The 72,089-nt window shown below is 38.5% G+C and overlaps 2 protein-coding genes across 3 annotated transcripts in view; one reads left to right on the top strand and one right to left on the bottom strand.

Annotated features, from left to right (window-relative positions):
- The window catches only part of LOC124251313 (sulfotransferase 2A1-like), an 18,080-nt gene extending 15,670 nt beyond the window's left edge, over positions 1–2,410 (top strand). The window contains exon 6 of the mRNA XM_046683999.1: positions 1,988–2,410. Within this exon, the coding sequence (XP_046539955.1) occupies positions 1,988–2,100 (113 nt within the window). The 3' untranslated portion in view covers positions 2,101–2,410. The remainder of the gene's footprint in view (positions 1–1,987) is intronic.
- Positions 2,411–23,860: 21,450 nt separating this feature from the next.
- LOC124249456 (sulfotransferase 2A1-like) lies at positions 23,861–50,883 on the bottom strand. 2 transcript variants are annotated; one of them, XM_046680427.1, is made up of 6 exons: positions 50,748–50,883; positions 49,295–49,503; positions 47,256–47,382; positions 39,572–39,666; positions 37,954–38,134; positions 32,511–32,623 (listed from the first exon to the last, which is right to left on the bottom strand). In XM_046680427.1, exons 1-6 carry the CDS (start codon positions 50,881–50,883, stop codon positions 32,511–32,513), a joined length of 861 nt encoding a protein of 286 aa, XP_046536383.1. The 2 variants fall into 2 exon arrangements, 1 of the variants encoding a protein (XP_046536383.1); XR_006891399.1 differs by lacking the exons at positions 32,511–32,623; positions 37,954–38,134; positions 39,572–39,666; positions 47,256–47,382; positions 50,748–50,883 and adding an exon at positions 23,861–23,918 and having other exon boundaries at positions 49,295–49,504.
- Positions 50,884–72,089: the final 21,206 nt, after the last annotated feature.

Genomic DNA, 72,089 nt, shown 5'->3' with positions numbered 1-72,089 from the left:
AAGAAAAAGACTTTTATTTTCCCTCAAGGGCTATACTTAGGAGAGTCCTGGATGTTGAAGTCTCCATTAGTGGTGACCCATCTGATTTTCAGATAAGGGTAATAGTTTTCCCTAATTGACCGCAATTATTATTATCCTTGATGATTTTATTCTAAAGGATGATGCTTGGCATGGATTACGTGTTCTATGACTTTTGTTGAATAAACAGACAGAAGAATTAATTTAAAAATATGATGATTAATGAAATGTGGTATAAAGTGTAATAGTCAATGAGCTGGTGGCACTTTGGCCTCCCTCTGTTGTCAACATCGCCCAGTCTGTGTTGCTTGGTTGCAGCAGCTTCAGAAAGCTAACAGAGAATCGTTTGGGGAGATTTTTAAGAGGCAAGGACTAAGGAGAGATGTAAACAGAAATTAACATCCAAAAGATTTCTAGGATTTTGAAAACTAGTATGATTTAGAATTTGAAGCCCCTTCATAGAAACATTCAATTCTCTCATCTGGACTGATGTTTGATAGGGGGCCGCCATATTGAATTTACATAGACTCTGTTGCCTCAAGAACTCTTTCTGGCTTTCTAAAGTCAGATGTGTTATGGTTGATACAGGAGCCAAAAAAATCAATAATGATAAAACTGATTCTAACTGTGAAGATAATGATGAGCATGAGAGTAGCAGTGGATGTCTATAGAGTACCAATTATTTATTGAACATTCTTTGATATCACTTCTATGTGTATAAGAGTATATAATTTATATTTTTAGATATTATTTTATATATAATTATGTATTATTTTCTTAGATAATATTAATTAATGTATTAATTTGTTTAATATAGTAATGTAATACATAAAGTGTTAATTTATATGACACGGAAATAATAATATAATTGTATCATTAAGAGGATGGCTTCTAGTGATAAAATCTTTGGCTTTAAATTCACATCCTTCACTTTCTGACTGTGTAACTCTCCAAGTCTTTTTTCCTCATCTGTAAAATGAAAATAATAATAGTACCTTCCTCATCATTTTACTCATCTTTTCAACAAATATTTGAGTACATACTATGTGTCTATGACTCTTTGAAACACTGAGTCTTTGGCAATTTAAAAAGAAAAAGCTGGGACTTTCTTAAACTTACACATATTGGAGATACATCAGACACACACAGAGGACATACATACATCAAATCATACATGATAAGTGTTATGAAGTAAAATACAGCAAGGATGCGGCTTACGGTTTTAAACTGGGCGGTGGGAGAGAACCTCACTGAGAAGATACACTGGAGCAAAGACATCAAAAAAGCAAACCAGGAAGACACGGATGTGTGTGAGAGAACAGCCTTCGAGGAAGAAGGGGCAGGGAATGCACACAGCCTGAGGAGGGGTAACGTCTGAAGCAGAATCAGAAGACTCACTGTGAGGGGGTAGAGTGAGCAAGTGGGTGGTCACAGGAGATGGAGTCAGAGAAATGACAGGGACCAAACCACCTGAAGCTGTAAGAACTTTCACTGAGTGAAACCAGAAGTCCTCGGAGAACTTCAGCTGGAAGGGACATGATCTAGCTTCTCAAGGAATCAAGATGGCTGCCATGCTGAGATTAACTTATAATGGAGAAGGATGGAGAACAGAGAGACTAGCCATACGTCTAATACGATAATCCAGGTGAGACAAGGTTTTGGCTTGGGCCAAGGTGGTAGAAATAGAGGTGGTGAGAATTGGCTGGATTCTGGATGTATCAGAGGATGTGGACACAGGATTGCTGATGATTGTATACAGGATGTGCTGGGAGAGAGGAGGATAGAGAAAACCTTTCTGAGGCAGGTGGAAGTGTAAATGGGTATGATTGGCAGGGAGTATAAAGGTCCACCGATGAGCCATTAGTCATTCTGCTCTATTAGCTACAATTTCCGTGGCAAGTGGAGGAGATGTGTTGGGACCTGCGACTTACCCCCAGATCTGATCTGTGTCTCTATTTCATGTTTGTAGGCATTACTGGAGACTGGAAAAATCACATCACGGTGGCCCAAGCTGAAGCCTTTGATAAAATATTCCAGGAGAAGATGGCAGATATTCCTCGAGAGTTGTTCCCATGGGAATAATGTTCAAAACCTTCTGGATCTTACATGAATCTTGATATTTGTTTCCTGTGTTTGTACATATGCACGACTGGAGGTAATTGCATAAAACCTGTATTTCATCCTGGAGCTTTGAATTATCTAGTCCTTGCATCTTTGAGTTCTTGATTATTAAAAATTACCAAGGTACCCTTAATTCACTTTGAGGCATCCAGCTCTTAAAAAAGATTTTTGTGTAACATTTCATACCTACAGAATGATACAGAAATAATATAAGTACTACCCAAAATTATGTCAAAAATTTTTAATAAAATTGAGCAGCAATTCAGGCTCCTTTTTCTCAATTACCTGTACCTCCACAATTTGTTAAGATTTTGACCTTAATTTGTTTCCCAAAGTAGTATTATTCTCCCAATATGTGGTGTTTGACCATAAACAATATATAGTATTTATGGAGGCTTTCAAAACTTAGAAAAATGGCTTACTGTATAACGCATTCATCAGCTTACATTTCCACTCAGTATTTTCTGTTTGGCTTTCATCCATGTTGATTATATAATTAGTTCAGTATTTATTATTGAGACTTGTAACATAATTCTGTGACCAATTCTCCTGTGGATGAACTTGGATTTCTCCCCACCAGTTTCCCCCTATTTGAGTGACTGCCTTGCCCTAACATATGATCTACCCTGGAAAATATTCCAGGTGCATTTGAGAAGAATTTGCATTCTGCTGCTTTTGGATGCAATATTCTGTGAATATCTGTTAAGTCCACCTGCTTTAATATGTAGTGTAATTCCAATGTTTCCTTGCTGATTTTCTGCCAGGTCGACCTATCCATTGTTGAAAGTGAAATAGTGAAATTTCCTCTTCTTATTGTTTTATTATTTCTCCCTTTGGCTATGTTAACATCTGCTTGATATATTTAGTTGCTCCTGTGTTGGGTGCGTAAACATTTACAAATGTTAGATCTTGTTGGACTGATCCCATTATCATTATATAGGGACCTTCTTTGACTCTTACTACAGTCTGTCTTAAAGCTGTTTTGCTGATAAGTATAATTACTCCTGCTTTTTTTTTTGATTTCCATTTGAATAAAATAAAGTCTTAATAATTTAACAATATTTAAATCACATACAGCAGCTTTTCTGAACACAATAGTATGAAAGTGAAGTCATCTACAAGAAAAAAACTAGAAAGTTTACAAACATGTGGAGATTAAACATGGTACTGAATACCCTGTGGGTCAAAGAAGAAATCAAAAGGGAAACAAAAAATTTCTATAGACAGTGATACATCACAGCGACAAAATGAAGGATAAAAATCGTATGCTCATCTCCATAGATGCAGAAAAAGCATTTGACAAAATTCAAAATCGATTCATGATAAAAACACTCAACAAACTGTGTACAGATGGTACGTAGTTCAACATAATAAAGGCCATTTATGACAATCCCACAGCTAACATCATATTCAATGGTGAAAAGCTCAAACATTTCCTCTAAGATCAGGAACAAGACAAAGATGCTCAAACTCACCACTTTTATTCAACATAGTGCTGGAAGTCCTAGCCGTGGAAATCCAAGACGAAAAAGAAATAAAAGGCAACCAAACTGGAAAGGAAGGAGTAAAACTGTCTTTATTTGCAGATGACATGATACTATATACAGAAACCCCTAAAACTCAACCAAAAAAACTGTTAGAACTAATCAACAAATTCAGGAAAGTTGCAGGATATAAAAACAACACACAAAAGTCAGTTGCATTTCTATACATTAACAATGAGCTGTCAGAAAGAGAAATTAAGAGAACAATCACTTTTATAATTTCTCTAAAAGAATGAAATACCTAGGAATAAATTTAACCAAGGTGGTGAAGGTTCTGTACACTGAAAGCTGTAACACATCGATGAAATGAACTTGAAGACACAAATGAATGGAAACATAGCCCATGCTCCCAGATTGGAAGGATTAACATTGTTAAAATGTCCATACTACCCAAAGCCACCTACAGATTCAATGCAATCCATACCAAAATTCTAATGGTATTTTTTACAGAAATAGGAAAAATTCTAAAATTCTTTGGTATCTCAAAAGACCCTAAGTAGCCAAAGCAATCTTGAGTTAGAAGAACAAACCTAGAGGTATCATACTTCCTGATTTCAAACTATATTACGAACCTGTAGTAATCAAAATAGTACGATACTGGCATAGAACCACACACATTGTGTCTATGGAACAGAATAGAGGGCCCAGAAATAAACTCGAGCATCATGACCAGTTAAATTATGACAAAGGAGTCAAGAATATACAAGGGGGAAAGGATAGTCTCTTTAATAAATTGTGTTGGGAAAACTGGACAGCCACATGCAAAAGGATGAAACTGGATGTCTATCTTACATCGCACACAAAAACCAACTCAAAATGGACTAAAGATTTGAACTTCAGACACGAAAACTTAAAACTCCTACAAGAAACTCAGAGGAAATGATCCTTGCCATCAGTCTTGCCTATGATTTTTTTGGATTTGACATCAAAAGTAAAGGCAATAAAAGGAAAAATAAACGTGAGATTACATCAAACTAAAATCTTCTGGACCACAAAGGATACCATCGACAAAATGAAAAAGCCACATATATAATGGGAGAAAATATTTGCAAATCACACATCTGATAAGAGATAAATATTCAAAATATATAAAGAACTCATACAATTCAGTAACAAAAAAACCAATCCAATTAAAAAATTGACAGAGGATCTGAATAGACAGTATTCCCAAAAAGACATACAAATATCCAATAGGTACATGAAAAGGTGCCCAACATCATTAATCATCAGGGAAACACAAATCAAAACCACAATGAGCTATCACCTCAAACCCGTTAGGATGCCTTTTATCAAAAAAGTTTAAAATATAACAAATGTTTGTGGGGATGTGGAGAAATTGAAACCTTTGTACACTACTGGTGGGAATGTAGGTTGGTGCTGCTACTATGGAAAATAGTTTGAAGGTTCCTCAAAAATAAAAAACAGAAGTCCTATATGATCCAGCAATTTCACTCCTGGATATTTATCCAAAAGACGTGAAATCATGAACTCAAAGAGTTATCTACATTCTCATGTTCAATGCAGCATTATTCTCAATAGGCAAGGCATGGAAAGAACCTAAATGCCCATCCACAAGTGAGTAGATAAAGAAAATGTGGTCTAAACAAACAATGCAATATTACTGAGCCTTAAAGAAGAAGGAAATCCTGCCATTTGCAACAACATGAATGAACCTGGAGGACGTTAAGCTAAGTGATATATGCCAGTCACAGGAGAACAAATAGTGCATGATCCTACTCATATGAGGTATCTCAAATAGCCAAACTCATAGAAAGAGAGCGTAGAATGGTAGTTGCCAGAGATCAAGGGAGGAAAGGAAATGGGGTGTTTCTGTTCAATGGGTGTAAAGTTTCAGTTACACAAGATGAATAAGTTCTAGAGATTTGCTGTACAATATTGTGCCTAGAACAATGAACAAAACTGTATTGTGCATTTACTAATTTTTTAAGAGGGTAGATCTCATGTTAAATGTTCATACCACAATAAGACATTAATTAACTAATTAACAATAAGTAGGCATTCTCTTAAAAAACAGCAAGCAAAAGGAAAGAAATAATAAAGACTAGAGCAATAATCAATACAATTGAAAACAATCAATAGAGAAATCAATGAAACAAAAGCTGGTACTTTGTTTTTTTCTGCCCTTTTTTTTTAAATTGCAGTAACATTGGATTATAACATTATATAACTTTCAGGCGTACATCATAATATATTTGAAATTCTGTGTAGATTACATCACGTTCACCACCCAAAGACTAATCACAATCCATCACCACACGTGTGCCTAGTCACACCTTTCACCCTCCCCCTCTCCCCCTTCCCCTATGGTAACCACCAATCCAGTCTCTATTGCTATGTGTTTGTTTGTCGTTGTTTTTATCTTCTACTTATGAATGAGATCATATGGTATTTGACTTTCTCCCTCTGACTTATTTCACTTAGCATAATATCCTCAAGGCCCATCCATGTTGTCACAAATGGCTGAATTTCATCATTTCTTATGGCTGAGTAGTATTCCATTGTGTATCTATACCACATCTTCTTTATCCACTTGTCCCTTGATGGGCACCTAGGTTGCTTCCAAGTCTTGGCTATTGTGAATAAGGCTGCGATGAACATAGGGGTGCAGGTATCTTTATGTATTTGTGTTTTCAAGTTCTCTGGATAAATATCCAGCAGTGAAATAGGGGGATAATATGGTAGATCCATTCTTAATTTTCTGAGGAAACTCCATACTATTCTCTTTAGCGGCTGCGCCAGTTTGCACTCGCACCAGCAGTGTACGAGGGTTCCTTTCTCTCCACATCCTCTCCAACACTGGTTGTTTCCTGTCTCGTTAATTAAAGCCATTCTGACTGGAATGAGATGATTATCTCATTGTAGTTTTGATCTGCAGTTCCCTGATAGTTAATGATGTTGAACATCTTGTCATGTGCCTGTTGGCCATCCGTATATCTTCTTTGGAGAAAACTCTGTTCAGATCCAAAAGCGGGTACTTTGAAAAAAATACACTTGAGAAAACTCTATCAAGAATTATTGAGACAGATACAGTTATCAACATCAGGAATGTAAGAGGAGAAATGACCAGAACCCACAGGGGTTTAGAAGATAATAAGGGAGTTCTAAGAACAACCATGTACATAAATTCAACAATTTATATTAAACTGACCAACTCCTTAAAAAACACAAATTGCCAAAAGTCACCCAAGATGAACAGATAACCCGACTAATCCAACAGCTGATAAAGATTCCCATAGCACTGGTGTAAACACAGCACCAATTGATCATGCAGTCAGGATACACTGACCACATCTTAGAAGAAGAATGTTAAAAGTTATTTTACAGGATGAGGGATCCAGAAAACTGCAAGTCATGTACCCACAGCATGTGCAGAGATTTCTTGACCTGAAATAATGACTGGAATCAAAAAGTCTGTCCACATAGAACCAAAGGACAGGACAGGACTAGAACCTGAAAGCCTCACTCTCCTCAGAAATGAGGGTCTGTTGTCTAGGAAGATACGGTGTTAAAATCATAGAAGTTTAGTTCCTCCAGTAGAAACCTGCCCTGCCAGAGTTTCCACGTACCAGCCTTCTCTTCCTAACTTCTTCAATTTCACCCCAAATCTTGAATCAGGGCTACAGATTTGAAGGCCTTGCCTCCTGTCTCCTTGCCTGTCGAGCTTGCAATAAATTCTTTACTTTCTCAAAATCTGGTGCCATAATTATTGGCTTTTTATTTACATTGGGTGGCAAGCCCTTGTTCTGGTAAAAATTTCTGGTGACCATGAAGGGATCAAGGTCTTGTGACCACCTGCTTGAGACTCTGCAGCTCCTGTTGGGTGTGGTCCCTCCTCATCAAGCCTAACTGGCCACCTAGACTGACTCATCTAGAGGCTTGGCTGTCAGGTTTCTGCCCCCCACAATGGCACTCCAGGCCCCTCAGTGATTTTTTTAAAAAACTTTTACAAAAAGAAACTTCTTTTGGATCAAGACATCTCTGGAGCCTGGGTGAGTAACTTTAAGAATGTAACTGTCCCTTACCTCATCTGTCTGGTTTGATCCCCTGGAGATATAACTTAGGGTTTATTCTGGGGAATCTTAGGGGGCTGAGACCTGAACCATGGGGCTGAACCATCCAAGATAATTTGACACAGGATAAACGTTCACTTGTGAGTTACTCCTGGTAATCTGGTGAGCAATCCAATTTACATTACATATAGAATTGTATTATAGGATAATGTTTGTCTAAATTGAATTGGCTGTCTGGGGACTGAGTTTCTCAGTGACCAAAACAAACTCCCCTTAAGTAATTCACCTCATGCGAGTCTTCTGACTACAAAGAAAAGAGGTACTTGACTTTCTCTTCCCTCTGGTCCTTTGGGACATTCCCAGTGACTGGGGATTTTACAGAGGTCTCAGAGCATCTGCTCATGTTGTGCAATGGCCTCATACAGACCCCCTCTTGAGGAACATATCTTATAGGGTGTTCTTTGTTTGTGGCAAAGCAATCAGCAGTGGCATCTTGTCCAGGGCTGACTCATCTGAACTTGGTGGGTGCCAAAACTTGTAAGGGAGAAAGTTGATATTTTGGTTATTCTTGAGGGAGCTGTTCCCACAAGCACACGCTATCAGACCCTAAACACTATCTCTTAGAAATATCTTGATGCTGTGGCCACCTTGGACCAAGCCCCCTAATGGGGATAACTGTGAACAGTTGGTAGATAACTGGGATAATTTAAAATTACAGTGGCCATTTTGGGCTCCTTTTGAGCATCCAAAACTTGTTTTAGAAGCCAAGGAACAGTGAACACTTTATAAAGAGTCGAGTGCACCAATTTCTGGCACAATTGCTCAAAACCTAAAGATTCCAGAAGCTGCAAATATTTACAAAGAACAGTAAAATGTTACCAAGCTTGTTTTGTGCCCTGAGGGCTTGGCGTGATAATTGTCAGTTTTGAGGCCTCAAAACATGGTCAGACATAAATGCTGTTGCACCCCATTTGTGGTCAGAGACGGTCGGACAGAAATGTGGGTTGGACTGTATTTGCAGTAAAGGATCCCATCAAACTGCTGTCAGCCTCAGGGTAATGACATTTGCCATTAGAAGCAGTGTTCTGATTAGATAAGATCATTTAAGAAGCTCAATTAAAAGCAAAAACATCAAAATTCTAAAATAACTTTCTTGAAAGTTTTGTGGCAAAAAGCTGACTAAAAACAAAATGTACCTCTGAAAAAGCCTGTTGTGTCTTTGCTTTACATACGTCTCATGATATACCTTCAAAAGAGGGCACTAAATGAGCCCCTTCCAGAGTTGAGACTCTGAGAGTTTTTCTGGGAAACTATTATATCATACATCAGTAGAGTTGTTCGGTACCACTAGAGTTAGTTACTGTTCATCCTGGTGAAACCTGACCCCATTTAGCAAAGTAGGATTAAAAATTTGACCATGTTGGAAGCTGATATTCAGAGGCTGGCAGGAATCTTTTAGACCTTCTTCCCTGAGTTAAAATAAAACTAAACACCCAGAGGGGAAGAAGCAAATTAGGGATGATGTAGTTGGACAAGTAGGTCAACTTACAATGTCATTTAAGTTACAACCCAATTTCAGAGGAATTAAAAACAATGGTGCTCAACTGGAAAACCTCTGCAAAACTGGAAATGCAGATCTGTAGGCAGTTCAGATTCCTCCCATTTCCTTTATCTCAAACAACTTGTGACCTCTCCAGGAACTGGTATCTAGCCCATCACCAATTCCTAAGACTAAAGCAAGGAAAAAATGCCTATAGAAGCACCCTTGCCCAAATCTAGCTTACGTGACTCCTCCACTAAGGTTAGTAGAAAAAGATTCAAAAAAATTTGATTTCAATAATTTTTTCATAACTAGTGAGCTTGGATTACTGTACCTAAATCATGGTAATAATTTTAAGACAATAGTTGTGGAGTGTCCGGGTACACGTATCTATAAATATGTTATATATGCATGATATTTTTACCTCCACATGGTATAATTTCCAAAAGAGCTCTATTCCATTGCCTTAACATGTGTTTATATAAATGTAATAGAAACCAACACAAACGTTTTTCAAGTTAACATGATATAATGTAATCCTTGACAAATGAAAGCTTATTGAAGTTTGTTGGTTTGATTTAAGTAGGAATGTGAGTTATCAACATTGGGTATGACATAGACATATAGCCATTATCCTAACAGGGTTTATTGGTCTAATAATCTCATATTATCTCTGTCACAAAACTTATCAAAAATAATAGCTTAGAATGATAGCTAGTTCTATGTAATGTCTCATGAATATTTTTAGCCAATCTGACTAATTATTGGGAACAAGTAAACTAAGTAGATGTGGAAAGATAAAAGTTTGGGGTGAACCTTTAACAATAATATGTTTTATTATGTATGTACTTAAAATAACTTCAAAACTTTTTGGTAACTTGAACCTTAGAGTTTTACTAAATTAAACTAAATGACAAAATTTATTGAGTTTCTAGGTCATTTCCATGTATGATAAGATATTAGACATTATTTACTAAACATAGAATTATCTACCTTCAGCTTTGTATTATAGAAAAACTGGAAAAATACTGAGTTTATTGATAAATGTGTTTGCTGCCATGCTGAGAACTTTTCTATGACAAATCATGTGTTTCTAGACAGAATTTGCGGATCTACCAATTCACAGGATGCAAATATATGAACAATTAAGGAAAGTAAGATGTATATTTTCAGCAAATGTTTAAGGAATGGAGATACATTTTTTTGTTAAGAAACACTAACTAGATGCTGCATGAGGAGTGAAGTCAGCATCATGGCGGAGTGAACTTGCCCAGGACTCCCTCCCCTCCAACATACAATGAAAAGGAGCAACCATATTCCAACAGAAAATACGCTAATAGCACAGGAATCCTTGGAGAGTGACATCAGCCACACGCTGGGGGGTGGAGAGGCTGGATCCCCCCTTGGAGGAGCTGGAACCAGGTAAGAGAGAACTTCGTTCTCTCCTTTCAAGACTGTGGTTGCTGCCATGGGAGGCTCCGTGAGGGAAGGAGTTTGGGAGGGGTCATGCATCCGCAGGATCACCCAGCATTCCCTAGGGCCCTTGGAATCTTTTGTGCTTTCATACAAATTTGTGGATTGTTTTTCTACTTCCATGAAAGATATCATTGGAATTTTGTAAAGGATTGCATTGAATCTGTAGACTGCTTTGGGTAGTTTGGTTCCAGAAATGTGTCCAATTGCCTGACACCCTGGACTGATGGATAGGAGAATGATGAAGTCGTGATATCAGTCTGTGTAATTCTTCTGACAAAGCCAACAACTAGACTGAACAATGTTCAGTGGGAAAAGCTGTCTGACGATGTTCAAAACCAATAAGGGTGATTAAACCATTGGAAGAAGAAGTTTACACACTAGTGGCATCCTGGAGAAAAGAGAAAACAATGTAAACACAGGCATTTGCTTCTGAGAATCTTTACTTCCCATCGTCTTCCTCTGGCTGCTTCTATCTGATCCTCTATGGCCCCCACATGAATTTCGTTTTCACCCAGAAGCATTTTGTAACAAGTTTAGCTACCTCAGATACATACTCCCACATCTTCCAGTAATTATGCTTCAAGCCACAAAATGAAGTTTTATTGGGGTAATTTCTACAGTTGTATGTTTTCTCGTTAAAACATAATGAGAGCTCATGGGATAAAAAGAGAAAAAAGATTGCAAAGAATTATAGCTCTAAGAGGAAGGTCCATGATTCAAAGCAAAGTCTTTCTGGTTATAAAATCCATTTCCTTATAATATACACCCAGGGTCATGTGTCAAGTACACATTATGAAGGTAATATGATACTCTGTGTGTTATTCACATATTAATGCTTCCAACCTAAGAACACAGGATATCTTTCCCTTTATTTGTTTTTCTCAATCGCTTTCATCAACGTTTTATAGTTTTCGGTATACAGGTCTTTCATCTCCTTGGTTAAATTTATTCCCAAGGGCTTAATTGTTTTTGATGTTGTTTAAACAAGATTGCTTCCTTAATTTCCCTTTCAAATAGTTCATGGCAGCACACAGAAACACAAATGATTTCTGTATGTTGATTTTGTATCATGGAACTTTACTAAATTCGATTGTTATTTCTACAAGCTTATTGGTAGAGTCTTCAGGGATGTTTTTATACAAGACATGTCATCTGCACACAAAGACAATTTTGCTTCTTCCTTTCTGATTTGGATTTTTCTTGCCTAATTGCTGTGGCTAGGACTTCTATGTTGAATAGAAATGGTGAGATTGGACAACTATATCTGTGTTCCCCCCAGGTAGTGCCAGAGCAAGAATTTCCTTTTTTTCCCTCCCTGTAGCAAAACAAACAAACAAAACTGTTGCACCATTAATCGTATAGCTGTGGTCAGCGCTGGTGATCTGTTGGGACCTGAGGAGATCCCTATGATCCATAGAGATGCATCTTTGGTGGTTTCCATGGTGACCCTTGCAGGTCCATTGGTACCCATGGCATCATGGTAAAGATAAGAATCTACTGTGTGTTTTGTTCTGGAGACGGTGAAGCTTTTAGACGGAGCCACAGTGCATGCAGGAAAAGGACTCAGGATATATATGAAGAGAGTTCATTGTACCTTCAACAAATGGGTAAAGTTCAAGCTTAATTCTGTTCTGGGTGCTCTAGGGTGGAGATGGAGGCTGGGTGGGTAGAAGTGTCTTTGTCTTGTGAAGATTGGAGAAAGGAGAATGGTCAGTCAAATAGAAATCTAGAGAGACTGGGGCTGAGGGGCCATTTGCCAGAAGGGACAGATGGGGTCCCTGAATCAAGAGATGAAGAAGAAAGCCCTTTTGAGATATCCAGGGAACAGCATGGGATATATTCAGACCCAGAGACACAGGATGTTCCCTTATCCAGGAGGAACAAAGTATGTAACAAAAGATAAAAAAAAATGTAACCATTGTCCAGAGATCTGGAGAAATAGGCAGTGGGTAATCACAGTTTCAAGTTTTGGTTTCTATGGAGCTCCATTTCTAGGATGAAAACACGGGTCCTGGAGAAAATAAAAGAGGTAAGCTATTTTCTAGTAGCAACAAACTGGGTCTCTGAGTGGAGCAGAGGATAGAGCTCTGTGTGAGTCAGACAGAATCATCCCTGAGATCCAGGTGTGCTGGCTCCTCAGTCTGGCTCCAGGGTAGGTGGGGAATTCAACACCTCACCTGTCTTCACCTGGAGTCTGCTCATAGATAGCCTCCATCCCACCAGACAAGTTACCTATCTCACCCAAATTCCAAGTCCACCAGGGCTTGTTGTGTCTCTACAGGATGCTCATGTCAGGGAGACCTCTGGGTTTTCCCAGATCCCTGGTTTCTGATTCAGCACATCTGGCTGGGGTCTGAGACTCTGCGTGTCTCAGTTCCCAAGTGATGCTGATGCTGCTGGCCCAGGAACCACGCTTTGAGAACCACATCTCTACATCACAGTTCTCAAACTTTGCCACCCACTGGCATCCCTGGGAGTTTCCATATTCGTATCCCTCAAGCCAGTGAAGCTGTGTCTCTGCAGGTGGAACCTGGGCACCGGTATGTCTTACAGCTCTCAGGAGATTCCGAAGCTTGAGAATTGCCCTCAGTCAAATATCTGCTGAGGACTAGATGGACTCAGAGAGTTAACATATCACTGTCATTATGAAGAGCATACAAAGCCTTTATTTCACTAAAAGAAAATACAAATTTGCTGTATCTGATGGTCCCTTTTGCGTAAATTCATCTAAATAAATTAAGTGCCATAAAACGGAAGCTTTTGAATGGTCATCATTGTTTTTACACTGAATGAATACAGTACCTGCCAGAAATTTTGCTGTTAAAAAGAACATTTTGTTTGACTCTTTACCTGAAATTCCTCTAAATAAAATGCCTAACAGGAAATAACCCTAAACTAGGGCAGATTTTAAATTGTTGTTACAGTAAACAACGTGTCTAGAGACACAGTTGGGTCGAATCAAAGATATGGTCCATCCAGGTACCTCCATGAGACTGTGAGAGAAAGGGTGTGCACATACTTGTTCTGGTGCCTCAGGGCCACCAGGTGGCACCCACGCAGGACCTCTCCAAAGCTGGGGCCATTGGCTGGGTGGAAGAGAAGCTCCACATTCATTGAGAGGAAAGTAAGGAAACGACACAGAGACAACATTACACTTGTATAATTTAAGGCTAAAACCAGACAGCTGGAAAATGCTAATTTTGCCAGGATTTGGAGCCATGGCTGATGGGAATTTAAATTGGAACAACCCCTTTGGAAAACAGTTGGCAGAAGCTACTAAATCCTAAGAGACACACATCTTACGATCCAACAATTCCAGTCCTGGGTGTTTACACGACAGAAATGTTCACCAAGAGACACACAGAAAGACACATTCACTGCATCCAGGATTATAAGCCCAAGCTAGAAACTTCCCAAACGCCTGTCAACAGCATCACGGAAAAAATAAGTTTTGGTGCATTTGCCCAATGAAATGCTGAACGTGAGTATGATTCTCGTGAGAATCATGATGAGTAAAGGACGCCAGACACAAAAGTGTTGCTGTGACTTAATTTATAAAGAGGACACAACTTCATAAGAAACTGACTCACTGTTTTCCAGGGTGACTTACCATTTTGCATTTCTACCACTGTCATGGTCTGAACGTTTGTGTTTCTCCAAATTCTTATATTGAAACCTAATGCCCAAGGAGATGGCATTAGGAGATGGGGGCTTTTTTGAGAGGTGGTCAGTTCATGAGAGTGAAGCAAAGCCCTCATTAACGGGATTAGTGTCCTGATCAAAGAAATCTCAGAGAGCTAGCACCTCCCTTCCACCCTGTACAGATGTTAGCAGAAGTCTGCCACCCAGAAGAGGGACTTCACCTGACCACATGGACACCTGATCTCAGGCTTCCAGCCTCCAGAACTGTGAGAAACTTATAAACTTGTAAACTTCTGTGGTTTATAAGCCACTCCATCTATGGTGTTTTGTTATAGTATCCTGGACCGACTGAGACACCAGCAGTGCATAAGAGGTTCATCTGCTTCCAGCCCTGCCAGCACTAGGTCGTGTGAGTAATTTTCTTTTAGCCATTCTGATAAGTATGCACTGGTGTCATATTGTGGCTTTAATTTTTTATTTTCCTAAGGGCTAATGATGCTAAACATCTTCTCATATGCTTATTTGCCATCTTTATATTCTCTTAGACAAAGTGTTCAGATTGAAAAAAAATGGTTCCTTAAACAATTTCCTTAAAAAAATTGGTTGCTTTCTTACTGCAGAGTTTTGAGAGTCCTGTATGTATTCTAATATATTCTGGAACAATTGCTTTGCCACGTATATTATTTTCAAATATTTTCCCCATCTGTAGTTTGTCTTTTCATTCTCATAACAGGGTCTTCACAGAGAAAAACTTTAAACATGTTTTATTGTCTGTCTCCTCAGTTTTCTTTTATGGGTCATGCTTTTGATGTCATGTTTAAGAACCCTGTAGTCTAACCCTGGGCCATGAAGGTTTTCTTTCATATATTTTTAAAAAGTATTATAGTTTTATGATTTATGTTTAATTTATGATCCATTTTGAACTAATTTGTGTATAAGATGTGAAATTTAGGTCCAAGTTCATTTGTAATATCACCATTTATGGAAAGGAATATCCTTTCTCCATTTGACTGGTTTTGCCCCTTTGTACCAAACTCAATGGGTTCACCTCTTGGTGAGTGTGGAGCCAAAAAGCACAACCAAGGCAGAAGTAGGTGAAGAAGCAGATTGGTTGCTTGCACAAGCAAAGAAGAGCACCTGGGATATTTTCCAAAAGCAGCATCTCCCCAAGCTCAGTGCTGCAAGCATGTGAATTTTTTCAAGATAGCAACATCTGCAAAATGGGGACATCAGTTTCTGCAAAACAGAACATATAGTTTCTTTTTGTTCTGAAAAAGATTTGACAGATCATGTTAGTTATGGATAAAATCCTCAGGAACCCTTTCTTTGCCTGGTTCCCTGCTCACACCTTTATTCAGAATCAATAGATCACATCTGCGTGTGTCTATTTCTGTATTCTCTATTCTGTTTCATTATCTTTGTGTCACGTTGTATTGATTAGTGTAACTTGATAGTAAGTCTTAAAATTGGGGAGCATAACTCCTTCAATGTTGCTCTTCTTTCTCAAAATTATTTAAGCCATTTTAGTTCCTTTACCTTTCCATACGAATTTTACAGTCAGCTTGTCTGTATCTACAAAAAGCACTATAGGGATCTTCAAAAAGTCCTGTTGGGAATTTAATTGTGGTCGAGTTAAATCTTTAGCTGAGGAAGGAGCACAAAGGATGTAAAAGATGCAGGATCCACATGGATTTCCCAGTATAGTTGTGTTCAAGATGTCTTAACACTAAATACAGGGCCTGGATTTGCTAAAGGCTCTTTTAGTCTTTTAGAATGGCTTCTAGACAATTATGATGAGGATTAATCAAGGAGAGTTTCAAGGAGAACTTGACAAAGATTGAAGGCATTGATTTCAAATCCTGGCTGTGCCATCAATTATACCATTTTCCATAACTAACGTTTGAATAACACATAGAGTTTTGTAACATCTTCCTATATATCATCTCAGTAAACGGTACTTGACAGATCATGCTGGGAGATAATCATAAGGAAATGGGTTTTAAAAACCAGAAAGACTTTGCTTTGAATCACTGACCATCCTCCTACAGCTGTAATGCTGAAAATGTTTCTTTATCTCATGAGCTCTCATTATGGTCTAACCAGAAAGCACAATTGTAGAAATTACTTCAGTAAATGTTTGTTTTGTGGCTTGAAAGCATAGTTACAGGAAGGTATGGGAGCATGTTCTTGAGGTAGCCTAACATGTTCCAAGTGTCTTCTTGGTGAAAATGAAATTCATGTGGAGGTCATAGAGGACTGGACAAAAGTAGCCAGAGGAAGACAATGGGAAGTAGTATTTCTCGGAGGCAAAAGACCGTGTTTATGTTATTTTCTCTTTTATCCAGCGTATCACTAAGAGGGAATGCTCTTCTTCCAATGGTTTAATCACTCTTATTGGTTTTGAGCACCATCTGACATCTCTTCCTGCCCATCACTCTTCAGTCTAGCACTCAGCCTTTCAGAATAATTACACAGGCTGATTTCATGACTACACTTTTCATCTATCAGTCTTGGAGTTCAGAAAATTGCACACACTTTTGGGTCCTAAGCCATTTCTACCCAGTCCCATCTTCTTCCTCAGTCCCCTCCCACCGCTAGGTTATCAGCAGCAGCATGTGTCCTACCCCTAGAAATCTTAAACCATTGCCAGTGTGAGCAATAAGACATTGTCCTCTGTCTCAATGCATGAAAAAAGACCCTTAGATGTTGTAAGATGTAACATTAGATGTAGATGCAAGATGTAAGTCCAAACATAGTGGAAAATTAATTATAAACTGAGAATTCTACTTAATTAAACAATAATTCAAGAATGAGTATAAAATGAAGACATTTTCAGGCAAAATACTGAGAAAATTTACCACCTTTGTTATGAGAGAACTATTTCAAGTTATACTTTATAAGTAAATAAAATGAATCCACAGACAAGAACAGCCAATGAGTCAAAGAAGATATCAAAAGGTAAATTTAAAAATAATGAAATGAACAAATTTGAAGCAGAGCATATCAAAACTTATGGGATGCAGCAAAATCAGTTCTAATAGGTAGTGTTCATATCTGTAAATGACTACATTAAGAAAAAGAAGGATCTCAAATAAAAAACTGAAAGTTACACCTCAAGGAACTAGAAGGAAAAGAACAAACAAAGCCCAAAGTTAGCAGAAGGAAGGAAGTAACAAAGATTAGAGAAGGAAAAAAAATGAAATGGAGAACAGGAAAAAATAGAAAAACAAAAATGAGATTTTTTTTTTTAAAAGAGATGAACAAAATTGACACACCTTTAGCTTTACTAAGAAAAAAACCAGAATGGATTCAAAAAGTAAAAGAAATGAAAGAGGAGCTGTTATAACAGAAAAGCTGTATTTCTCTGATGACAGAGAAATACAAAAGATCATGAAAGACTACTATGAACAATTATAAGTATAGATGCAAGAATTCCCAAGAAAATATTAGCATCTTGAATTCAAAAGAACATTGAAATGATCATACACCATGGGATGCAAGGATGGTTCAACACAAGCAAATCACTAAGGTGATGGACCGCGTTAACAGAACAAGTGATAAAAATCATATGATCATTTCAGTAGATGCAGGTAAAGCATTTAACAAAATTCAACATTCTCGTGATAAGAACTTTCAACAAATTAGATATAAAAGGAATGTTCGTCATCATAATAAAGGCCATATATGAGAAGCCTACAGCTAACACTGTACTCAATGGTGAAAAGTTAAAAGCCTTTCCTTTAACATTAGGAAAGAGACAAGGTGTCCACTCTTGTCATTTTATTCAACATAGTTCTAGAAGTCCAAGCCACAGCTATTAGCAAGAAAATAAAGGCATTCAAATCAGAAAAGAAGAAGAAAAATTATTTTTATGTGCAGAAGATATGATCTTATATATAAAAAATACCTAAAGACTCTGCCAAAAACCTGGTAGAACTAATAATTGAATTTAATAAAGTTATGGCATACAAAATCAACATACAGATGACAGTTGTGTTTCTATACACTAACAATGACTATCTGAAAGAGAAATTAAGAAACAATCCTATTTACAATTGCATCCAAAATAATAAAATACTTAGAAATAAATTTAACCAAAGATATGAAGGACTCAAAACTATAAAACGTTGATGAAAGAGACTGGGAAAACACAAATAAATGGAAAGACATCCAGTGCTCTTGGGTTGGAAGTGTTAATATTGTGAAAATGTCTGTACTACCAAAAGCAATCTAAAGATTCAATGCAATCTTTATCAAAATTCCAATGGCATCCTTTACAGAAGTAGAAAAAAAATCCTAAAATTTGTATGAAACCACAAAAGGTCCTGAATAGACAATCTTCTTTTTTTTAAGTTGGCACCTGAGCTAACATCTGTTTCCAATCTTTTTTTTCCTTCTTCTCCCCAAAGCTCCCCAGTACATAGTTCTATATTTTAGTTGTAGGTCCTTCTGGCTGTGCTATGTGGGACGCCACCTCAGCATGGCTTGATGAGCAGTGCTAGGTCCACACCCAGGATCTGAACCGCCAAAACCCTAGGCCACCGAAGTGGAGCATGCGAACTTAACCAATTGGCCACGGGGCTGGCCCCAACAAAGCAATCTTGAGGAAAAAGAACAAAGCTTAAAGCATCACGCTCCCTGATTTGTGTTATTACAAAGCTACGGTAATCAAAACAGTATGGGCATAAAAACAGTCACATAGACCAGTGGAACAGAATAGAGTCCAGACATAAACCTGCAAATATATAGTCAAGTAATTTTTGAGAAGGGCACTAAGAACACGCAATGGGAAAAAGATAGTCTCTTCAATAAATAGTGTTGGGTAAACTGGCTATCTAGATGAAAAAGAATGAAACTGGACCCGTATCTTACACCACTCACAAAAATTTACTCACAAAATAACAAAGACCTAAATGTAAGACCTGAAACCATAAAACTCCTAGAATAAAACAGAGGGAGAATTTCCTTGATTGGATTAGTGATGATTTCTTGGATAAGACATAAAAGGTACAGGCAACAAAAGCTAAAACAAACCAGTGGGACTACATAAAACTAAAAAGCTTCTGCACAGCAATGGAAACAACCAACAATTTGAATTGGCAGCCTACAGAATGGGAAAAATATTTGAAAACCAAATATCTGATAAAGGGTTCGTATCCCAAATATAAAGAACTCAATAGCAAAATAGCAAGTAATCCAATTAAAAAATGGGCAAGGACCTGAATAGATATTTTCAAAGAAGGCACACAAATGACCAGTAGGTATATGAAAAGGTACTCAACAACAATAATCATCAAGAAAATGCAAATCAAAGCAACAATGAGCTATCACGTCACACTTGTTAGGATGGCTATTATCAAAATGACAAGCAAAGGGGTTGACTGGCATAGTGGTTATGTTCGCATGCTCCATTTTGGTGGCCCAGGGTTCACTGGTTCAGATTCCAGATGCAGACTTGAATACTGCACATCGGGCCATGCTGTGGTGGCATCCCACATACAAAGTAGAGGAAGACTAGCACAGATGTTGGCTCAGCTGCAATCTTCCTCAAGTGAAAAGAGGAAGATTGGCAACAGATGTTAGCTCAGGGCCAATCTTCATCACCAAAAAGAAAAAAAAAAAGACAAGTGATAACAAACATTGGTGGGAATGTGGGGAAAAGGGGATCCTTTCTACGCTGATGGTGGGAAAGTAAATTGGTGCAGACATTATGAAAAACTGTGTGGAAGTTCTTCAAATATCTCAAAATAGAAATACTATATGATCCAGCAGTCCCACACCTGGGTATATGCCTGAAAGAATTGAAATCAGTACCTTCAGGAGCTGTCTGCACACCCATGTTCATTTCAGCATTATTTACAATAGCCAAGACGTGGAAACAAGCTAAATGTCCTTCAATGGATGAATTGATAAAGAAAAAATGGTCTCTCTCTCTCTCTCTATATATATATATATATGTGGAATATATATATATATGTCATATATATATGTATCATATACATATGGAATACTACTCAGCTATAAAAAGGAAGGAAATCTTGCTAATTGCAACAACATGGATGGAACTAGGGGAGATGGTGCTAAGTGAAATAAATCAGACAAAGACAAATACTGTATGGTATCACTTAAATACTGAGGACAAATAAAGCAGATTTCATAGAAACAGAGAATAGAATGATGGTTGTCAGGGAATGTAAGGAGAAGGAAATGGGGAGACGTAGGCACGAGGGTAAAAATTTTCAGTCATAAGAAGAAGTAGTTCTGAGGATCCCATATACAGCATGGTAACAATAGTTAATAATTCAGTATTATGTACTTGAAAGTTGATGAGAATAGATCTTAAACAGTCTCACCACACACACACACACACACACACACACACACACACACAAAGACCCAACTGTGTGAGGTGATGGATATATTAGTTATCTTGATCTCTGTAATCATTACAAAGTGTATAGGTATATCAAATAATCATGTTTAAATATGTACAGTTATACTTGTCAATTATTTCTCAATAAGGGTAAAACAAAACATTTTCCAATAATTGCCTTTAAAATTAAGAACAAGGCAAGATTTACACCCATCATCACTTCTATTCAACATTGACCCAGAACCCTGGTCAGTGAGATGAGAAAAGAAAAAATAAAGACAACATACTTTTATGCTGCATAGAAAACCAAAGAGAACATAAAAGGTAATGAGAATTAGAAGGAAGTTCATTCACATTGGTGAATATCTGATCAATATTCAAAATCAGTTACATCCCCAAATCAGGCACAAACAACTGGAAAATGTAATTTTAAGATGTGGTTAATCTAGAAGAAATGACCTACATCTAAAAAAGAGTTGCAAGCTTTTCATAGAAAAAATGATAAAAAATCATGTAAGATATATTAAAAGCTTTAGATAAAAGGAGGGATAAACAATGTCTATAAATGAAGAGATAAACTAAATAAAATATGCCAATTCTCCATTAATTATTCTGTAAAATTACTGTAATGACAATTATAAAAATACTGACAATAACAAGTGTCACTGAGGATATGGAGTAACAGAGAACATAAATTGATAGATCCACTCTGGAAAATAGTTTGATATTATCTTTTAAAAGCAAAAATTCATATTCACTACGCTTTAGCAGTTCTGTACTCAGGTACATAAACCAGAAAGAAAGTCACGCACACGTGCACCAGAGAAGCATTATTCTGAATAGCCTTAAATTTGAAACACCTCACTCAAATTTGTAACTTTGGACATACAAAGTTTTGGGAGAAGCATTGGATGAAAAAACTAATTGCTTCAGTGATGCGTGCAAATAACAATCAGGGTTCATTCCTTTTGATTCTCCCCTTGGCCAAACCTAACCTATGGTTGGCCTGAGTAGACGGGACTCAGAGTGGAGGACCGCACAGTCCCTGAAGGCATGCTGGGTGTATTTTGCATAGGATATTCTAGGGGTCAAGGCTCCCAGAGCATTGGTGATGCAAGGGTTGGAAACTCCAGGAGTCCTGTAGATTCCTTACCTTGCTGAGGAGGAAATGTGTCCAGAGCTCCCTAAGGCTTTTTTTTTTTTTTTTAAATCATATATGATCCAGAGCTCCGCTTTAAGATTTGGGGTCCAGAGAATGGTTTCTTGTTTCCTGAGTCTAAGGACACTATTTCCTGGGACTTAAATTCCCAAGGTTTTTTCATCAGTATGGGGGAGTTTGGATAGAACTTCTACAGGGCTGCAGATAGCTCAGGATATTGATATTAGTTGATAGTGATAAAGATTTTGGTGTCGGTGGTTCTTGACTGTATAAGAAAGATGTCTGTGTGTGAGTTTTAAGGCACAGATAAGCAAGATATTGGAATAGTGCTGAGGTTTACAGGATATGTCTTCATCACCCACCTCTGTGGATGGGACTTTCCTGGATTCCTGATGACAACTGAAGCACAATTTAGACTATTTTAGACACCAAATGGCAAGATCAAGTATAACATCGATGAGGGAGATGTTCTCTTCATGTCTGGGCTTCTACCGTAGGGTTTCACTCTTGTCTTTTTCCAAAAGAGTAACCTGAAGGAAAGCAAGAGAGAAGATTGATGAGTTCAGCCAGGATTAACTCAATAAGAAATACAGCTGCCAGGCTTTGAAGATTGGACTTTATGCTGAGGGCAAACAATTCAGGAAATGTGAATTGTTCAATATCTAACAGATGATTGCAACATAGCCCAGAAGGGCCAAAGAGCATGAGGTGAGGACACCAATAACGAGTCTGTTATGTGAATTTATGTTTAGATGTGGCTCTGGTTAATAAAGAACCAATGGAAAGGTTGGCAAATAAATACTCATTATTTAACAAAGGTTTATTAGCTACTATGAGGCAATCACTACTCTAGGACCTGGGGTCAAGAATGAACAACTCAAAGAGTTTACATTTTAGTGGGAAGATACACATGCAATAAACACATAAATAAAATACACACTCATTGGTGATGAGTATAAAGGAAAAAAAAGATGAGACTACAGAGATGATGAAAGAGCTTATCTATATCACACTGAAAAGGAAGACTTCCCTGCATACAGAGACATTTTAGCAGACACCAGAAGGAAAGTGTTAATCAAGGTCACGCAACTTAGATAATAAATAGATAAAAGAAAGTGGTGAGGGACATGGGGGAGTGGCTTGGGAAATAGACGACACGTGTGAGATTTCAGAGTCATGCTAACTTTGGGAGAAGGGTGGTTTTATTTATTGAATAAGATCAACCTGTAGTGGGAGCAGTCTGAGATATGGGGCAAAATGTCTTCCAATTTGAACATATTGAATTAGAGGTGAATCTCCAGTGAAGAGGTCCATGGACTGTTAGAGAATCAAGACTGAATCTAGCAATACATACCATAGCCGAGTTTTCAAAAAAGAAAAATCAAACAGTTTTGAGAAAAATCACAAAATTTCAAGTATCTGAGACAGACTAGAAATTTTGCATAATTAAAAGCACAGAGAATGTAGGATAATGTCTGCATTTTTTGAGACAGATAGGACAAGAGGATTAAGGGAGTTTTATAAAGACACATCTAAAACATGATGGAAAGTCAGGATTTTGTTGTCTGGGAAGCCAATGAAAAGCTGACTTTCAGAAACCCACAAATGAGGAGATTAGAGAAGATTCCAGTGCTCTCTGTTAGAATTAGAAAGGCCCTGGAGACTCAGAACGTAGCTAGGATGGTTTATGACAGGGCAAGATGAAAGGCTGGCTGGGGTTCTTGGTCCATAGGAGAGAATGTGGACTTTGAAAAATTTTGTTCCAACGGTGATGGGGCCCTATACTCCCAGGATGGTGTAACATAGAGATCTCAGCTTGGGTGTAAGACGAAGTCTGACAAAGGCCTCTGACAATCCCCCAGCTTCCATGTTTTAAGTTCACTCACCGTTTCCTTGGGTGAACCATTCAAAATATTATTCCAGTGACTCTGGCTTCTTAATAAAATTGAATATGTTCCAGAAAAAAATAACCAGACACGAGAACATCTCTGGGATTTCTGATGAGATAAATCACCTTAAAGAGAAAAATGCTATAGTGAAAAATTGATACAGTCATCTCCTATCCCTCCTGATTTTCAGAAAAATGGAGACAATCCAGTTCCTAGGAAATGCCAATAAACATCAATGGATTCTTTCAAAAAATTAGTTAATGTGTTCATTAACTAAATGCATATTTTTAGGTTCCTATGAACCATTCACTGGAGTAATGCTAAGAATATAATAATAGAAGAGGAAAGCATTGTCCTTTCTCTCTTAGATATCATAGTCTACTCAAAATAGGAAGCAACCAAAGGTTTTAAAAGGTGAGTGCTATTGGGGCCAGCCCGGTGGCTCAGCTGTTAGGTTCACACGTTCCACTTCAGCTGCCCGGGGTTTGCTGGTTTGGATCCCAGGTGCAGACATGGCAAGCCATGCTGTGGTAGGCGTCCCACATAGAAAGTAGAGGAAGATGGGCACGGATGTTAGCTCAGGGCCAGTCTTCCTCAGCAAAAAGAGGAGGATTGGCAGCAGATGTTAGCTCAGGGCTAATCTTCGTCAAAGAAAAAAAATCATCCCAGCCTGGAGATTTCTTTTTCAGAAGGTATTGAACTATGAGTCCAATGTCTTTGTTAATTACAGGACCATTTAGGTTATCTGTTTCATCTTGGGTGACTTTTGGTAGTTTGTGTTTTTTGAGGAATTGGTCCATTTAATATAAATTGTTGAGTTTATGTACATACTTGTTCATAGCACTCCATTATTATCTTTTAAATATCTGTGGGGTCTTGTCATATCTCCTCTTACATTCCCAACTGATAACTGTCTTTTCTCTTTCTCTCAATAAGTCTTGATAGAGTTTTATCAAGTTGATTAGTTTTCAAAGTACTAGCTTTTGTTTCATTGGTTTCTCTATAGTTTTCAATTTTATTGAATTTTTGCTCTTATCTTTATTATTTCTTTCCTTCTTCTTGCTTTGTGTTCATTTTGCCCCTCTTTTTTGAACCTTTTTGAGGTAGAAGTTTTTTTTTTTATTTTTTTTATTTTTATTAATGTTATGATGGATTACAAGCTTGTGAAATTTCAGTTGTACATTTTTGTTAGTCATGTTGTGGGTACACCTCTTCCCCCTCCATACCCTCCCCCCACCCCCCCCTTTTCCCTGGTAACCCCCGATCGGATCTCCTTCTCAATATACTAATTTCCACCTATGAGTGGAGTCATATAGAGTTCGTCTTTCTCTGACTGACTTATTTCGCTTAACATAATGCCCTCGAGGTCCATCCACATTGTTGTGAATGGGCCAATTTCGTCTTTTTTTATGGCTGAGTAGTATTCCATTGTGTATATATACCACATCTTCTTTATCCAATCATCAGTTTCTGGGCATGTAGGCTGGTTCCACGTCTTGGCTATTGTAAATAATGCTGCGATGAACATAGGGGTGCAACGGACTCTTGAGATATCTGATATCAGGTTCTTAGGATAGATACCCAGTAATGGGATGGCTGGGTCATAGGGTATTTCTATTTTTAACTTTTTGAGAAATCTCCATACTGTTTTCCATAGTGGCTGTACCAGTTTGCATTCCCACCAACAGTGTATGAGGGTTCCTCTTTCTCCACAACCTCTCCAACATTTGTCGTTCTTGGTTTTGGATGTTTTTGCCAATCTAACGGGGGTAAGGTGATATCTTAGTGTAGTTTTGATTTGCATTTCCCTGATGATTAGCGATGATGAACATCTTTTCATGTGTCTATTGGCCATCTTCATATCTTCTTTTGAGAAATGTCTGTTCATGTCCTCTGCCCATTTTTTGATCGGGTTGTTTGTTTTTTTGTTGTTAAGCAGTGTGAGTTCTTTGTATATTATGGAGATTAACCCTTTGTCGGATAAGTGGCTTGTAAATATTTTTTCCCAATTAGTGAGCTGTTTTTTTGTTTCAATTCTGTTTTCCCTTGCCTTGAAGAAGCTCTTTAGTCTGATGAAGTCCCATTTGTTTATTCTTTCTATTGTTTCCCTCAACTGAGGAGTTACAGTGTCCGAAAAGATTCTTTTGAAACTGATGTCAAAGAGTGTACTGCCTATATTCTCTTCCAAAAGACTTATTGTCTCAGGCCTAATCTTTAGGTCTTTGATCCATTTTGAGTTTATTTTGGTGTGTGGTGAAAAAGAATGGTCGATTTTCAATCTTTTGCATGTGGCTGTCCAGTTTTCCCAGCACCATTTGTTGAAGAGACTTTCTTTTCTCCATTGTAGGCCCTCTGCTCCTTTGTCGAAGATTAGCTGTCCATAGATGTGTGGTTTTATCTCTGGGCTTTCAATTCTGTTCCATTGATCTGTGGACCTGTTTTTGTACCAGTACCATGCTGTTTTGATCACTGTAGCTTTGTAGTATGTTTTGAAATCGGGGATTGTGATTCCGCCGGCTTTGTTTTTCTTGCTCAAGATTGCTTTAGCAATTCGTGGTCTTTTGTTCCCCCATATGAATTTTAGGATTGTTTGTTCAATTTCTGTGAAGAATGTTCTGGGGATTCTGATTGGGATAGCATTGAATCTGTATATTGCTTTAGGTAGTATGGACATTTTAACTATGTTTATTCTTCCAATCCATGTGCAAGGAATGTCTTTCCATCTCTTTATGTCATCGTCAATTTCTTTCAAGAAAGTCTTGTAGTTTTCATTGTATAGATCCTTCACTTCCTTGGTTAAGTTTATCCCAAGGTATTTTATTCTTTTCGTTGCGATTGTGAATGGGATAGAGTTCTTGAGTTCTTTTTCTGTTAGTTTATTGTTAGTGTATAGAAATGCTACTGATTTATGCACGTTAATTTTATACCCTGCTACTTTGCTGTAGTTGTTGATTATTTCTAATAGTTTTTCTGTGGATTCTTTGGGGTTTTCTATGTATAAGATCATGTTGTCTGCAAACAGCGCGAGTTTTACTTCTTCGTTACCTATTTGGATTCCTTTTATTTTTTTTTCCTGCCGAATTGCTCTGGCCAGCACCTCCAGTACTATGTTGAATAGGAGTGGTGAAAGTGGGCACCCTTGTCTTGTTCCTGTCCTCAGAGGGATGGCTTTCAGCTTTTGTCCATTGAGTATGATGTTGGCTGTGGGTCTATCATATATGGCCTTTATTATGTTGAGGTACTTTCCTTCTATACCCATTTTACTGAGGGTTTTTATCATAAATGGGTGTTGGATCTTGTCGAATGCTTTCTCTGCGTCTATTGAGATGATCATGTGGTTTTTGTTTTTCATTTTGTTGATGTAGTGTATCACGTTGATTGACTTGCGGATGTTGAACCATCCCTGTGTCCCTGGTATAAATCCCACTTGATCATGGTGTATAATCTTTTTGATGTATTGCTGTAATCGGTTTGCCAAAATTTTGTTGAGGATTTTTGCATCTATGTTCATCAGTGATATTGGCCTGTAGTTCTCCTTCTTTGTGTTGTCCTTGTCAGGTTTGGGGATCAGAGTGATGTTGGCTTCATAGAATGTGTTAGGGAGTTCTCCATCTTTCTCAATTTTCTGGAACAGTTTGAGGAGAATAGGTATTAAGTCTTCTTTGAATGTTTGGTAGAATTCTCCAGAGAAGCCGTCTGGTCCTGGACTCTTGTTTTTGGGGAGGTTTTTGATTACCGTTTCTATTTCCTTACTTGTGATTAGTCTATTCAGATTCTCCATTTCTTCCTGATTCAGTTTGGGGAGATTGTATGAGTCTAGGAATTTGTCCATTTCTTCCAAGTTGTTCAATTTGTTGGCATATAGTTTTTCATAGTATTCTCTTATGATCTCTTGTATTTCATTGGTATCTGTTGTGATTTCTCCTCTGTCATTCCTGATTTTATTAATTTGCGCTTTCTCTCTTCTTTTCTTGGTGAGTCTGGCTAGGGGTTTGTCAATTTTGTTAATTCTTTCGAAGAACCAACTCTTTGTTTCATTGATCCTTTCTATTGTCTTTTTTGTTTCAATATCAGAGGTAGAAGTTTTTATCACTGATTTTACGCTTTTCTTTTTCATTCTTTTTTAAAAGGGGAAAATATGTACTTATTCTTAACTAGTTAATTAATTAATTTTCTACTGTGGTATGAACGCTTAATGTGAGATCTACCGGCTACAAAATTTTAAATGCACAATATAGAATTGTTAACTATAATAGGCACAATATTGTACAGCAAATCTCTAGAACTTAGTCATCTTGTATAACTAAAACTTTATAGCCATTAAATGGCAACTCGTCATGTCTCTCTCCCCCTGATACCTGGCAACTACCATTCTACTGTCTCTTTCTATGCTTATGACTACTTTAGATACCTCATGTAAGTGGAATCATGCAGTATTTGTCCTTCTCTGGCCTATTTCACTTAGCATATAGTCCTGCAGGTTCCTTCATGTGGTTGCAAATGGCAGACTTTCCTTCTTCTGTAAGGCTCAGTAATATTCCATTCTATGCATAGACCACAATTTCTCTATCCACTCATTTCTCAATGGACATTTAGGTTGTCTCCATGTCTTGGCTATTGAGAATAATGCCACATTGAATGTGGGAGTGCAGACATCTCTTTGAGATTATGATTTGACTCTTTTGGATATATATCTAGGAATGGGATTGCTGGGTCATATAGTATCATATAACAGTCTATCTATCTATCTATCTATCTATCTATCTATCTATCTATACTATATATCATATAGTATTTTTAATTTTGGGGGAACCTCCAAACTGTTTTCCATAATTACTGCACCAATTTACATTCCCACCAACAGTGTACAAAGGTCCTAATTTTTCCACATCCTCACAAACATTTGTTATATTTTCAGGGTTTTTTGGTAACAAGTACCCTAACAGGTTTGAGGTGATAGCTTCTTGTGGTTCTGATTTGAATTTCCCTGATGATTAGTAATGTTGAGTACCTTTGGATGTACCTGTTGGACATTTGTATATCTTCTTTGCAAAAATGTCTATCCAGATCCTCTACCCATTTTTTAATCAGATTGTTTGTCTTTTTTTGTTCTTGAGTTGTATGAGTTCTTTATGTATTTTGAATATTAACCCCTTATCATGTATATGATTTTCGAATATTTTCTCCCATTCCATTGGTTGCCTTTTCATTTTTTGATGGTCTCGTTTGCTGTGCATAAGATTTTAGTTTGAAATAATCTCACTTGTATATTGTTGCTTTCATTGCCTTTGCTTTTGGTGTCAAATCCAGACAATCTTTCCCAAAACCAATATCAAAGATCTTTTCCTCTATGTTCTCTTCTAGGATTTTTATGGTTTCAGGTCTTACAGTCAAGTTTTCAGTCCGTTTTGAATTGAATTTTGTGTGTGGTGTAAGATAGGGGTCCAGTTTCATTCTGTTGCACGTGGCTGTCTAGTTTTCCCAACATCATTTGTTGAAGAGACTGTTCTTCCTTATTGTATAGTCTCAGCTACTTTGTCATAAATTAATTAACCATGTATGTGTGGGTTTATTTCTGGAGTCTCTATTTTGTTCCATTGATCTATGTGTCTTTTTTTTAATGCCAGTACCATACTGTTGTGATTACTTTGGCTTTGTAATATAGTTTGAAATCACATAGTGTGATAACCTTAGCTTTGTTCTTCTTTCTCAAGATTGCTTTGGCTATTCAGGGTCTTTTGACATTCCATACCAATTTTAGAATTGTTTTTCCTATTTCTGTGAAAAATGCTGTTCAAATTTTGATAGGGATTGCATTGAATCTGTGGATGGCTTTGGTTAGTGTGGACATTTTAACAGTATTAATTCTTCCAATCCATGAGCATGGAATAACTTTCCATTTATTTCTGTCTTCTTCAAGTCCTTTCATCAAGGTTTTATAGCTTGCAGCATACAGATCTTTCACCTTCTTTCTTCCTAGGTATTTATTCTTTTGTGCAAATGTAAATGGGATTGTTTTCTGAATTTCTCTGACAGTTCGTTGTTAGTGTATAGAAATGCCACTGATTTTGTATATTGATCTTGTATCCTGCAACTTTACTGAATTTCTTGATTTGTTCTAAAGTTTTTTGTGGACTCTTTAGGGTTTTCTACATATAATATCATGTCATCTGCTAATAGACACAGTTTTACTTCTTCCTTTCCAGTTTGGATGCCTTTTATTTCTTTTTCTTGTGTGATTGCTGCCACTAGGACTTTTACTACAATGTTGAATAAAAGTGGTGAGAGTGGGAATCCTTGTCTTGTTCCTGATCTTAGAGGAAATGATTTCAGCTTTTCACTGTTGAATAATATGATGTTGGCTGTGAGCTTGTCATATATGGCTTTTATGGTATTGAACTATGTTCAATCTATATCTAGTTTGCAGAGAATTTTTATCACGAATCAACGTTGAATTTTGTGAAATGCATTCTCTGCATCTATTGACGATCATGTGATTTTTATCCTTCATTTTGTTAATGTGATGTATCACATTGATTAATTTGTGGATGTTGAACCATCCTTGTATTCCTGGAATAAGTCACACTTGATCATGGTGTATGATCTTTGTAATGCACTGTTGAACTGGGTTTGTTAATATTTTTTTGAGGATTTTTGCATCTATGTTCATCAGGGATATTGGCCTATCATTTTCTTTTCTTGAAGAGTCTTTGTCTGATTTTGGTATCAGCATAATGCTGGCCTCATCAAATGAGCTTGGGAGTGTTGGCTACTCTTCAATTTTTTTGGAAGGGTTTGAGTAGGATTCATATTATTTTTTAAAAGTTTGGTAGATCTTACCAGTGAAGCTGTCTGTTTCTGGACTTTTGTTTGTTGGGGGATTTTGATTACTGATTTAATATCCTTACTAGTAGTTAGTCTGTTCAAATTATCTATTTCTTCATCATTCATTCTTGGTTAGGTTCTATGTTTCTAGGAATTTCCCATTTCTTCTAGGTAGTCCTGGTGGTATTTCATGCTCATAGTAGTCTCTTTGATCCTTTGTGTTTCTTTGGTATCAGTTGTAATGTATCTTCTTTCATTTGTAATTTTATTGATTTGATTCCTCTGTTTTTTTTCTTGGTGAGTCTAACTAAAGTTTTGTCTATTGTGTTTATATTTCAAAAAACTAGCTTTCAGATTCATTGATCTTTTGTATCGTCTTTTCAGTCTCTATTTCATTTATCCACTCTGATCTTTGTTATTTCTTTCCTTCTATTAACTTCTGGCTCAGTTTGTTCTTCTCTTTCTAGTTCCTTGAGTTGTAGATCCAGGTTAGTTGAGATCTTTCCTGTATCCCAATGTGGGCATTTATAACTATAAACTTCTTCTTAGAACTGCTTTTGCTTCATCCCTTTAAGTTTTGATATGTTGGATTTCCATTTTAACTTGTCTCTAGATATTATTTTATTTATCTTTCAATTTCTTCTTTGACCCACTGGTTGTTGAGTAGCATGTTGTTTAATCTCCACATTTTGGAAATTTTCTAGTTTTCCTCACTTAATTGATTTCTAGTTTCATGCCACTATGATTGGAAAAGATACTTGATGTGATTTAAATCTCCTTAAATTTATTAAGACTTGCTTCAAAATAAATGGAAATCAAAGCAGGAGGAGCTTTAATTATATCAAACGAAATAGACTTTAAGACACATTGTCATGAGAGACAAAAGAAGGACATTATGTAATGATAGAGTCAATCCAATATAACATTTGTAAATATTTATGCATCCAACATAGGATCACATAAATATATAAAGCAAATATTAACAGACATGAAGGGAGAAATAGACAGCAATACAATAATAATAGGGGACCTCAATAGCCTACTTTCAATAACTGATTGAGCAAACAGACAGAAAAATAATAAGCAAATGTTGACCTTACACTACATATTAGACCAGATGGACTTAACAGATATTTACAGAATATTCCATCCCCCTACAGAATATTCCATCCAAAAGCAGCAGAATACACATTTTTCTCAAGTGTGCATAGAAATTCTCCGGGAAAGATAGTATGTTGGGCCAACTCAGTGATTTAAATAGGGAAAAACTGGTCAGGAAAAAACTCGCAATCACTCACAGGAGAACTGATAACTAAGTTATAAGTCTCAATACTAAATACTGGACTAGTTATATAATCAAGATGGATGAAACCCAAATACAAAACGCTGAGTGTAAATGTAAGTCAATGAATGCATTATGCAGTGTGTCATTTATCTAAGTTTTAAATGCCTCCAAAAATACCATATATAGTTTATAGTAAAACACCATATAGTAAGAGAAAAATATTATGTTGGGAATTATATACCTGAAGGTCAGAGTGATAATAAATTGTGAGATATAGACAACGGAAAGAAAATGAGGCTTAACTGCTTGTTAATTTTATTTCTCATTTTTATTAAAAAATTCTGACAATTTCGGGTAAAAATTATATTATTTCTGTATCATTATGTATGAAACATTACAAACATTTTCAAAACGCTGCAGTGCACCAAAGTGAATTAGGGGTCCCATGGTAATTTTTCACAATCAAGTCCTCAAAGATGCAAAGATTGGATAATTCGAGGCTCTTGGGTGAAATACAGGTTTTACACAATTACCACCAGTCATGCACAGGTACGAGGACAGGAAAACAAATATCAAGATTCATATAAGATCCAGAAGGTTTTGAACATTATTCCCATGGGAACAGTTCTCGAGGAAGATCTGCCATCTTCTCCTGGAATATCTTATCAAAGGCTTCAGCCTGGGCCACTGTGAAGTGGTTTTTCCAGTCTCCAGTAATGCCTGACAAACATGAAATAGAGACTCAGATCAGATCTAGGGGTAGGACTCAAGACACCAACATATTTCCTCCTGGATCTATCCCTTCTGTCTACTTGATATGGAAATTGTAGCTAATAGAACAGAATGACCAATGGCTCATTGGTAGCCCTTTATATTGCCTGGAAATCATACCCATTTACACTTCCAACTGCTTGGAAACAATTTCCTATATTCTCCTCTCTCCCAACAGATTCTGTATACAATTCATCAGCAAAACTGTAGCCATATCCTCTGATACCTCCAGAATCTGGCCACTTCTCACCACCTCTATTTCTACCACCTTGTCCCAAGCCAACAGCATCTTTCACCTGGATTATTGTAGTAGACTTCTGACCAGTCTCTCTGTTTTTGATCCTTCTCCATTATAAGTTGTTCTCAGTGTGGCAGCCAGCTTGACTCCTTGAGAAGTTAAGCCAGATCATGTCCCTTGTAGCTCAGATTCTCCAAGGACGTCTGGTTTTACTCAGTGAAAGGGCTTATGGCTTCAGGTGGTTTGGTCCCTGTTGTATGACTCCATCTCCTATGCCCATCCACTTGCTCGCTCTACCCCCTCACACCGAGTCTTCTTATTCTGCCTCATACATTGCCCTCATCAGCCTATGTGCGTTTCCTGCTCCTTCTTCCTGGAAGGCTGTCCTCTCAGATACATCCACGTTTTCCTGGTTTCCTTCTTTGACGTCTTAACTCCACTGCATCTTCTCAGTGAGATTGTCTCCCACTACCCTGTTTAAAACTGTAAGTCTCACCCTTGCTGTATTTTACTTCATACACTTATCACATATGGTATGTGTATGTATTTCTTTTGTATGTGTGTATCATACGTATCTCCGATATACATAACTTCTACAAAGTCACACGCTTTTCTTTTTAAATAGCCAATGATTTAGTGTTTCAAAGAGTCATAGACACTATGTACTCAAATATTTGTTGAAAGGATGACTAAAAGAATGAAGAATATACTATTATCATCTCCATTTTACAAATGAGAAAAAACAGGATTTGGAGAGGATAGATAGTCAGAAAGTGATGGATGTGGATTTTAAGCCAAAGATTTTATCACTAGAAGCCATACCCTTAATGATACAATTATATAATTATTTCTTTATCATATAAATTAATACTTATGTATTATATTAATATAACTAAATTAATGCATTAGTAAAATGAATATATAGCAGAACAATTATAATTTTATATACATTAATATATAGAAATATATATTATATATAGAGAGAGTATATAAGAATTTATATATAAGAGGATATATAAATTATACTCTTAAATTATATGCATAGAAGTAATATAACAGGATGTCTTACAAAATAACTGGTGCCCTAAAAACATCCACTCTTACTAGCATGCTCCTCATTTTCTTCATTATTAGAACAATTTTCCTCGTTGTTGATTTGATAGACTCCTGTAACACACGTGATATTTGGGAAGCCAGAAAGAGCTGTTGAAGCATGAGAGTCTCTGTAAATTCAATATGGCGGCCTCCTATTAAACACCAGTCCACGTGAGAGAATCCAACGTTTCTATGCAGGGTCCTCAAGGTCTATATCCTACCCATTTTCAAAATACTACCAATCCTTCTGCTGTAATTTTCTATTTATGTCTCTCCCTAGTTTTTGTCGCTTAAAAGTCTCCCCAAAGTCTTGTGTGTTAGTTTTCTGGGGCTGCTGTAACCAGGTACCACACACTGGACAGCTTAACAACAGAAATGCATTTTCTCACGGTTCTGGAGGCCAGAAGTCAGAGATCAAGGTGTTGACAGAGTTGCTTCCTTCTGAGGCTGCGAAGGAGAGAGCTGTTCCAGGCTTCCCTCCTTGGCTTATAAATGGGTGTCCTCCTATGTCCTCACATCATCTTTGCTCTGTACATGTCCAAATTTCCTCTTCCTTTAAGAACATCATTATTATTGGATTATGGCCCACTCTAATGACCTCATTTTAACCTAATTACCTCTGTAAAGACCCGTTCTCCAAATACAGCTACGTTCCGAGGTACTGGATATTAGGGCTTCAATATGTGGATTTTTATAGGCCCATACCATCTTGGTTATGAAGACACCTTTAAAACATTCTGTCAAGCACTAAATTCTGTCAATACTAATAATAATGGCTGAATGATGCGAAGTTTTAAATAAAGTTGATTAGAACTTCAGGTCATACTTACGATATTTACTGATATTTACTGATCTAGTGTTAACAGCTATACTACAACAATTTTGATAGTCTGGTGTGTAATATATTTAGATATAGCATAATTGGGTGGGCAAACACTTTGTTGATTTTTATACTTTATCAGCTTCATATGTAGTTTATAATAAAATATATTTGTATTATATTGTAATATAGTCATTTATAGTTTGTCATAAAAATTAAATGATCAAACAGCTTGTTGATTGTTATGGTTTAAATCAAATTTCTTTCTTCTTTTCTTTTTTGAGGAAGATTAGCCCTGAGCTAACATCTGCTGCCAATCCTCCTCTTTTCTGCTGAGGAAGACTGGCCCTGAGCTAACATCCGTGCCCATCTTCCTCTACTTTCTATGTGGGACGCCTGCCACAGCATGGCTTGCCAATCAGTGCCACGTCCCAACCCGGGATCTAAACTGGTGAACCCGGGGCCACCGAAGCAGAACGTGTGCACTTAACCGCTGTGCCATCGGGCTGGCCCCAAATTTCTTTAAAAAATTAATATATTATGTTTTTATTCATTCTTCCTTCTGTTTAATCAACAAAAGTTGTAGAATGTCTACTCCACACCAGAAGCTATTTTCTGAAATAAAAATCATCAAGGACAATAATAACAACAATCAGTTAAAGAAAACTATTGCTTTGATCTGAAAATCAGATAGGTCATCAGTAATGGAGACTTCAACAGCCAAGGTTCTCCTAAATGCAGTCGGTATATGTAGACCCCAAGGGACAATCAAAAGTATTTTTCTTGTGTCCTGAGTGGAAAAGAGCCCCAATTATCCTGAAAGTAACTGAACAGAACAGTCCTTGACCTACATTTGATACAGCTTTTCAGTGAATCATGATCTATATAGCTATCTAATTATAATTGATATAATTAATTTTAAAATTAATCTTGGACCTGCATGTGCCTCCCAGATGAAAGAAAGGACACAAGTCAGACCTGAGATAGAGACACAGGATATTAATCCTTTTCATTATTCCTTTCTTTCTCTCTTGCTTTCTTTGTCACCCACCTATCTATTCTTAGTCTACTCTGGCCTAGGATAGTGAAGTTGTAAAGCATGGTGGTTATAAGTTTACCCTCAAGCATCAGAGATCCGGTTTTCAAAGGGACTTGTGTCTTACTGGCTGCATCAGTTATCACAATTTTCTGAGGAAAATAATACCCTATGGGATTATTGTGATGATTCAGTTAAGAATTACGTGTGTAGTCAGATCACCAGGTTAGCAATAATAATCACACGACGATTGTCAATTGTTATCATCCTTACTATATCTACCCTCAACCTCCCATGAAAAATTGGAAAAGGTTGAAATCCAATGTGGTTGCCTCCTGAAGGAGTCATCCTAGACAAGAAGAAACAGTGGGTGTATTCATTGAATTATGCACCAAATTCGATTGCATCCACTCTATTTTGTCCCTGCCAAAAAATCTGGGTCATTCACCCCCGTTGCCTTTCTCTTTTAAGCAATTATCCTTTGTCCTTTTAGCCGTCTCACACAAGCATTGTACATAAATATGACATTTTAAACCCTGCCAAACCCTGATGCATAAAATGAAATCTAAGAATGGACAATCTCTCTATGCTAGGTATTCCCTCTACTTCTGTTTTAGTAAAGTGTCAAAAGCTAGGATTGCTGGAGGTCATTTTTTTATAACAACAGAAATTTGCTTTCCCATGGTCTGTAGGCTTGAAGTCCAGGATCCAGGTGTCAGAGAAGCATTGGTTTCTTCTGGAGGTTTCTCCTTTTGGTGTGTAGATAGCTGACTTCACATGATCTTCTCTTGGTGTGTGCATATTTCTGTTTCCAAATTTCCTCTTCTTTTAAGTACACCCATCATATGGATTAGGATTCACCCTAATTTTGGTTAATTAACTTTTTAAGACCTTATCTCCAAATACAGTTACCTTCTGAGGTACTGGGGGTGAGGAATTCAACATATGAATTTTGGAGAGATGCAATTCAGCTTATACTCCTCCTTCTGGCCTCCCCACCCACAATTCATGTCCTTCTTGCATGCAAAATATGTTTGCCACATCCCAGCTGCCCAGATGTCTAAACCCATTCCACCATCAACTCTGAGTCCCAAACTTTATTTAAATATCATGTAAATCAAGCATAAATGAGCTTTGAGGTAGGATTAACCCTAAGGTGAGATTCCTCTCCAGCTGTGACCTGTGAAACCAAACAAGTTATCTGCTTCCAAAATATAATGGTAGGAAAGGTTTATGCCTTTCCTATTCCAAAAGGGAGAACTTAGAAAGGAGAAAAGGATCCTGGGTCCCAAGCAAATCCAAAACCTAGCAGGACAACTTCCCTGAGATTTATAGGATCGAGAATGAGCATCTTGGTCTTGATCCTTTGATCTCCTGGCCTACTGGGGTGGTGGCTCTCTCTTCCTCTGTCCTGGGAGGCAGCTGCCAATTGTTTGAGGTCTTTTCAACTATTTAATTTCTTCCTTTTATGGATCACCATCCTGGATATATTTGAACTATGGAATTGTGAGCAAATTAGCTCATCTTGAGCCCAAGGATATGGACATGATTAATCATTCATCATAGATTCCTTACAATGACTGATAGAAAGACAAGCTCTCAGCTAAGTGAAAAGTCTCTCCACTCTCCTTTCCTCAGTTGAGTCCATTTTTACACATTTCTTTGTTCAGGGTAGTTATCTTTGCGAAATCACCAGTGTGAGAGCACCAACGTTACCATCCCCAGGGTTTCATCATTTTCTGGATCAATCCCAGCTGGAAAGTTGGTAGGAGTCGTGAACTAACCTGGTCATAGTTTGTAGAATGGATATGCACCATGTCAAATTCTGAGGAGAGAGAATCTGAATGACCTCACATAAGTCAGATGACCACTGCAGACCTAATCAGTTCCCCCCAAGTGCCTGCAGCCCGCATCAGCACTATGAAAAGGGACTCCTTGATAAGGCTACCTGAGAAGTTCTCTGGGTGACGAGCAACTAGAGTTGAAAAATTCAAACACTCACTACTCCCAAGTGTTAGTGCCCTACTGTGAGCACCAGAATTCCCTCCACATATTCTGATCTATTTTGTAGGCATGGCATTTTCTTTTACCTTTTCTCATAAGTGATGCATTCTTCTCAACTAAAGAATAATCATGGAGGAGGGTAAAGTTAGACATCTTGTTTTCTTTCATGGCATGGAAGGAGCTATTCTTGAGGAGTGAGTTAAGTTCTTCAGGTTCTAATTTCTTGCCCAGGAATTGGCAGATTTTCTCTACAGTGCTTCTTGTGTCCTAAAAGAAGAAAAAATAAGAGAGAAGATATGAAACAGAAAGAAATAGAAAAGTAGGTGAGAAAGAAGAAACAACACTGTGAGGAGAAGAAGGAGAGGGAAGAGGAAGAGAGAACAATGTGAGAAGCTAGAAACAATTGGCTAGATGTGCCTAGGAGGAAGAAAAGGAAAAGGTAAAAAAGAAGGAGCACGCAGGATAGAAAGGTGCAGGATCCACATGGATTTCCCAGTATAGTTGAGTTCAGGACTCCTTAACACTAAATACAGGGCTGGGTTTTCTAAAGACACTTTTAGACAGGCTTCTAGACGGTTCTGATCAGGATTAAGCAAGGAGAGTTTCATGAATAACTTGACAAAGATTGGAGGGATTGATTTCAAATCCTGGATGTGCCCTCCATTAACACTCCTTTCCATAATTACCATTTGAATAACACACAGTTTCATAATATCTTCTTATATATTGTCTCAATAACTAGTATTTGGCACAAAATTGATTTTATAATCAGAAAGACTTTGCTTTGAAACATACACCTTCCTCTTAGAGCTATAATGTTTTAAAATTTTTCTTTATCCCATGAGCCCTCATTATGGCCAGAAAACACTCAACTATAGAAATTACTACAATAAATGTTCATACTGCAGCTGGAAAGCATAATTACTAGAAGGTGTAGGAGCATGTACCTGAGGTAGGTACACTTGCTACAAAAGGCTTCTTGGTAAAAAAAAATGAAATTGACATGGAGGTCATAGAGAATTAGACAGAAGTAGCCAGAGGAAGATGATGGGAAGTAATCCTTCTTAGAAGCAAAAGCTTGTGTTTGTGTTATTTTCTCTTTTCTCCAGGATACCACTAATAAGGAAAGTTCTTCTTCCAATGGTTTAATCACTCATACTGGTTTGAGCATCATCTTACGGCTTTTCCTGCCCATCACTTTTCAGTCTAGTACTTGGCCTGTCAGAAAAATTACGCAGACTGATTTCATGATTTTATCTTTCTTCTATCAGTCAATCTGGGGTGTCAGGCAGTTGGACACATTTATGGAAGCAGACATGTTTCTCCCCACTCCCACCTTCTTCCTCAGTCCCCTCTCCCCACTAGATTATCAGCAGTGTCACGTGTCCTACCCCTAGAAATTTTAGAACCATTGCGAGGGTGAGCATAAGTCATTCTACTGTGTCTCACTTCATGAAAAATGACCTTTACATGTTGTAGGATGAAACAAAGAAGAGAACATGAAGAAAGAGAGCATGGAGCTTGGGCAGTGTCAACCAGAAGTAGGGAAATGAAGACCAGGGAGCTATTCTCACTCCTAATGACCCTTCACAAGGCTCAACTTTGACTGAGAAGGTGGAATAGAGACACAGAGGAATGGAGGGAAGTTAGAGGAGTGAAGATGGTGGTGAGAGGTTGTGTGCTAATCATAAGGACCACAGTTACCCGTTTCAGCTCTTCATAACTCAGTATCAGGAAGTTCTCCTTCCCTCTCATGGACATCCAGCCACGAGTGTGGTCAAACCAGGATCCATATAACACTGCATATTGGGGAAGCAGAAAGAGGAGGTAGATTACAAACTCTATGAAAGCAAAAATCCATCTATTATGTTCACTTTTGTGGGCACAATTAACAGCAAAATGTCTGGCACATTTAGGCCTGTCCTAACTAGTTGGGAATGAATGACAATAAAGATGGAAAACTATTATCCAACATTATGCATATACCCTGTAAGGAGCCTTGTTCATTTGGAGCAGGCTCTGTGCCAGTTTTCAAGGGTCTCTAAGGTGATCATGTCCAGAGAGCCAGGTGGCTTGAAGAATAGTATTCTTCTTGCGCAATATCAGTTGAGTGTTTAGAATTTTTGGTTGGTAGGTCTTTCCCACAGACCTTGAAGATATTTTTCTGTCTTCTTGCCTTCCTTGTTGCTATTGTAATTATTGTTCCTTTGGAAATTATCTGTCTTTGCTCTGGTTTAAGGTTTTCTTTCCTTCTTTCTACCACAGCTTTCCTAGAGACTAGGTGAAGACTTATTTGTAATAATTCTTTGTGAGGCTAGGGGTGGTTCTTCAAATTGAGATTTCATCAATGCAGGAAATTCTCAGGTATGTTTCCTTGAAAACCGCCTTTCTCTACATTTAATGTTACCTCCTAGGAAGGTAAGTCTTCTCACTCCATCCTCCATATCTTAACTATATTATACTTATGAATGGCTGTCTACTATACCCAAGTCTTTCTTAACTCCAAATATAGTGGAAAATTAGTTATCAACTAAGAATTCTACTTAAACTATCATTGAAACGTGAGCACAAAATAAAGACAATTTCAGGTCAAACAATGAGAGAACTTACCACTTTTGTTATGACAGAGCTAATCTAAGTCATTCTTTATGAATATCTAAAGTGAATCCAGGAGAAAGGAAAAACCAATGCGTCAAAGAAGGATTCCAAACAGAAACACAAAAATATCATGAAACAAACAAAAATAGTATCACAACATATCAAAACTTATGGGGTGCAGTAAAAGCAGTTTTATTAGGTATGTTCATAGCTATAAATGACTACATTTTGAAAAAGAAGGATCTCAAATAAACAAGCAAACTTTACACCTAAGGAACTAGAAAGAGAAGAAGAAACTAAGCCCAAAGTTAGCAGAAGGAAGGAAATAACAAAGATCAGAGCAGGGAAGAGAATGAAACAGAGACCAGAAACCAATAGAATAGATTGACAAAAATAAGAGCTTCTTTTTAAAAAGATAAATAAAATTGACACATCTTTAGCTAGAGTAAGAAAATAACAGAGCAGACTGAAATAAATAAAAGATGAAAGAGGAGAGATTATAACTTATGCCACAGAAATACAAAGGATCATAAGAAACTACTATTAACAGTTATATGCTAACAAATTGGATAACCTAGAAGAAATTGGTAAATTCCTAGAAACATGCAACCTACAAGATTAAATTATGAAGAAATAGAAAGCGAATAGTCTAATAACAAGTAATGAGATAGAATGAATGGTCCAAAATCTCCAAACCAGGAAAAGCCCAGGACCAGATGGTTTCCTGGTAAATTCTAGCAAGTATTTAAGGAAGAATTAATACCAATTCCCTCAAACTTCAAAAAAATTGAAGAGGAGGGAATACTCCCAAACTCATTTTATGAGGCCAGCATTACTCTGATACCAAAGCCAGATAAGGACACTACAAGAAAAGTACAGACCAATATTTCTGATGAATATAGATGCAACAATCCTCAACAAAATATTAGTAATCTGAATTCAAGAGCACACTAAAATGATCATACACCATGGCATGCAAGGATGGTTCAACATATGCAAATCATTAATGTGATACACCACACTGCAGAATGAAGGATAAAAATCATATGATCATTTCAGAAGATGCAGAAAAAGCATTTGACAAAATTCATAAAAACACAACAAATTATGTATATAGGGAATGTTTTTCATCATAATAAAAGTCATACATGACAAGCCCACAGTTAACCCTGTACTCAATGGTGAAAAGGTAAAAGCCTTTCCTCTAAGATGAGGAAAAAGACAGGGATGACCACTCTTACCATTTCTATTCGACATAGTCCTAGAAGTCTAGCCACAGCAATTAGGCAAGAAAAATATATAAATCAGAAAGAAAGAAGTAAAATTATCTTCATTTTCAGATGACATGATCTTATATGTAAAAAAAACCCCTAAAGACTATATCAAAAACCTGGTAGAACTAACAAGTGAATTTAATGAAGTCCCAGGATAGAAAATCAACATGCAAAAAACAGTTATATTTCTATACACTAACAATGAACTATTTAAAAGAGAAATTAAGAAAGCAATCTCATCTAAAAGAGCATCAAAAACCATAAAATACTTAGGAATAAATTTAAACAAGGAGGAGAAAGAGCTGTATACTGAAAACTAGGAGTCATTGATGAAAGAGATTGAGAAGACACAAATAAAAGGGAAGATATTATGTGTTCTTAAGTTGGAAGTGTTAATATTGTAAAAATGTCCATACTATCCAAAGAAATCTACAGATTCAATGTAATCCTTATCAAAATTCCAATGGCATCCTTCACAGAAGTAGGAAAAAAATCCTAAAATTTGTACGAAACTGCAAAAGACCCAGAATAGACAAAGCAATCTTGAGAAAGAACAAAGCTGAGGCTTCACATTCCCTGATTTCAAGCTTTATTACAGAGCTACAGTAATCAAAACAGTATGGTACTGGCATAAAAAGAACAGGCACATAGACCAGTGGAAGACAATAGAGAGTCCAGATATAAATCCACACATATGCAGTCAACTAATTTTTGATGAGGGCACTGAGAACACACAATGGGGAAAGAATAGCCTCTTCAATAAATGGTGTTGGGAAAACTGGACATCCAGATGGAGAAGAGTTAAACTGGACCCGTATCTTACATCACCCATCAAAATCAACTTGAAATGGACCAGAGTCTTAAATGCAAGTCCTGAAACCATAAATATCCTAGAAGCAAACATAGGCAAAATTTCCTTGATTTGATTGGAAATGATTTCTTGGATAAGACACCAAAAACACAGGCAACAACAGCTAAAATAAATATGTGGGACTGGATAAAATTAAAAAGCTTCTGCACAGCAATGGAAACAATCAATAATTCTAAAAAGCTACCTACAAAATGGGAAAATATATTTGCCAACTCTATATATGATAAGGGGTTAATATCCCAAATATAAAGAACTCATACAAATCAATAGCAAAAAAAGCAAATAATCCAATTAAAAAATGGGCAAAGGACCTGAATAGATATTTTTCCAAAGAAAGGCACACAAATGGCCAGGAGGTATATGAAGAGGTGCTCAACAGGGCTAATCATCAAGGAAACACAAATCAAAGCCACGATGAGATATCACATCACACATGTTAGGATGGCTATTATAAAAAAGACGAGAGTTAACAAACATTGGTGAGGATGTGGAGAGAAGGAAAACCTTTATACAGTGGTGGCGGCAACATAATCTGACACAGCCACTATGGAAAACAGAATGGTGGTTCCTGAAAAATTTAAAAATAGAACTACCATATAATCCAGCAATCCTTATCCTGGATGTATATCTTAAGGAATCACAGTCAGAATGTTGACGAGATCTCTGCACACTCATGTTCACTGAAGGATTATTTCAGCATTTTTTACAATAGCTAACACATAGAAACCACGTAAATGTCCTTCGATGGATGAATGGATGACGAAAATGTGATGTGTATATATCTATATCTATATATAGATACATATATGTTTTTAATATTTTATATTTTATTTTACATTTTATATTTACATTTTGTATTTATATGTATCATATGTAATGGAATATTATTTTCTATGTATTTATATTTTATATTTATATATATATTCCATATATATTATTCAGCTATAAAAAAGAAAGGATTCTTGCTATTTGCAACAACATGGATGAACCTGGTGGGCATTATGCTAAGTAAGCAAAGACAAATACTGTATGGCATCACTTAAAGAGGAATACAAAAAAAATTAAGATTTCATAGAAACAGAAAATAGAATGGTGGTTGCCCCGGGATGTGCAGAGAAACAGTGGGGAGATATAGGTTCAAGGGTACAAATTTTCAGTTACAAGAAGAAGTTTTGAGGATCCCACATACAGCATGGTAACTGTGGTTAATAATTTGGTATTATGTACTTGAAAATTGCTGAGAGTAGATCTTGAGAAGTCCCACCACACACACGCAACACACACAAAGACCTAACTATGCGAGGCAGAGGATGTGTTAATTATCTTGCTATTGGTAACCATTATACAATGTATAGGTATGTCAAATAACCAAGTTTAAATATATACAATTAATTTGTTGATTATTTCTCAATAAGGTTAAAACATAACATTTTTGAATAATTACCTTTAAAATTAAGAACAAGCAAGTATTGCCACTATCATCTCTTCTATTCAACATCGTCCCAGAGCCCTGGCCAATGAGATAAGAGAAGAAAAAATAAAGACAACATGCATGTATTAGAAATGAAGATAATATCATTATTTAAAGGTTATATTTATACTTCATTGAAAGTCAAAGAGAACCTACAGGGAAACAATGAGAATTAAAAAGGAGAGTTCATTCAGATTGGTGAATATTCAATCAATATTCAAAATCAGTTCCATCCCCAAATCAGGCACAAACTACTGGAAAATGTAATTTTAGGATGTTACTCTAGAAGGAATGGCATACATCTGAAAAAGAGTTGCAAGCCTTTCATAGAAAAAGTCATAAAATATCATGTAAGACATTAAAAATGCTTTACATAAAAGGAGGGATAAACAAGGTCTATAAAAGAGGAGATAAACTAAGAAAAATATGTCAACTCTCCACTATTCTGCAAAATTATTCTAAAGACAATCATAAAAATATTGACAGTAATGAGTGTTACTGAGGAAATGGAATATCATGAACTCTCATATGCTATTTGTGGGAATATAAATTGATGCAACCACCCTGGAAAATAGTTCGATATTAACTTTTAAAGTTTAAAGTTCATATTTTCTATGCCTTAGAAGTTCTACTCTCAGGTGTATAAACCAGAAAGAAGGTCACACACACGTGCACCAGAGAACCATTATACTGAATAGCCTAAAACTTGAAACACCTCATTTAATTTGTAACTTTGGATATACACAGTTTTGGGAGAAGCATTTGACCAAAACCCTAATGGCTTCAGTGATGCTTACAAACAACAATTATTGCTGATTCATTTTGATTCTCCTCTTGGCTACACCTAACCCAGCATTGCTCATGGTGCAGATATGGTCTGCCTTGGGAGGTGGGACCCAGAGTAGATGACTACATAGGCCATGAAAACATGTGTGGGTCTTTTGCATAAGAAATTCTAGGGTTCAAGGTTCCCAGAGGATGGGTGATGAAAGGGTTGCAAGCTCCAGGAATCCTACAGATTCTACCTCGCTGGGAAGGAAATGTGTCCAGAGCAGGGGACCCCCCAAGGCTTTGTTATCATGTATGATCCAGAGCTCTGCTCTAAGACCCAGGGTCCAGAGCAGGGTCTCCTGTTGCCTGTAACTGAAGACAATATTCCCTAGGACTTAAATTCCCAGGGTTTCTTCATTGGTATGGGGGAAAGCGTTTGGATTGACCTTCTACAGGGCTGCGGACACTCAGGATTTTGATATTAGTTGATAACAATAAAGATTTTGGTGTTGGTGGTCTTTAACTAGATAAGAAAGAGGCCTGTGTGTGAGTTTTGAGGGACAGATAAGCAAGATATTGGGATAGTGGTGAGGTTTACAGGATACGTGTTCGTCACCCACCACTATTGATTGCACTTTCCTGGATTCCTAGTGACAAGTGAAGTACAATTCACACTATTTTGTGCACCAGTTGGCAAGATCTAATAAAGCATTGATGAGGGGGGTGTATTCTTCATGTCTGGGCTTCCACAATAGGCTTTCACTGTTGCCTTTTCTTTCTGAAAGAGTAAACTGAAGGAAAGCAGGACAGAGGACTGAAGAGTTCATCCAGAATCAGCTCAGTAAGAAACGTGACTGCCACGCTTTGTAGATTGAACTTTATGATGAGGGCAAACAATTCAGGCAACCCTTTAATATGTAACAGACTACTGCAACATAGCCTAGAAGGGACAAAGAGCATGAGGTGAAGACATCAATAATGAGTCTGTTGTGTGAATCTAGATGAGAGCTAACACTGTCTTTGGGAAATAAAGCACCAATGGAAGGAGTGACGAACAAATATTCATTATTTAACAAAGGTGTATTAGTGGCTACTATGTGGCAAGCACCACTCTGGGACCTGGGTCAAGAATGAACCACTCAAAGAGCTTACATTTTAGTTGGGAGACACATGCAATAAAAAAGATAAATAGAATACATACTCATTGATGATGAGTAGTAGGGTTAAAAAAAGATAAGACTATAAAGATGCGGAAAGATAGTATTCTATATGGTACAGAAAAAGAAGACTTCCCTAAGTACAGAGACATTTTAGCTGAGAGCAGAGTGAAGATATTAATCTAGGTCATGGGAATTGAATGATAAATAGATAAAGAGAAGTGCTGAGGGGCATGGGAGTGGGATGGGAAACAGATGACACTTGTCAGAATCATGCTAACCCTGGGTGAGGGGTGGTCCTATTTATTGAATAAGATCAACCCGCAGTGGGAACAGTTTGGGATATGCGGGAAATGTGTTCAACCTTAAACATATTGAAGTAGAGGTGTCTATGACTCTTTCCAGTGTAGACGTCCACGGGCTGTTAGAGAATCCGATCTGAAGCTAGGGAGACAAATCATAGCTGAGATATGGGACTGATCACAAAGTTTTGAGAAAAATTGCAAAATTTCAATATCTGGGAAAGCCTGGAAATTCTGTGTAATTAAAAGTATGGTGATCTGAGCCAGCCCTGATGGCTTGGTAGTTGAACTTTGGCGCACCCTGCTTTGGGGTCCCGGGTTCAGATCCCAGGCGTGGAACCATACTGCTTATCTGTCAGTAGCCATGTTGTGGTGTTAGCTGACAAAGAAGAACCAGAAGAACTTAAAACTGTACGCAACTATGTACTGGCACCTTGGGAGGAGGGAAAGAAGGAAGATTGGTAATAGATGTTAGCTTAGGGCGAATCTTCCCCTACAAAAAAAAAAAAAGTATAGAGATCCTAAGGTAACGCATACATTTCTGAGACAGATAGCACATGAGGATTAAGGGAGTTTCGTAAGGATACATCTAAAAAGGAGTGGAAAGTCAGGGTCGTGTTGTCCTGGAAGCCAAGGAAAAGCTGACTTTCAGAAAGCCACAAATTAGAAGAGAAGAGAAGAACACCAGTGCTCTGTGTTAGTTTAGACTGGCACTGGAGACTCAGAACGTAGCTAGGATGCTTTACAATGCAGGAAGCTGAAAGGCTGGCTGCGGTTCCGCTGCTCTTCGGGAGAGAAGGTAGGTTTGAAAATTTGTGTTTCCATAGTGATGAAGCCTTATACCCCTGGGATGGTGAGATGTAGAGACCTCAGGTTGGGTGTAAGATGAGGTCTGATAAAGGCCTCTGACAATCCTCCCACTTCCGTATTCTACATTCACTCACCATTTCCTTGGATGAACCATTCAAAATATTGTTCCAGTGATTCCGGTTTTTTAGTAAAATTTGAATTACTATAGAAAAAGTAACCAGACACAAGACTATCTCTGGGATTTCTGATGAGATAGAGCACCTTAAAGAGAAAAATTTGACAACAAAAATCAATCAGTCATTTCTCATCCTTCTTGATCATATAAACATAGAAAAAGCCAATTCCTAGAAAATGCCAATAAATATCAATGGATTCTTTTAATATATTAGTTATCGCATTCATTAACCTAATATATATTTTTAAGTTCCTATGAACCAGTCACTGGGGTAATACTAAGGATATAACAATGGAAGAGCAAAGAATTGTCCCTTCTCTCTGGGATATCATAGTCCACTCACAATGGGAAGCAACTGAAGGTTTTAAAAGGTGAGTGGTATTATATTTGTGTAGTAAAGTATAAAGATTACTACCAGGAGAATGGATTAATAAACAGAGCTATATTCATAGATACACAGCAGACATTCATATGGTATAGGTCTATTTATATGAAGTTCAAGAACTAGCTAAACTAATCTATAGAGTGAGAATCCAGAGAAATGATCACCTGCATGAGTGGGTGTTGACTGAGGAGGCACATGAAGGAATTTTCTAGAGAAGTGGAAATGTTCTAAATCTGGAAGGTAGTTATCCAATTACCAGACATTTGGTCCTGTGCAAAGCGTCCATAAAGACATTTGGTCCATAAGACATGAATTCATGCCAAAAGGTCCTTGATATTTGGTCATATTTGATCTTGTCCAAAATGTCGATAGAGACATTGGGTTCACACATCAAAAAGTCCTTGATATGTGGTCCTGTCCAAAAGCATTTGGCATAGAATATGCTCACGGATGTTTTGGAGGGGACAAAATGTCAAGGACCTTTGAGCATGGGCCAAATACCTTATGGACCAAATGTCCCTTGGATGTTTTGAAGAGGACCAGATATCAATAACCCTTCGTTGTGGACCAGACATTTGTGCACATTTTGCACAGGACCAAATGTTCTGCAAGGAGTCAACCCAGCTGTCTACACATGTAATGATTCAACAAGCTGATACTAAAGATAAGTGCACACATAAAGACACGTACACACAAGAACACTTGGCATTTGAACATCTGATTTATGGTCTTTATTCTGCACCAACTTTCTTTGTGACATTATTCTAGGCCCCAACTCTCTGTAGGCCTCAGGTTCCCTTTGCAGGCATTTAACAAACACCAATAAGACACATCGAATGAGTTTATTATAAATAAACCTGGGAGGTGATGGGTTAAAGAAAAACAAAACTTAACTGTGTTGCAGCCCATTGTGAAATTTCCAAGAGAGGAGAATATTATTCTAAGGTTCACCATCCGGCTGAAGTATAAAACATTTTTTAAACATCACAAACCAAAAAGTACCTTCCAGCAAAGCATGTTTCTAAAAACACTCTGAGATATGGTAAATCCTGTGTATCCTTGTCCCTCCTGGGGATGATCTGTCAACCCCATGAGAGATTCCTGTGGCTGCTGAGCTCAATAGACAGTTATATATAGGAAGACATAGTGGTTAGAAAAACCAGCCACGATGCCAGAGCAATCTCCCTGGATTTAGGCGTTGATTTATGAATGGACTGCTTCCCACATGGGCAACTCTAAATCTGGTGCTTCTACCTAGCATCTGGAGGCATTCACTTAATTAAGATTGGCTGATTATTTTTTAGAGCAACAGACAGAATTTATCTAGTATATAACACAGTTATAAATTCTGACTGGGTTTAAAACATTGTTCTCTAAGGTTCTGGTGTTATCGTTTCACTTTGCCTCTGGTTTACACCTGGGTGGTATAAGCTGTAGAGGGATCTACACCCTCGTACTCAAGTATGGACACTGTCATCACCAAATGCAGAATCTGAGGCCCATCCTAGACCTACTGGATGAGGCTGCATGTCAACCAGATCTCCAGGGGATTCCCAGGCACATTAGCGTTTGGAAAGCATTCATCAAACTTATCTTGACCATTGAGCACTGACCTTGGCCTTGGAATTGAAGAGAGACTTGGGGATGAGCTGGATGGGGAGGTGGGAGCTGATGAGGCGGGGGCCTTCCTTATCCTTTAGTGAATTATACCCATGCTCAGCTTCTACCCAGGGTGAGCGGTCCCAAATGGGCACAGATTGGATCCACTTGGGATCCCCCTTGGAGTAAATCAGGCAGACAATTTCAATTAACCAGTTTGTTCCTGAATTAAGAAAGAAAATTACGGTCACTCATTTTAACACGACTTTTTAAAAAAAAATGTGATGAAACATGCATAGCATAAATGTACCATCTTAAGCATTTTCAAGTGCACAGTTCAGCAGCATTAAGTATGCATTGTTGTACAACCATCTTGCAGACTAATAGTCTGTACCCATTAAACAACAACTCTCATTTTCCCCTCCCTCCCATCCCTGACAACCCTGGGCAACCACCATTCTACTTCCTGTTTTAATGAGTTTGATTACTCTGGGTACCTCATCTAAGTGGAATCAGGCCATATTTGTCCTTTTGTGACTGACTTATTTAGCTCAGCACAATGTCCTCACGGTTCACCACAGTGTGTTGTGCGTTAGAACTTCACTCCTTTTTAAGGCTGAATAATACTCCATTAGGTGTATATACTACATTTTGTCTATTCTATCATCTGTCAATGGGCATTTGGGTAGCTTCCACCCTTTGGCTATTTGTTTAAATCCTTTTAACATGTTCCCACCGCCCTTGGCTTTCTCCCACCTTGCCACTTCCCATGTCTTCAGACTTAGTCCTTGCCCAATTTGCAGTCCCTCCAGGCCCCTCCCCTAATAGAAATATGATCCACATCCTCTCAGTCCCTTGAATTTTCTCTTTTCCAATTCCTGACCATTGTCCATGCTGAGACTTTTACCTGAAAATATCCCTCTTCAGTAAATTGTTTCACATTCATTTTTTCATCTCAATTAGATGCTATTTCTTCTACTTTACTTTTTGGGCTGTGGCAGTTGTGTTTATTCATCCCTCCCTAGTTTAACTGAGGTATAACAGACAAAGAAAAATTGTATCAATTTAAGGTGTACGATGCAATGAAGTGATATATGTATACACTGTGAAATGATGACCATTATCAAGCTGATTAACATATCCCTAATTTCACATAATTAACTTTTTTTTCTATTTCTTCTATAAAGACCTCACTGGCCATCCTCCTCCACGCCTCCATACAAACATCTGACTCTGCCTAAGGATTTATCCCCATAGGTTCTCCATATTAACTCAGATTACGCCCTCTGGACACTCATCTTACTGTGCAACTGCCTAAGGCCTTTTCTCTGAGTATAACTGGTATCACAGCTCTATTCCCGCACAGCACTACGCATTGTCTGGCATATAGAAAACACTCCATTCGTCTACAAAGTAACTGAGGGACATGGCCACAGCCAGTCTCAGCGTCTGATCCAGCTTCCTTACCTGATTTTGGGAAAGTCAGTATTAAGACATCTTCATCCTTAAACACAAAACTGTCCCGCGCTTCTCTCATGAGTTCAGGTTTGTAACCCATGGTAGGGAAAGGTATCCCTTCGAACCACACAAACCTGTCTGACATCGTGATAAGCTCTCTGTTCCTGGTGTTAGAGTTTCCGCTGTAGCCACTGCTGGAGGTTGTGGCAGCCGCTGGGAGACCAACTATAATACTAAAGATAAAACAATTATTAATCTATCTTGGTTCATTGAGGAGTTTGCTTTCTGATAAAGACAAGTGGATTTTGATAGAGGGTTCCAAGGTTGATGATATTGGACAACTGTGAATCATTCAGAGAACATTTTGGGATCATCTGAGTTGAACTCATGAGAGGGAATCAGGAATTCAATAACAAGCCCAAGGATGTGGAAATGTGGGCAAATTTTAAAAATTATTTTTAATAAGCTTTATTTTTGGACAGTTTTAGATATACAAAAATTGTGAAGATTGTGTAGAGAGTTCCCAGAGCCCATTCTTTCTTCACATTTCCTTAGTTTTTCCCTAACATCCTTTCTCTGTTCTGGGATCCCATCCAGGACACCACATCACGTTGAGTTGTCATGTCTCCTTAGGGTCCTCTTGGCTGTGACATTTTCTCAGACTTTCTTTGTTTTTGATGATCGTGACAGTTTTGAGGGGCACCGGTCAGGTGTTTTGGAGAAGTCCCTCTATTGGGGTTTGCCACTTGTTTTTCTCATGGTTAGACAGAACTTATGGTTTTGGGGTGGGAGATCATGGAGGTAACATACCATTCTCATCACACGTTTCGAGAGTACTTCCTATCCACTTGGCTATCATTGTTGATGTTGATCTTGATCACCTGGATGAGGTAACATTTGTCAGGTCTCTCTGCTGTTAACTTACTCTCCCCCCTTTCTATGTGGAACATATCTAAAACATGAACTCTAGGCCTGAAAGTGTTCATGAGCGCACATTGTATAAAATCCAGTTGAGGGATATTCTACAAAATAATTGGCTGGTACTATTCAAATTGTCAAATTGTCATGGAAACAAGAAAAGCTGAGGCTATGTTCCAGGTTGAAGGAACGTGTGAACTAAATCTCAGAGTGGATCCTTGACCACAAAAAATGTTGTCATTGTTGGGACAGTTGGCTACATTTAAATTTGTAATGTGGATTAGATAATAATATTGCATCAATGCTAAATTCCCTGATTTCTATAATTTTACTGTGTTTATACAGTAAATGTCCTTGTTATTAGAAAATATACATAGAATTTTTGAGGGATAAAGGGGAATGATATTTGCAACTTACTCTCAAACGATTGAGAAAATTAATATTATATACAAGAGAGAAAGAAAGAAAATGATCTAGTAAATGTTACAAAATTTTACCATTGGTGAATCTGTGTCTATTGCATATAAGAATTCTTTGTGCACTTTTGCCAGATTTCTATGTTTGATGATAATTCAAAATAAATGTAAAACTAAATAAATAGATACAGTGATAGTAATAAGCTGAAAGGAAATTGAGAAACCGGGGACTGCTATCTCTCTTTTTGAGCCAAAGGTCAAGAACTTGCTTTAGACTCACAGACACGTGGGGCTCAATTTATATTAAATTATAACTAGACTACAGGATCCATTTCTCAGTTGCCATTTAATCATTAACATACCGAGAATTTATTAAATGCTCAGGTTTCAGGGACTGGGCTAAGAGAATTCGCATATCCACCACACGGAAGATGCAGAACAGCAATTGTTATTTCATTGGCCCCGCCCTTCTATTTCCCAGTGAAGGACCCTAAGGCCACAGCTTCACATGTTCATGCAACAAGCAAAAGGGAGAGTGCCCACAAAATGTATGGAATATCGACTCTACGAGAACTTAAAGAAACATCTAGTTTCCTGCCATTTCCCATGGGCATCATAAGCTAAAATTAAGACCATCTAATGAATGATATAAAACCCAAATTTGAGGGCGACAAAGTTTAAATTAGAATATTTGATAATCAAGAGAAGAATCATCATCTCTTTCCTATTCATTCTTGGGCTGGATCAATAGATTGAATTGAGCACTTGTGTGTCAAATGATGTGCTGATAACCCACAGTTTTAAATCTGACTCAGTTGTTGACCTTCTTGTGCTTTTGAGGGAGAAAGACAAGAAACCAGACCGTGTTTAACAATGCGATAAGTGCTATGAAGATGAAAAGAGAAGGGACCTATGAAAATACGTGGGAGGGGCACCCCACTAAAGTTTAGGGGGCAGGTGAACTTATGAAAGGAGGTGATATTTAACCTGTTATCTCAAAATTCAGTAGAACTTAACCAGGCAAAGAGATGGAAGTGGATATGTGTTTTAGCAGAGAGAATAAAGATCAAATAGTTACATATTTTACCAAGTAGTTACTTATTTCATTATTTTTTTTCATTTTTTCTAATTTCATTCCTGTATTCCTGCCAAATACCTGTAGATACTGATAGTAATCATAATGATACTGTGAAAGGCCAATAATTATTGAGAGCTAGCACATGTCAATAATATTCTGATCACTTTACACATTCATAAGTCATACTTTAATCAAACTTTAATCATAAAACTGATTATATGAAGAAGTTACAAATTATTCTCCTACTCCACACTCCATGGAACACTAAGAAATTGGTTAAAATTGTTAACTTTATTGGAATGATACAGCTATTAAGTGGTTGGGTAAGACATCCAGCCCCTTAGACTCCAGACGCTACGTTATGAACTGGACTACAGTTATTCCCAGGTCATACCTGAGTTTACACTCTGTCTTGTACTACGGTTATCACTGGGTGACATCCAAAGATGTGGAGATCTGTGATTTATTGATAAGGAATTCAAAATAGCCGCTTTAAGGAAACTCAGTGAACTACAAGAAAACAGAAAGAAAATTCAACAAAATCAGGAAAAACAATGCATGAACAAAATGAGAAGTTTAACAAAGATAGAAACCATAAAAAAGAACCAAACAGAAATCCTACAGCTGAAGAATACAGTGAACAAAACGAAAAAATTCAATAGAGAATATCAATATCATAATGGATCCAGCAGAAGAAACAATCCATGAGTTAGAAGACAGGAACTTTGAAATTAACCAGTAAGAGGCGGAAAAAAGCAAAAAGAATGAAAAAGAGTAGAGAAAGCCTACAGGATCTATCAGTCATCACAAAAATAAACAATCTACACATTATTGGAGTCCCAGAAGGAGAAAAGAGAGAGAAGGGGGCAGAAAACTTATTTAAGGAAATAATGGCTGAGAACTTCCCAAATCTGGGAGAGATTTGAATACGTAAGTTCATGAGGCTCATAGGCCCCCCAAAATCCCAACTTAAAGAGATCCTTTCCAAGACACGTTATGATAAAACTATCAAAAATCACAAAGAGAGAATCTTAAAAGCAGCAAGAGAAGAGAAGCTGGTAAGTTACAAGGGAACCCCAGTGAGGCTACCAGTGGATTTCACAGCAGAAACGTTACAGTCCAAGAGAGAAGGGTTTGATCTATTCAAAGTGCTGAAAGAAAAAAACTGCCCACCAAAAATACTCTATCCTGCAAAATTATCCTTCAGAAGTGAAGGAGAGTTAAAGACTTTCCCCGACAAACCAAAGCTGAGGGAGTTTCTCACCCCTAAGCCTACCTACAAGAAAGGCTGAAAGGAGTTCTTCCAGCTGAAACAAAAGGATGCTAATTAGTAACATGAAAATATACAACATATTGGTAAAGGTAAGCATACAGTCAGATTCAAAACATTCTAAAACTGTGCTATGGTGGTGTGTTATTCAGTTAACTCTAGTATAAACGTTAAAGGACAAAAGTATTAAAAATAGCTCCAGCTACAATCATTTGTTAATGGATACACAAAATAAAAAGAGGTAAATTGTGACCCCTGGCTTAAAACACAATCCCACGGTTCTCGGGGTACACTGGGCTCAGCTGAGTGGTTCTCACTTGGACTCTGTCACGAGGCTGCAGACAGATGACACTTGAGGGTGATGCTGTCTTAAGGCTTCTCACTCTCACGTGCCAGCACCTGAGTTCAGATGTCTGGAATAGCTTGTGGCTGGTTGGGTGCCTCTCTCTCAAAGATGCCTCTCCGTATGGCTAGCTTGGGCTTCCTCACAGCATGGCAGTCTCTTGGGCAATCAGACCTCTTAGATAGTGACTGACCTTACCCAGGGAGAATGTTCCAAGAGACTCAGGTGAAACTTTCAATGCTTCTTATGATCTGACCTCAGAAATCCCAAGTGTCTCTTCTGTCTTATTCTATTGGTTAAAACCCAGTCACAGGCCAAGCATGGACTCAAGGGGAAGGGACTATACGAGGGAAAAAATATCGGGATGTTTGATTCTCGGGGTACCATCTTTGGCAACAAGCTATCACTTTGCTTTTTCAGATAACTTGCTGACTTCCAGATGTTGATATTTTCATGGCCCAATGAAGATCATGTGAACTCCAATAACATGGCCAGGACAGAAATATGTACCTTTACGTGATCATGATTCACATCAGAAGGTTTTATATCCCACCTTAGGCAAACAGTTTACTCCAGAAACCTGAATAGGATGTTATTGATAAAAATTCTCTTGGCTGTAAAGAGAGTGGTTATTTGATATTTTTCTGGGTGTTAATATTGAATTCCACATGAAGAGTTTATAGATATGTAGAGAAATATATATTTATTCTGGATAATATGTGTGCATTAGGGGAGGGTGTGCGAAGTCTCAGCCAGGTCTACTGGATTTGGATAACTTGTGGGTCAGCCTCAGGTCCTGGAGCAAAGATTTTCACCCCACACCTCCGTCTGCACTCTATCCCAGGTCAGGAATTCCTGACGTTTGGGGTCCAAGCTCTACAAATGGGTATGTTTGTTTTGCAGCAGGCAGTTGCACACTTGGGATTCTGTCAGATATGCTTATTTTTACTTTCCACAAACTGATAAGGACCTGCTCTCATGGCCTTCTGTGATCTAGTTCTCTTCCTGGATGCCTTTTGTCCTTTCTTCCCCCATACCTGGGCAGGGCATATGGACCTGCCTCTAGAACCCAACCCTAGACATTCCTCTTTCTCTCTCTCTCTCTTCCTCTCTCTCTCTTTCTGCTCCAGATGCTTGATGATCCGGATTTTCAGGAGGAGAGAACAGAAGTTTCACATACATGTCAGGTCTAAGACTTGAGGTCTGGCGTCGTTTGCCAGTGGAGTCCTACAGTTTTGGGATATTAAGTAATGGTCTTGGCATCAATGCAAGTGATGCATTTTTCATTTACTTCCTGATCCTTGCGCATGTAACTCCTTTGTAGAAGAAAACAGACTCGCTGGCAGCAGTTAGAGACTGAATCCCTAACGCTTATTCATCACCTGACATTTAGTAACCACGCAATAATGAAGAGTTGTTTTTATTGAGGACTCCTGTTTTAGTCCCCCACCCGCAGGAAGCACAACCCCTCCAACTGCCTGGGTGGCTCCTAGCCCTTCATCAGGCTCCAGGGAGGGGACCATCTGCCCTGTTTCAATCTGGGGTTCCTAATTTATGGGATTTCCTTCAAGAAACCACTAAAGTATAGACTAGGCGACGCAAACAGAATAACTCTGGTTTGTTTACCTGACTCTGACCAGTCAGCAGATGAAGCCAAAGTTCAGGGATGCCCAGAACTCACTCCCCTCAATGTCTATTCAGTCTTCCATGTTTCTACTTAACTACTAACTGAAGTCCTTTAATTTCTGCCAGTTGACTCTGACAATGTCTGTGATGGTTAGTCTTATGTGTTAACATGGCTTGGCTATAGTATCCAGTTATTTAATCAAATGCTAGTCTTCAAATGCTGTGAGTGCATTTTGTAGGTGTGGTTAACATCTATAATCAGTTGACTTTCAGTAAAGGAGATGACCCTCAATAAGCTAGGTGGGCCTGATCTAATCAACTGAAGGCCTTAAGAGCAAAAACAAGTTCTCCAGAGAAACCTCAAGACTCAAGACTGTAGCATCAAATCCTGCCTGCGTTTCCAACCTTCTGCTCTGCCCTACAGCTTTTGGACTTGATAGCGCCCTCAATTTTGTGAACCAATTCCTAAAAATCAATCAGTCTCTTATTGGTTCTGTTTCTCCGGAGAACCCTGATTGATACATTGTCCTCTCATCTTATGTCACAGATTACACCCCTAATCCTTTCATTTATTTGACAGTCAATGAATTATTTGAATACTTACTATGTGCTGGGTCCTATTTGGTCCAATAATTTCACCTTACCATTTAAGCTCAGGCTCAAGACATGCCTCGGTGTCCAGGACTCCATGGTGGATATCTAGGGTTCCAGGATATTTAAGGTGCCAAGAAGGGAAGACAAGCTCCAGAAACAGTAAGTTCTCCATACAGAATTCAGAACTTCTCTCCAGTGCTCTACCACATATATGAACACTTTTCGAGATAACATATGAGCACTTTTTGAGGTTAAGTGTTCAACCAACAGGGCCTCTGAATAATATCACGATCTCTAACCTTAATCTCTTAGTGCTTTCTTTATTTAACATTGCTAACAGGAATCATCTCCTCGATCAAAGCCATAAGGCTGTCTCTGATCTTTATCTCATGCCTAACCCAGTGATTCTTAAACTTTAGCATGCCTCAAGAGGGAAACCTTTGCGCATGGTTGGAGGGAATGTAAGTTTGTACAGACATTATGGAAAACAATATTGATGTTCTTCCAAAAATTAAAAATTGAACCACCATATGATCCAACAATCTTGCCTTTGGGTATTTATCCAAAGGAAGTGAAATCAGGATCTTGAAGGGATATTCACATCCTCATGTTCATTGCTGAATTGTTCACAATAGTCAAGACATGGAAACAACCATGGAGGGCTTGTGGAAACACAGATTCCTGGGCTCCATCTGCAGAGTTTCTGACTCAGTAGGTCCAAAGGGGGCCCCAGAGTTTGCATCTCCAATGAGTACTCCAGTGATGCTGATGCTGCTGGTCCCTTTGAGAACCACTGGCCTTTGCTATTCACTGTGGCCAACCCAAGAGGTGGCCTGTGGAAGGGAAAGAAAAAACTATGGAGTTTGAGTAAGAGAAAAGCAGGTTGGAGTCCCAGTTGTAGAATGCCGGGTATACTAGGCAGAAGGTGATTTGAGGTCATTTGCTCTATTCTGCAGAAAGGCGAGTGCAAAAGACCTCAGAAGTTGCAATGTCGGAGGAAAATGTGTTCACTAAAGTAGAACAATGTGAAATTTCTTTGGACCACGTTCAAGAAATGAATTCAAGGATGAGCCAAAATCAAATGTGCAAAGTCAGATATGAGTGAGAAAACAAATGACATGGTTTGCTGTTTTGTAAATGTTTTGATATATTAAGGAAGTATCATTATCTGTATGTTAGAGTTAGACAAATGGGAGTTCAGAGTGGTTAATATTTTACCAAGTCACGTAGCTGCGAAAGTGGTGGATCTGGGATTGGAACCCAGGTAGCTTCTTGCCAGAGTCTGTGCTTGCAGTGAGTTGAATAGTGTCCTCCCCAAAAGATGCATCCATGTCTTAATATCTTGAATCCATGAATGTGACCTTATTCAGAAAAATGGTCTTTGCAGGTGTAATAAAGTTGAGATGAGATGAGATCATCCTGGCTTACCCCCTTAGGCCCTTAATCCAATGACAACTGTCTTTATACGAGACAGGAGAAGAGAAGACACAGACAGAGGAGAAGGCCGTGTGAAGATGGAGGCAGAGATTGATGTGATGCAGCCACAAGCCAAGGAATGCCTGAAGCCACCAAAAGCTGGAAGAGGCAAGGAGGCATCCTCCTCTAGAGCCTTTGGAGGGAGCATGTTCCTGCCAACATCTTGATTTCAGACTTCTGGCTCCAGAACTGAGAAAGAATACATTTCTGTTGTTTAAAGCCACCTAGTTCATGGTAATTTGTTACAGCAGCCTTGGAAACCAACACAGTGCTCTTTGATTCCATGCTATACCAGTCCTACCAGAACTACGAGTCTTCCGTATCAGCTGATGCTCATCAATTCCATTAGGCAAAAACCAAAGCTGTCTGACACCATCAGAATCTCACATGGTTTGGGTGGAGGTCTAGGATTCTAGGCTGTTTAAGGTGCCAAAAAGGGAGGACGGACTCCAGAAACAGTAAGTTCTGAACACCGAATTCATAACTTCTCTCCTGTTCTGTATGATCCACATATACAAAAACTAACACACAAAACTGTTGCATCTGAAAGAAATCCAGAGATGTTTATATAGCTTTTCACACCAACAGCCTCGCCCCAGCCCCAGAATCTGCAGTTATTCCTACTGAGAAGTTGAGTTGAGTGCAAACGTTTGAGCAGGGAGTGGGTGGAGTGGAGACAGGGCCTGAGGCCATCCTTTGCCCCCAGGGCACCAGTGATGGGCAATTTAATTCTACTTGCAGATAGAGTCCCATCTCTGCTTTGAACAGAATGTTCAGGCATCTAAGAGATAGAACAAAGTATAAAACTCCACTCCCTACCTCATTAACCTTTATGATATTCGTGCAGCTCTCCTCAATACACAGAGTACTATAGATTCTTGAGACCCCAAAGGATATTTTGTTATGGTTTTATCAGATTTACACAGGACCCATCTGCAGCACTGGGTAGCAGCTATGTGAATCTTTCAGTGACTAAGGACCTCTGCTTTCTCACAAGGATTTTCCCACAATCCTCTGCTGCCTGCCACAACCATATCCTGTGCCTGCATCCCATCCCTGAACCCTTTCAGTGTGCCTTCTGATGGAGTCTCTAATGTGGTTAGTGGGATCTGCACCCCCTTGATACCTCCTGTTCCAAACCCTGGCGACTGTTCTCCCAGCTGCTTTCCTTCCCCGAGTCTTGCAGCTCATGATTCAGGACTCAGGATGGGGTGAGAAAATAATAGGTTTCTTTGGGAGCGTGCTGCCCAGCTGGGGAAACTAGGTACTCCCTCACGTGCTCTCACTTTCCCCCTGGGAATCATCCCAAGAAGGTCTCTCTTTGGCACTGAGCTGTGCCACCTTGGAGGAGGGGTGATGTGGGGAAAGTCACACTTAGCCTCTCCAATGCGTGCAAATTCATATTTATTTTTGTTCCAACAGTGTGCTGGAATTTCCTTGCTGGACTCCTGGACTTTCTTGCATGTGGGTGGCTGCCTAAGTCACTGTTCTCCAGGAGCCCCTGAGGCCAAGAGGGGCCCCCGAACCAGTTCACCAGATACTAGGGTCCACAGCCAGGACCAAGATCTGTACGTCTATTGCCCTATGCATGTGTGGAAATTAATAAAAGAAATCTTAACTAAACTGGAATGGGGAAGGCCTGTAGGGGGAGCGTTCATACCCTATCACACATCGTCAGTTACACCAAACAGGAAGACAGATGCCTGCATCTTACAGAGGGAGTAAAACTGCTTTACTACCGAAGGAAGATTTCTCTCCTCACCTGGCAACAGCTCAGCCAATGAGAAACACTGCAGCTCAGCCAATAAGAAATGCCACAGCTCAGCCAATGAGAAACATCACAGCTCAGCCAATGAGAAACACCACAGCTCAGTCAATGAGAAACACTGCAGCTCAGCCAATGAGAAATGCCGCAGCTCAGCCAATGAGAAATGCCACAGCTCAGCCAATGAGAAATGCTGCAGCTCAGCCAATGAGAAGCCATTGCCTCCCTGAAATGTTACTTTCCCCTAAAGGACTTGCATTTAGAGCAGCCCCTCCCTCCTCCCCCTTCTTCTCTATAAAGGCAGCTCCCCTCCTTTGTTCTCTGGATTTGCCTATAGTTTGCCATAGCATGCACATCTCAAATTGCAATTCTCTTGGCCATTCCTGAATAAACTCAGCTTGAGGATGAGATGTTAGGTGAACTTGCTTTCAAGTTGACACATGGGTGGGCAAGACTCCTGCAAGGTCGCTTGGTATATGGTGCTTGGGACAGAACCAAAGTCAAAGGGGGCTGTAGCTGAGTCCTCAGGGGTATGGACCTGTTTCCAGGTCTACAGTAGGGACCACAGTTGGCAGGTCAGCCTCCTGGATGTGAACCTGCCTTTTCAAAATTATCTCTTTGTCCTTGGACTGCACTGGGGTTTCACAATCTCCTACCCACATCCCACAGCTCCCACAAAAGCACTTGTCCATGGGTTTATGCCAAATCATTGTTGTTGGGGAGGATCCAAGCAAGGGACGTCTTATTCCACCATCTTGTTGAGACCCCAGTCCATGATTCTAATTTACCTTTAACTCTAATTTAGTTCTTAAAGTGTTCACACTTTTCTTTGAAAATTTATCTCTAGTTATTGTGTGTGGCCTCAGCCAAATTCCAACTTTTTTGTTCCATCTTCCTTATATCAAGACAAAGTTGACAGTATGCCCATTTTACAGTTGACAAAACCAAGACTCACCCGCGGTTAAGCAAATTGCCAAAACCCACTAAACTTGTAAATTCAGGAACTGGGAATGCTGTCCTCTCTTAGACAGTATGGAAAGGAAATGCTGCATTAGATAAGAGTTAAGACACTAGAAGCTTTATACATAGATTTATACACGTAGATCTACTAATTATTGGCTATGTGATCATCAGCAAGTGTTAGAACCTCTTTGTGCCTAGTTTTTCTTTTTTGGAAAGTGAGAATGATATTAGTACTTATTGCACAAAGTTTTCAAGAGGATTAAATGAGGTAATCTATTTAGAATGCTTTGAACATCAGTTGCCATGTAGAAATATAAAAGTGTTAGTTACTGTTATTCAAGACTAAGCATTTTATTGGATATGATTTCCCAGGTCCCTGGAGAGACCCTTTCATGAGGTCGATGAGGTCAATGCTATTTTCATAATAATGCTAAGCATTATTTGCCCTTTTCACTTTTGTTCCTTCGTAAGTGTACAGCAGAGTTTTCCAGAGACATGTGTGTGATGACATCATTGCTTTGATTACTGACAAGGTATGTGCCTGTGTATAAGAATGTGTTTTAGGGGCTGGCCCCATGGCTGAGTGGTTAAGTTCACGTGCTCTGCTTTGGCAGCCCAGGGTTTCGCTGGTTCAGGTCCTGGGCAGGGACCTAGCACTGCTCATCAAGCTATGCTAAGGCAGCATCCCACATAGCAGAGCCAGAAGGACCTACAACTAGAATGTACAACTATGTATGGGGGGACTTTGGGGAGAAGAAGAAGGAAAAAAAAAAATATTGGCAACAAATGTTAGCTCAGATGCCAATCCAAAAAAAAAACCAAAAAAAGTGTGTTCTAAATTTTTCTCAGTTTAAATTTATAATATGCTAAATATAAAGAGATATAATGGACATTAAAAAAAAGGTCTTTGGGGACATCAGTAATTTTTAAGAATATAAAGGCATCCTGAGGTCAAATGTTGAGAACTGTCGCACTAGATCAATGCTAGTTTGGTTCTCTCATGTGAAGTCTTCTGACTGGAGCCCATAAACTCCTGCAGTCTCTCACTTCCCCCCATTCATGAGCATTTACCTCTTGATGTGAAGTGTCATTTGTGTGGAAGATCCTGAGAAGGGAATGGGACTTATAGAATTAATGGATACAACTTACAGAATTAACTTCAGCAAAAAAGGGAGACTTTACTGGCTCAGATGATCAAACCAAGGGAAAGGCAGAGGCAGAATTCCAGACAACTAGAGGAAAGACTGTCCCCTTCATTCTCTTCTACTGCATGCTGGCTTTTGCCTCAAGGTAGGGAACAAAGCTTCAGCATCTTCATTTGACCTCCCAACAGATTAGCTTATACAGAGAAAAGTCTTCCCTCACCTCTACCACTGGGTAGAAGAATCGTGACTCTGATTGGGTCATGAGTCCGTGCCCAGGGGTACAGGTTAATATGCTAAATCCTTGGTCGTCTTCCTGGTTCCATGCTCTGAGGGTTTGACGGGTCACTACTAAAGTTGGACATATTTATACCTTCTGATTCAGCAATTCTTACCTGAGTATATACATTCACAAAAGACATGCAATAGAATGTTTGTAGCCGTGCTGCCCATAATGTTCCCACATGAAGACCACACTAATGATTATCAAGAGTAACATGGATGAACGACTTGTGGTGCATTCACACGGTAGAAAATTATACATCACTGAGAAAGAAGGGTCTACATCTATACACAACAATATGGACGAATCTCACACACATAATCCTGAGTGACAGAAGCCAGACACAAGGGCATAATTCAACTTAAATGAAATACCAAAAAGAGACAAAACTAATCTATGCTGTCAGAAATCATGCTGGTGGTTAACCTTCGGGGGTAGTACTTGGAAGGAGGTATGAAGCAGCGCTGGAAAATATCAGTTTCTTAATATGGTCGTCAGTCACTTGAGTGTTTAGTTTGTGAAAATTCACTTAGCTCTACACACACAACATATGCATTTTATAAAATATACATATTAAGGGATAAACAAAATGTGGTATATCCATACAAAGGAATATTACTCAGCCATAAAAAGAAATAAAGCACTGACACACGCTACAATGTGGATGAACCTCAAAAGCGTTATGCTCAATGAAATAAGCCAGACGCAAAAGGTTACATATTGTATGATCCCACTTACATGAAATATCTAGAATAGGCCAATCCATAGAGAAGAAAAGAAGATTAGTGGTACCCAGGGGCTGGGAAGATGAGGAATTAAAGAATGACTGATTAACGGGTACAGGGTTTCCTTTTGGGGTGATGAAAATGTTTTAGAACTAAACAGATATGGTGGTTATACAACTTTGTGACTCTCCTAAATGCCACTGAATTGTTTCCTTTAAAATAGTTAATTGCATGTCACGTTTTTTACCTCAAAAAAATTAAAAGTGTATATTAGACTTTAGTTTAAAAATTTAAAGATTGTATAAGGGGAAACTCTAGTTTCTCTGAGAATTTAGTTAACTTGCCAAAGATTATACTGTTAGCAATCCATCAGGATTGTGATATGAATGCAAGTGCTTCCCCACAAATGTCCTACTGATTCACCACCCCACCATCATGGGGGCGATAACCACCCGTCACCACTGAACTTTGGTTGTGCTTTTTTTTCAAGAAAAGGAGTCACCCACATGGAAGAAAGATAAAATCTTTATTGATAAGAAGGATTAGGGCAAGGATATATTTTGAGAGGCAGCTGATGAATCCTATAACTCCTGTCTCTTCAAGACCACGAAGACTTATCTAAAAACTGTGAAAGAAAAACAGAGGCTGAGATCAGTATAGCACTCTGTCGTCCTCCAAGACAGGATAATCCTTTCTCCTCTCTGATGGCAGTTCTGGTCTCCCCCTAAGAACTAAACAGCATGAGTAAGTGGAACAGGAAAAGGATAAAGGAGCATTAGAGATCCATCACTGGCCTAAGGAGGATGCAAGTGTGGCTCGCTCGCTCTAAAATTCAATATACCATTATTGATTTTATTATTGATTATTTTAATGTATTGATTATTTTAATATAAGTTATGTAGTCCATTATTTGAACAAATTTATTAAATTGATAATTTTCAGTGCGAAGGAAGTTGTTAAAGATGGGCGTTCTCATAACGTTGACTGAGGATAATTTGGAATCACTTAAAATTTAACACGCACGCACTTAACATGTACCTACCCTTTGGCTCAGTGATTTCTCCCAGGTACTATAATAAAAATAAAAAACCTCACACGTTCTGGGCTGGCCCCATGGCCTAGTGGTTAAGTTCACGCACTCTGCTTCGGAGGCCCGTGTTCCATCCCTGGGCATGGACCTACATCACTTGTCAGCAGCCACGCTGTGGCAGTGTCCCACATACAAAACAGAGGAAGATGGGTACAGATGTTAGCTCAGGGCGAATTTTCCTCAAGCAAAAAGTGGAAGATTGACAACAGATGTTAGCTCAGGGTTAATCTTGCTCAGCAAAAAATTTTTAAAAACCTCACTCAAAAATCAGTGTTGAAGGTATCCATTTGGTCATGGCAGTATCAGAATATTAAAAACAATCAAATTGTACTTTAATAGGGGAATGGTATATCCATATTTTGAAATTTGGTAAAAGGATGAAGAAACGTGAGGTAGATTTGTGCATTCACATGGAAAATGTACACATAATATATACATTGAAATGAAGATCAAGTTATAGGGCAAAAGGGATAGGAGAATTCATTTATGTCTAAAAAAACTTTAAAAGTTATATTTGTGTAAATGTATAGATTAAACTTGGAAGTCTACACACTGAACTGTTCGTTGTGTTTTCTGCTGTGAAAGAGAGAAGAAAGGGGAGAGGAAATAGTAACATTTTACTCTCTCTGTTAATGTGTTGCTTCAATGTTTAAATGAGCTTTTATTCATGTATTACTTGTGTACATCAAAATAAATATTTAAACAATAAAAGTAATGCTTGCATACAGTTGCAAATATCAGACAGTGTGTAAAGACATACTAAGAATGTGGAACTTGCCAACACTCCAGTGCACGTGTGACCATTATTAACATTCCCCCATAATAACCTAGTGCCTCATTTCTATATTTATAACAAAATATTTGCCAGTGTTTTAAAAGTTTTGTTCTTAAAGTCGCCTACCTTCTAACATAACATTATATCTTAAGCACTTTTCATGTCACTAAATATCAGCCTACACATATTTTTGTGTGTGTGTGTGAGGAAGATTGGCCCTGAGCTAACATCCATGCCAACCTTCCTCTATTTTATGTGGGGTGCAGCCACAGCATGGCTTGATGAGTGGTGCTAGGTCCACGTCTGAAATCCGAACCTGCAAACTGCGGCTGCCAAAGCAGAGTGCAAGAACTTAACCTCTATGCAACCAGGCCAGCCCCCTACACGTCTGTTTTTAATACTCTATTGTACTGTGCCTATCTTCATTAAATTATAGCCGATGGCTATATTAACTGCTTTTGGTCACCATGATGACCATTTGTTTACATACATATTTGTGCAGCTGTCCAATGTTTTCTTTAGGATATATCTATAGAATGGAAACTACTAGGTCAAAGGGCAGGGCTATTGACGTACAAGGAGAGTTCAAGGTTATCCAAACCCTGGGTCATCTGTGGCAGGTACAAAGGCTCTGTGTGTCTCAGGGCAGGCTCCATTCTATATCCCAAGCATCCTTTCCCATTTTTCACCTACTTCTAATTAATGTTATCTTTTATTTTGTGTGTCTATGCACTGCACCTTAAATGCAGACACACAGTATTCCACTTACTCGATATTAAGCATTGTTGTGAGTGTTTTATAAAATCTAATGGATCTGATCTTCATAATCAGCCTACGAGGCAAGACCAATTAATACGCCCTTCTTCTCAACCACGATAAATGGTTGTGAATGGTTGTCTATAAAATGCCCATTTTATAGATAAGAAAGCAGGCTCGGGGAGGTGAAGTAAATGATGAATTGGTAATTGACACTTCAGCCCCAGAGGTTGTATTTTTAAGCTACTGCCAGGATGGCCTCTCAATACAGAAAGGTAGCAGGGGTGTAGGAAGACAGGGTGGAGGAAAGAATTATTTTGACACATAAAACTGAACATCTCTTGTGAAGCAGAGTGATAAATCCCCTGAAAGTCTTCTCTTGACATAGGTTTTCAATATTATGGACCATGTCATTAGTGGAACTAAACGTGTATTCCTGTTTACTTGGCTGTTAGGAAGCTCAGCTCCAATTGAACAGTCTCAGCATACAGCCCGTACAGTGCTAGCTTTACTGCTTGCTCTATTAATCCTTGATTTTTAATCTATTGATTTTATTATTGTAAAGCTAGTTATTTTAATTAGCTGTCTTAAACTTTCCGGACAAAAGCAGTAAAAAAGAAAAGAAAGAGGGAGAGAGAAAGATGCAACATCTCTTTCTGAGAACTCAGACTGTGACAGGACTGGAAGAGGTCTAGGAAAGTAGGCATAAGATTGGAATTTGGAGCTGGATCCCTCCCTACCTGTGATGGCAAGGAGGACCCATCACTGGTGGTACGTAAAGAACATGTAGCCCCTGGTGCAAGGTGGTGGTCCACTTGCTAAAATTCTCGCTGGAGTTGAATCGGGATGGTAGCCCAGTGGAAGGGCATACACTAGCTGGTTCAGTATTTCAGCAACTTGAGAGGTCTCAGGACTGTGCGAACAATGGAGCTGGATGACTATAGCTAAGCGTCACTGATATCCTATTATAAGGTAAGAAATAGCTGCAGGTGAAAAACAGGTATCTGAAATCCAAGTGTGGAAACCATCAAGCCATCATGCTCTTGATCAAGCATCAAGAATCAATCTGCAGACCAACCTAGGAATTAATAACTATTGGCTGAGCTCCAGAGAAGGTCAAGGATCAAAAAGGTCAGTTAGGGGGAAAAAACTGGACCCCTTGCATGTATAAAACAACACAATTGCTATGTCTGGGTCCCAAATAGGGCTGTGACTCTTCCGGGAGCCCAAGAAGAAAGGTCAACCCAATCACTTACTAGGGTTACAATGTGGACAGGGAAAAAGCAGTTATTCAGCCTAGATTCAAATGAAATGCTCCACCTCGGTCTTTATCTGTGTGTCTCTGGTGTTGCGGACAATAACTCCAAAAGCATTTCCAAATTAATGGTTGTATGAGTTTTGACAAATGCATAGAGCCGTGGGGTGGAAATGAATTTACCGAATTTAGCGACTACCAAGTCTGGGCTAGGTTTGGGGCTTCATCACTTACTAGCTGATTGGCGAAAACAACCAGGCTCTCAATGTCCATTTCCACATCTGTAAAATGGCAATTTTGATGGGAAGAGAGAGAATGAGTGGAAAGCTCATCACAGAGCCTTAGAGTTGGGACTCATTTAATGGAACTGGTTAGTAAGTGGTCTCTGCAGGAAGCTTCATTAAGATGATAGAATTTGACACTGGGTTTGGGTATAGCCTATCCTCCTAAAGTCTTATTTTCCTCCTTTCTCTATGGGCATATGACACCTAGAATCACTTCCTAAGGTCATCGCGAGCTTTATATGTGACACGATTGTGCATTTAAAAAAATCCTTACTATAATTTGAACATAGAGGTGAATGAACTCTCCAATGTCTGTTGACCATGGTTTTCTCCTTCCCACATCTTCTTTTCAATGGAAACTAATCTCATTGCTTCCTTTAAATAGGGTCAAGGACAAACCATCTATCCAAGCCAGGGGCCAACAAACTAGAGCCCAGAAGCCAAATCCAACTTGCCATCTGTTTTTTTGCATTGCCTGTGAACTAGTGGTTTTTCCATTTTTAAATGGCTGGAAAAAACCAAAAACCCAAAGGTGATTAATATTTTGTGACACTTGAAAATTATGTTACATTCAAATTTCAGGATCTACAAATAAAGTTTTCTTGGCACAAAGCCACGTTCATTTTTTTTTTAATTGCCCATGGCTGTTTTTGTGCTACAAAGTAGAGTTGAGTATGCGAGAGACCATATGGCTTGCAAAGCCTAAAACACCCACTATCGGGCCCTTTACAGGAAACGTTTGCTGACCCCTGATCTAAGCCATCACTACATAATCTGGATCCCAAACTTTTCTTTCCATTAATCCTGAGGGTTCCTCACTTTGAGAGATCTATAAGACCCCCACTCCATCCTTCCCCAGTCAACTTACTTCTGAGGAGAGCATTGCTTCCATTTTCTATCTCTGTTGTAATTTTTTGTCAACGAACACCAACTCCTATTAAAAATATAGCCTTCCTTGGTGCAATGGTGAAAGATCTTTTGCTTGAAGAAGAAAGGGAAGGAACATTTGGGGGGATCTGCAGAGAAAAGGAGGCGCAGAAGGAGAAATATGAACATAGAAAGTTTTATGATTAACCATTGCTATACTAACAGCAAATGCTTTTTCTACCACAACAAACCGTGTTCAAAGTGGTAGTTAAAACATGTAGAAAAGTCAGGATTTTGACTCAGGTTTATCCAACCCCCCCCCCCAAATCATGTAACCAACTGCTATCAATTGCTTCTTGGATCGTAGGTACCCAAGACAGTCCATCACATGAATCCTCACCTTGCCCAGTGCAGTACCGCCACCGGCCTTGGAATTTCGTGTCAAGAGAACACCAGTCATAATCACTGTGGATGGAGATGCAGTTGTAATGGGTCACGTCACCATACACAAACGGAAAGACACAGTCACGGTCAACAAATTCTGGGAAAGAGAAAATATGCTGAATGTGGGGCGAGGTTACAAAGGGAATTGACTTTCTCACGTCCATTGCAATGATGGACACCTGCTTGCTGATCCTACTGCTCCCCCCCCCCCCCCCCGCCCCCGACATCCACATGTGGTTGGTCTGGCCAACCACCTTCCCTGCGTGTGGCACAAAATACAAGCGAATATCAAAAAAAGCCATGTTTCAACCCAGAGCTGGAAACAGACTGGAATTGCTGGCTTCCTTTTCACATAAGTCCTCTAGCGACTGTACACCCGATCTCCTAAGATGAGTCTTAATTCTGGAGTCTTTCTCATAGTCTCTCTCTCCATCTCTCCTAGAAAAATAAATTTCTTCGCCTGTCAAAGTGAGTCCCTAAGTGTCTCTTAAAGTTGTGCCGTTCCCTACACCCTCTTTGTCACCACCTAGCTTTGTGCTTTTCCTTGACCAACGCAATAATTTTTTCTGGATGCTTCCAACCTATTTGTCCCATCTGTTCTTTACACCACAGGGAGAACGTTCATTCTTAAGTACTAACCTGACCCTGCCACTAACCTCTTAATATCCCACTGCTCTTAGGATAAGAAATAGCATTGAAATGGCTTATGATACTCTACCTGATTGGCTCCCAAATACACCTCCAGCCTCACCTCAGACCACTCGTCCTTGTGCTCTCTCTGCTCAAGCATTGTAAGGTGTCCTGAGGGTGCCAGCATCTTCCTCACCTTAGGATTTACAGACAAGAGCTTCTCCACTTGGCAGGATTGCCACACCCCTTGGCCTGTTTACCTTCTTCTTAAGTTCAGCCTAATGTGAATCTCCATGGAGATCACATCCAGACTATAATAGATCCGCTTGTACTGAACTCTCTTACAAATTCCCTTTCCTTATATTTATTTAATGTGCAATGGCTTGTTCAGAGCCTTTCTCATTTGTCAGACATGATCGCATGTATCCTGTTTATTGCTAGACCCTTGGCGGTACATAAAAGAAACAATAAATATTGTTTGGCCCTTCATAAAAAGTCATTTTGATGTAAGATTCGTTTATTTTTATTGTTTAGCCATTGTTCATTATTTATTATTCACATTTATTATTTAATAATAATGTTATTTTTAAATTGTTAGCACTTTTATTATTTAACTATATTGTTATAATATTTTATCATTTAATATTTAAAATTATTTAACAATTTTTATTACTTAGCATTATTTATTATCATGTTCATTATTAATTGGTTATTATGTAGCTTATTCTGTGCTAGACATATTAAGTACAATTTACAAACACTAGCACGTAATGATATCCTTACATCAGTCCAATGAACTGGGTATGGTCATTAGGCCTCCTTCCAAGGTCAGCTTTGGTCCTCAGCACACAATCTCGATATACAGAGAAACCGTGCTATCCACTGCTCTGCAAATAGCTTCCTTCTGACCCTAAAGCCAAGAGGGATGATGGGCCACATTTCACTACCATGTGCTCCAGGCTATGTTCGTTCAACCACAAACAAGTAATTGGTGATTGAAATAAGTAAAAAAACAATAAACCTTTTGGTAACCAAAGTTTCTCTTTCACTGGCTTGACTACCCCACAAAGTCTTCCCACATCTTTATTTCTCTCTTGACACTCCCAATTTCATGAGAGCTAGAGGTTAAAACTGAGTACCAGCTGTCTACATGTGGATATGGTTCAACTCTTCCAAGAGTTGAGACACCAAGGCAAAGTTATGAGCCGTTATGAGTCTCATGATTATCTTTTTAACTTCTTAAAAAAAAACATGTGCAAAAGATCACATGTATGATTCCATTTATGTGAAATGTCCAGAAAGACCAATCTATAGAGGCAGAAAGTAAACTAGTGGTTGCCTGTGCCTGGGGATGGGAATGGGGGAGTGACAACAAATGGGTACAAGGAATCTTCTTGGGGTGATAGAAAATGTTCTAGAATTGGATTGTGGTGATGTCTACACCACTCCGTCAATTTACTAAAAATCACTGAATGGTGTATTTATTTTTATTTTTTTATTTATTTTTCCTTTTCCCCAAAGCCCCCCAGTACATAGTTGTATATTTTAGTTGTGGGTCCCTCCAGTTGTGGCATGTGGGATGCCGCCCCAGCATGGCCTGATGAGCAGTGCTAGGTCCATGCCCAGGATCTGAACCGGCGAAACCCCGGGCTGCCAACGCAGTACACTCGAACTTAACCACTTGGCCACGGGGCCAGCCCCTGAATGCTATATTTAAAATGGGTGAATTTTATGGTGTGTAGATGTGTACTTCTACATATAAGGCTGTTAAAAGTAACTAATGAACAGACAATAAAACCCACAAACGCTAGTGTTAGTTCCAACGGAGAAGAGAATACTTTTCTGGAGGACCGGAAAGAACTCTTGGAAAGCTGACTGAACTGGATCTTGAAATATATGATTTGGCTGCCATGACCTAGGAGGGCCTTTCATGCTAGCAGAATAGCAAAAGGAAGAATAAAATGTGAGGAAAGTGCAAAGAATTCAGGAATATAATATTGTCTCATGGGGGCTAAAATTTGAGATGCTAACGAATGAAGAGAAGTCTCCCCACCTGGAACTGGAGGGTGTAAATGGGCAATCAATTCTGAAAGAGAAAAAAAAAATGAGTAAAATTTAGACCACCTCTTAAAACACTCCATTCCTAGACTAATGGCTGTTAAAAGTACCTTGAAGTTCATGTAGCCAACTGCTCTCGTTACAGAAATCCCTGTGTTGTCCCATGTTGGATGACTTATGATTATTTCCAATTGGGAGAGTCTCACATCTACCCAAGAAAGCCCAATAATTCACGTATGAGCTCCTATTGTGCCAAACGTCTCTCTTTGAGTAGGTCCATCCCATCCAATGTCACTCAACTTCCCCGTTGGTTGAAGTTCCACAAGTCTGAAGATTAGAGGGAACATTCTAGCTTCTTACCCATATGTCAACGTTTCGGGAAAACAACCTTTTGTTCGGTGCTAGAGGTTGAATATTCTCAGTACTCTTGGTGATTTTACTTTGTTTTGCTTCTTAGAAAATGCTCTTTTCTCATCCCTGAGCCTGTTTCAAGGAGTAAGGGTCTTAGTAACACTGCCACCATCAAAGCCAGTTAGACCTGGTTAAAGACTAGAAAGGAAACGCAAAGACCTGTCAACCCATAGCATTAGCTA

This window comes from Equus quagga, chromosome 13, assembly GCF_021613505.1.
Source record: "Equus quagga isolate Etosha38 chromosome 13, UCLA_HA_Equagga_1.0, whole genome shotgun sequence".
Classification (NCBI taxonomy): Eukaryota; Metazoa; Chordata; class Mammalia; order Perissodactyla; family Equidae; genus Equus; species Equus quagga.
The sequence above is the reverse complement of the archived record's forward strand: the minus strand, read 5'-3'. Positions and strand labels throughout refer to the sequence as shown.

What these genes read in the sequence shown, in the direction of transcription:
- LOC124249456 (XM_046680427.1), bottom strand. Translation starts at nt 50,883, where the DNA reads ATGTCAGACAGGTTTGTGTGGTTCGAAGGGATACCTTTCCCTACCATG. An exon ending in ACTGACTTTCCCAAAATCAG is followed by an intron (nt 49,504 to 50,747) that starts GTAAGGAAGCTG and finishes TTCTTAATTCAG; the next exon opens with GAACAAACTGGTTAATTGAA. An exon ending in ATGGTTCATCCAAGGAAATG is followed by an intron (nt 39,667 to 47,255) that starts GTGAGTGAATGT and finishes CCCAATATGCAG; the next exon opens with TGTTATATGGATCCTGGTTT.